At 35.9% G+C, this 70,676-nt stretch overlaps 8 protein-coding genes across 13 annotated transcripts in view; 3 read left to right on the plus strand and 5 right to left on the minus strand.

Annotated features, from left to right (window-relative positions):
- Positions 1–5,416: 5,416 nt before the first annotated feature.
- LOC131010348 (serpin-ZX-like) lies at positions 5,417–8,550 on the minus strand. The gene is made up of 2 exons (XM_057937834.1): positions 8,039–8,550; positions 5,417–6,382 (listed from the first exon to the last, which is right to left on the minus strand). Exons 1-2 carry the CDS (start codon positions 8,426–8,428, stop codon positions 5,603–5,605), a joined length of 1,170 nt encoding a protein of 389 aa, XP_057793817.1. The 5' UTR covers positions 8,429–8,550; the 3' UTR covers positions 5,417–5,602.
- A 7,832-nt stretch (positions 8,551–16,382) lies between these two features.
- LOC131010370 (uncharacterized) lies at positions 16,383–19,997 on the minus strand. The gene is made up of 5 exons (XM_057937867.1): positions 19,397–19,997; positions 18,592–18,732; positions 18,366–18,485; positions 18,077–18,175; positions 16,383–16,604 (listed from the first exon to the last, which is right to left on the minus strand). Exons 1-5 carry the CDS (start codon positions 19,625–19,627, stop codon positions 16,497–16,499), a joined length of 699 nt encoding a protein of 232 aa, XP_057793850.1. The 5' UTR covers positions 19,628–19,997; the 3' UTR covers positions 16,383–16,496.
- A 6,665-nt stretch (positions 19,998–26,662) lies between these two features.
- On the plus strand, positions 26,663–33,974 carry LOC131010349 (uncharacterized). 3 transcript variants are annotated; one of them, XM_057937836.1, is made up of 9 exons: positions 26,664–27,212; positions 28,693–28,760; positions 28,857–28,953; positions 29,056–29,184; positions 29,370–29,478; positions 29,552–29,696; positions 30,501–30,543; positions 32,237–32,407; positions 32,503–32,744. In XM_057937836.1, the coding sequence occupies exons 1-9, from the start codon at positions 26,997–26,999 to the stop codon at positions 32,566–32,568; spliced, it is 1,044 nt and encodes a 347-aa protein (XP_057793819.1). In that variant the 5' UTR covers positions 26,664–26,996; the 3' UTR covers positions 32,569–32,744. The 3 variants fall into 3 exon arrangements, with proteins under 3 accessions (XP_057793822.1, XP_057793819.1, XP_057793818.1); XM_057937835.1 differs by lacking the exon at positions 32,503–32,744 and adding an exon at positions 33,641–33,974 and having other exon boundaries at positions 26,665–27,212; XM_057937839.1 differs by lacking the exons at positions 32,237–32,407; positions 32,503–32,744 and adding an exon at positions 33,641–33,974 and having other exon boundaries at positions 26,663–27,212.
- A 1,355-nt stretch (positions 33,975–35,329) lies between these two features.
- Positions 35,330–38,255, plus strand: LOC131010351 (leucine-rich repeat extensin-like protein 3). The gene is made up of 2 exons (XM_057937841.1): positions 35,330–35,589; positions 36,456–38,255. The coding sequence occupies exon 2, from the start codon at positions 37,077–37,079 to the stop codon at positions 38,112–38,114; it is 1,038 nt and encodes a 345-aa protein (XP_057793824.1). The 5' UTR covers positions 35,330–35,589; positions 36,456–37,076; the 3' UTR covers positions 38,115–38,255.
- Positions 38,256–49,936: 11,681 nt separating this feature from the next.
- On the minus strand, positions 49,937–52,370 carry LOC131010353 (uncharacterized). Of its 2 annotated transcripts, none has more exons than XM_057937843.1 (6): positions 51,786–52,365; positions 51,490–51,698; positions 51,159–51,417; positions 50,903–51,082; positions 50,625–50,780; positions 49,937–50,546 (listed from the first exon to the last, which is right to left on the minus strand). In XM_057937843.1, exons 1-6 carry the CDS (start codon positions 51,810–51,812, stop codon positions 50,373–50,375), a joined length of 1,005 nt encoding a protein of 334 aa, XP_057793826.1. In that variant the 5' UTR covers positions 51,813–52,365; the 3' UTR covers positions 49,937–50,372. The 2 variants fall into 2 exon arrangements, with proteins under 2 accessions (XP_057793826.1, XP_057793827.1); XM_057937844.1 differs by having other exon boundaries at positions 50,404–50,551; positions 51,786–52,370.
- An 808-nt stretch (positions 52,371–53,178) lies between these two features.
- On the minus strand, positions 53,179–58,031 carry LOC131010319 (mitogen-activated protein kinase kinase kinase 5-like). 2 transcript variants are annotated; one of them, XM_057937782.1, is made up of 11 exons: positions 57,467–58,030; positions 56,385–56,981; positions 56,217–56,304; positions 56,042–56,104; positions 55,729–55,892; positions 55,475–55,550; positions 54,832–54,888; positions 54,627–54,752; positions 54,160–54,369; positions 53,945–54,057; positions 53,179–53,643 (listed from the first exon to the last, which is right to left on the minus strand). In XM_057937782.1, exons 1-11 carry the CDS (start codon positions 57,844–57,846, stop codon positions 53,364–53,366), a joined length of 2,154 nt encoding a protein of 717 aa, XP_057793765.1. In that variant the 5' UTR covers positions 57,847–58,030; the 3' UTR covers positions 53,179–53,363. The 2 variants fall into 2 exon arrangements, with proteins under 2 accessions (XP_057793765.1, XP_057793766.1); XM_057937783.1 differs by lacking the exon at positions 53,179–53,643 and having other exon boundaries at positions 53,954–54,092; positions 57,467–58,031.
- A 3,343-nt stretch (positions 58,032–61,374) lies between these two features.
- The window catches only part of LOC131010386 (40S ribosomal protein S28-2-like), a 13,698-nt gene continuing 4,396 nt past the window's right edge, over positions 61,375–70,676 (minus strand). The window contains exons 2-3 of the mRNA XM_057937890.1: positions 62,397–62,447; positions 61,375–61,768 (exon numbers count right to left, since the gene is read on the minus strand). Of these exons, the coding sequence (XP_057793873.1) occupies positions 61,570–61,767 (198 nt within the window). The 5' untranslated portion in view covers position 61,768; positions 62,397–62,447 and the 3' untranslated portion in view covers positions 61,375–61,569. The remainder of the gene's footprint in view (positions 61,769–62,396; positions 62,448–70,676) is intronic.
- The window catches only part of LOC131010365 (protein OSB1, mitochondrial-like), a 5,108-nt gene continuing 2,605 nt past the window's right edge, over positions 68,174–70,676 (plus strand). The window contains exons 1-2 of one of the 2 annotated variants that reach the window (XM_057937860.1): positions 68,174–68,564; positions 68,639–68,780. In XM_057937860.1, the coding sequence (XP_057793843.1) occupies positions 68,242–68,564; positions 68,639–68,780 (465 nt within the window). In that variant the 5' untranslated portion in view covers positions 68,174–68,241. The remainder of the gene's footprint in view (positions 68,565–68,638; positions 68,781–70,676) is intronic. The other variant, XM_057937861.1, reaches the window with a different exon arrangement.

Below are 70,676 nucleotides of genomic sequence, written 5' to 3' on the forward strand. Positions count from 1 at the left end.
TTCAGCAGGACTACTAATTTCCCTACCCACTTATTTTACGCTGATGATATCATTTTATTTTGCAAGGCTACTGTTCGGAATGCTCGCAAAATACAAGAGATTATCAACTATTATGGGTCTATCTCGGGACAGATCTGTAGCTCTGAAAAATCAAATATCTTCTTCGCCAGGAGAGTTCCAACGGACAGACGACGTGCAATTCAGCGTGCTTTGCATTTCTCCATTGGTTGTTTGCCCACTTCCTACCTTGGGGTGCCTATTTTTATTGGGAGGAGACGCAAGGCTTTCTTTTTGCCGATTTATGACCGGATTGTTCAAAAGTTTGCCCGTTGGAAAGGGCTTCAGCTTTCTATAGCTGGCAGACTTTGTCTGGTTAAATCGGTCATTCAAAGCTCGCTGGTGCACTCGATGATGGTTTACAAGTGGCCGAAATCTCTCCTTCACTCGCTGGATAGAAAGTGCAGAAACTTTGTGTGGACTGGAAGTGTGGATAAAAAGCCAACTTGTGTGGTTAGTTGGGGACGTGCCTGCTCTATTAAAGAGGAAGGGGGTTTGGGAATTCGTTCTTTCACCCTCATGAATAAATCTTATCTGATGAAATTAGCTTGGAAGATGATTAAAGGGGTGGATTGGGCGCACCAAATTCTTAGAACCCGTTACCTCACTAAATTCGGTTATGCTAAACTTTCGGTTGCTAATTCGCCGATCTGGGTTGGGGTCAAACATGAGGTGAATCAACTGGTGGAGAATACTTACTCTTGCGTCAATGGCGGTGATAATACTTTTTTCTGGCGTGATGATTAGCTTGGATACAAGTTGGTGGACAAGCTAAAAATCCCACATTATATGCATGAGTACCTTAACTTCTCGGTGAGGGATTATTTCTATGACGGAGTGTGGCACTTCTCGGCCTCCTTTGTTAACCGTTTTCCCGAAGTGGTTGCGGACATTCTGCTCGTGCCTATGAGTAGTGAATCTGATTCCCGCTACTGGAAAAACTCGATAAAGGGAGACGTCTCGGCTGCGCTTGCTTTCTCTAGTCTTTGCCACGGTTTTCCCAAAGTGACGTGGGGTACTTGGATTTGGGAGCCGTTTATCCCTGTCCGACGGTCCATTCTATGTTGGAGGGTTATTCATGGTCGTCTTCCAACGTTGGATATTTTAATCCGACAAGGTTTCTCGACTCCGAATGGTTGCTCTTTTTGCTTCTTGGGGGCTGAATCTATATCTCACTTAATGTGGAAGTGCTCGAAAATTAGGATTTTGTGGAAAGAGCTGCTTTCTTGGTTTCAGTTGGATCATCTTCGGGCGTGCACTGATATTCATGATTTTCTCGTTGCGGCTTGGAATGTCACTTTGAGCACTCGCCTTAGATCTTTCTGGAAAGCTGGGATTCTTTCACTCATGTGGAAAATTTGGGATAGCAGGAATAGGATCATTTTCGAGAATGTCAGTTTTGATGGTCGATCTATTTTGGCTTTTGTGAGAAGTTTTATCAAGGAGATTGACAACACGTCGATGAACCTGGGCAATACTAATAGCTCTTGGACTGATTATATGGTCTCTCGAAACCTCGGTGTGAATAACAAGGTGGCGCCTCCTCCTCGTATGACTGAAGTGCACTGGTGGCCTCCGGTTCATCACTGGATTAAAGTTAATACCGATGGTTCTGCGCTTGGCTCGCCGGGAATTATCGCCGCCGGTGGAGTTTTCAGGGATAACTGGGCGGTGGTGCGTGGTTGTTTCCATATTAAAGGAGGCGTTGGGTTTGCTTTTGAAGCGGAGCTGTTGGCAATTATCATGGCCATCAACATTGCTCACAGTAGGCATTGGTTGCACCTGTGGATTGAATCTGACTCGACTTATGTCGTGCGTCTTCTGGAGTCCAGGACAATGGCTGTCCCGTGGCGTTTTATCACCTCCTGGAAGCAGGCTCTTCACCACCTTCGGGATATTTCGCTGATGGTTACGCACATCTACAGGGAAGGCAATCAGCCGGCTGATATAATGGCGAATAACGATCGTCGGGAGGGATGGTGGCCTTTCGCGATTGAGGAAATTAAGCTCGCGGTGTCGCGGGACATGTTTACACATAGTTATGTTCGTGCCAGCAGGTAGCTCGAGCTTGGTGGTGAGTCGTTTTTGCTGGGATGGTGATGTCTGGGTTTTTTGGCTAGACGGAAGCGGCTGGATGAGTGGGAGGAGAAACTCGAAAAGAGGGAATGGGTATGCTGCTTTTGTCGAACAGTTGGAGGACAGTTATGCTGATTATTGGTTGGGGACTTTGGTCGAATACTTGGTGGCCGCCTCTCACTTGGCTGTCATCTCGGTTTTTCATGATCCTCATGTTTGAATGGATTTCACCAACAAGCAGTCGGCTGATTTTTACCGGGCTCGGCTGTTGGATTCGGTTTTGTAGGCTTGGAGGACATTTCTGCTCAAAAAGTTGGTTTGGGACTTTGGACGAATGCATGGTGATCGTATCTCCCATGGCTGTTTATACGGATCTTCTCGTTTGTAATGCGGCACAGGTGGCGAGGTTTGCTGGCTCGGAACGCGGACGAGAGCTCCCGGCGACGGCATATAACCGGCCGGGATGCTTTCTTAGGCGGGACCGTTTTTTTGTTGTGCTCTCGGCGACGCGGCACAAGTGGAGAGGGTTGATGACTCGGAGCGAGGACGAGAGCTCCCGGCGACGGTATCTTACCGGCCGGGAGGCTTTCTTTGGCTGGATCGTTATTTTAGTCGTGCTCTCGGCGACGGCGTATAACCGGCCGGGTAGCATGATTAAACGGGGGTGGTTTTTTAGAGAGCTTACGGCGACGGCATATAACCGGCCGAATAGCTTGGTTTTTTTGTTTTGGCATTTAGGCGACGGCGTCTTACCGGCCTTATGCCTTTTTCTTGCTGTTTTTCTTGAGGGAAGAGCCGGGATTGTTTGGGGACGATGGTTAGGCCGGAGTTCTGGAAACTTTCCCTTCCGCCCTTCCCTCTTTTTCCTTTTTTCTCTCTCTAGACGAGTACTCTTTTTCCTTCTCACGGTTTTTCCCATGGGGTTTTCCGTGAAAAGGTTTTAATGAGGCTCGACCCTTAGTCTGCTTTTCTGTGCTCTCAAGGGTTTTTTTAGGGTTTTTTCTTTTTTTTCTTTTAATAAAATCGCATTTAATAAAAATAAGGAGAATCCGGTCATCCGGTGATTTAAAGATAAATCGCCTCCCCAAATTCTCTCACGACTTTCACATAATGCTTTTTTCCACCTTCGATCTTGAACTACAATTACATTTTTGTCAAAAATCGAGATTTTTTTAAAACATTTTTACAAAATGAAAAGAAAGCCAAAGTTCGAGATAAAAAACTATACTCGTTCTTATAATTTAGGTGGAAAAAAAACACACACAAACATCTAACAATGTATTCATCTTTTCGTTACCTAATTCTCGATCACGAGTTATAATACAAATGTTTTCAAAATTCGATATTCTAAAAAAGTAATGTAACTTGAACTGATTCAGACTAAAAACTATACTATCCTTTGCTAATATTCAAAGAAGAGAGAAAATATAAACTAATTTATTTGAAGGAATGAAACCAATATAATGCTTCTTTGACAATAATGCCTTTTTATAGTACTATAATACTTCATTCATCCCACAAATTTTGACACGTATTCCTTTTTGGACCGTCTCACGAATCTTGACACGTTTCTAAATATAGTAACAATTATTATATTTTCTCTCCTATTTTATTACATTTTCTCTCTTACTTTATCACTTTATTATCTTCTCTCTCCAACTTTATCACTTTTATACTTTATTGCATACACACTTAAAATACTAATTTACAACTCATTAATTCTCATGCCAAAACCAAACGTGTCAAGATTCGTGGGACGGAGAGAGTATTTTTCTTTCGTAATAATCGTAAATAATACTCCATCCCTCCCTTAAAAATTTGCCTCAAAGGGAACGGCACGAATTTTAATAAGAGTTGATAAAAAAATTATTTTATGGTGAGGTCATGTATAAAACTAGTGTTTATTTAATAAAAGCTGGTAAAAAATTATTTTGTGGTGAAGTCATGTATAAAAGTAGTGTTTAAAGTGTTGTAATTGTAAATCAGATACAATTTTTTTTTGTTTTCTTATATTTTAATTATTTTCTAAAATATCATCAAATTTGATTCATAAAAAATGATCAATATGCATCTTAAATTCAATATAGTATAAAAATAATCAAAAATGAATAAATTATAGTAAAAAATTAAAATATTTTATTTTATATCTCTCATTAAATTTTTACAAATTTTTATTTATGTTGTGTATGAAAATATTTATTTATTTATTATGGCGCATAATATTATATAATAGTAATATATAATAATATGTGTAATGCTAATTTTCATTATCAAATAAATTTAAAAACTATAATCATCATGACACTTTATACCTATGTTGCACAGGTGCAAGGGGGCGGGTGCGGGAGCGATACGATTCGGATGCGGGGATACGGATTTTCAAAAATTATAGGGTACGATTCGTGAAGGATACGTCTGTTATATTTATATAATATATTTTATTATATGTGACCAATCAAATTGAAAAAAGAAAAGAACATTCACAAATTAAATATTGCATTGCAAATATAAGTTAAAGTAAAAGTTTCAATAATGAAGTTCTTCAAAAATTGCAAAAGAGCCCAAAAAAATGAAAAAAAAAATCGCATTGCAAATATAAGTAAAGTAAAAATTTCAATAAATTGCATGTAAAAGTTTCAAATTGCATGTAAATATAAATCAAAAATTACAAAAAAGCCCAAAAAATAATTGAAAAAATTGCAAAAAAAATCAAAAATAATTGGAAAAATTGCAAAATAGCCCAAAACGCACCCTATTTGTGGGTGCGCGAATCGGATTCGTGAATTCCTTTTTTTTTTTGAGGGGATTCGCCACCTGGCGAATCCCGTGCGAATCCCACGTGAATCGCACCCGCACCCTGCGCGTATCCGATACTGCACTGCGCTATTTTTTGAAGAATCTGTGCATCATAGCTTTATACAAAGTTGAAAATTTACGTTTTCAAATTGGGCTTTATTAAGTAATTGATGTGGATTATTTTATTTATTTTTTATTTTTAAAACATATTTTTCATTTATTTATATTTTAATTTTGTTTAATATTTATATTATTTATTTAACATGTCATTTAATTTCGATGTTCACAATGCATCGCATGAATGGATTAAGGCTTATACTTGAAGTCATCGGTGTATTATTATACAGAGGTGGTCTTCTGTAAAACCGATTTCATGGTGAAACTAGCTTCACAATGACACTACAACATACAAATGACAAGTGTCATTTGTATGTTGAAGTAGTGTCATTGTGAAGCCGGTTTCACAGGAATTTTTGTGTATTATATATAAAGAAATATGATTATTAAATTACTACAAAAGAAAAGGTTTATACTTAGTACAGAAGAACAGCCTCTACGGAAGAAGAGCATCTATTATGAGGAGATACATTTGAGAGTTTGATGAGGGCATAACAACATTAAAGATAGTAGGCCAAAGGCATCATCAGTTGGTATTTGCTATGTTCCATTTACGTCAACCAGCAAGTGGATTAAGTACTTGACCGATATAGAGCACCACCCCTGTCATATCTTCCCTTAAAACAAACAGAAATGGGTGATCAGCCACGAAATCCAGTTTATCCTCTGTCAGCAAAGCCCTAAGTCTAACTACAGCAGCAGTTGCCGCTGCAGCTTCTGTGCCTTCCTCGTTCACCTCGATTACCGACTTGTGGAATACGTCCGAAACATAGAGATTCTGGCCCGTACTAGAGTCTACCATCTCAGTGAGACCACCACCAGAAAAGGGAAGCACCAACCCCATCCCCTTGAGAACTCCAGAAGCCTCAAAATCAAAAGCTATTTTGTACTTGGGAATCCAGAAATCACCAACTTTAACTTGTTCGTGTGGAAGGTGATGTTCAATGAATCCAGATCCTGAGCCGGCTTTTTCTATCAAAGCTGGCAGACCATCTTTGGCTTCAGGAAGAAAGATGTACATTGAGAACTTACGCTTGTCTTCACCTTGTTTGTATGGCAGCCCCAAAACTTTGAAGCCGTCGAAAGCACGGAGATATTGCTTCTTCTTGCTGGTCATGAAGGGTGCTTTAACTGAGCTTCCATTCAAGAGGAAAAACTCGTGATCTTTTGTTTCAGATGCATCAAATTTTTCATTCCAGGCTCCTTTGAAATAAACTGCATTTGCGAGGATAAGCCTGGTAGAAGCATCGATAGAACCAGATGGAAGTACTTCTTTGATTAGGCCATTTGTTTCCTTGTCAGCCCATGCATTCACTTCTTTTGTTGCTTCAACAGCCTTCAGAAATAATCGAGACAAACAAATTAAAAACTGTATAAAATTTTCAATATGTTTAAAAAACTGTACTAAATGTCATAATTGGAGTTGCTTATTTAAATAAGTATTTTATTTAGTTAGTTGCTTAATTACAGCCCACAGTTATGCCCTTGTTTAGGCTTGAGTTAGAGTTAGAAGAGTAAAAGTGGTTTTCTCCCTAAGAGAAAGACATCTAGGATTAAGACCAGAATTGGCGCTTCTCGCTTGGGGTTGTTTCTTGCTTCTTCTTTTCATTCAAGTTATTTGCTATTTATTGAATTAGGGTTCTATAAAATCTTGGATGTTCTCCTTCGCTCTAACGTATTCTATCATAAATATTAGAAATGAATCAGTATCCTTATTTCTTCCATCATGTAAGCTAAGGTAGCTGATGTGAAATCCTTATTCGAGTGTAGACCTCCATTATTGTCTAGTGATATGCCCTAACAGTTAATATAAATTAGATATTTGGCATAGATTAAATATATTCTATCATAATTAGATGCATATGCTCAATAAACACTCTTGGAAGGATGAGAGGACAAAGAGTCCGCCAGAGTGTAGATAAGGATGAACAATTCGATTCAGAGACATCATTTCTTTGAATTTGCTGCATGATTAGCACGGACTCTGATCAGTATATGCTTGAGCTGCAATTTTCTTGTTTGCATTTACTCTAAAGCTGTTAAGGTGTCCATTTCTCTATGGATGGAACAGGAGTTTTCAAATAACACCATTTTTTTCTAGTCATCTGTAATTTTGTATTCATGTGGCGATTTCACAAAGGATGAGGGGTTTCTCACTTGACAACATTTAGAGCTGGAAATTTGGACTGATCAATTAGTCCAAAATGATGCATTATGCCATTATCACGGCTCATTCAGTGATCATAATCTATTATACGTCAAAAGGGCGGAGGAATAAAAGGGCCAGGATAGGCAGGGCAAACTTAAGGCAAAGAGAACACCAGAAAAAAATATATGCAAACTTTAGGCACAGAGAACATTGGAAAAAAATATATACAGTAGATGACAGATGTATCGATAAACATATAAGAAAGAAAAATAAAATATTTAAACTACACTAATAGCTGACTTTTGATGTTCATGTTCTCAAATCAAGTAGTCCTGTTCACAACCTAACAATAAAACTAATTGTATACTTTTATTTTCATAAATGACCTCGTCTTTCTGACTTCTTCAGCCACTCAGAGGTACCAAAACAAGTGCCAACTGAGAAGCAGGGTAGGTGGCTAGGCTTGCACCGACCAACAAGATCTAAAATTCTCTAGCAAATGATGGGGATTTGCTAATCCCCAACAGACGAAGGTAAGGGAATTGTAGCAGAGAGATGGGGGTTAGGGTTAGGGTTTGGGTGATAATTTTATGACTAAAATTACAAATTCTGCTTAGCAAACTAAGGTTTCTTCCTTCAACACTAAGTTTGATTACACCGCTTCACCCTACATGTCCTCGAAAGCGAATATTTCAATCATAGAGAGGATCTAACGAAATAAACCACAGTATGCTATACTTCCAATTAAATTTGATATCTCTAACAAATAACATTGAAAATTTATCAGTTTAGAAAAAATAAAAATTGAAACGGTGGAGAGAATCAGAAAAGAGAGGAAGTAACCTGATTCTGAAAATCGGCTTGAACTGAAGCAGCCCTGTAAGAATTCTCAAGAATATCCTTGTAAGCGGGCTTCAAGCTAACGCTGCGATCAACCCAAACGCCGTTGGCGAATGACAAAAGGGGCCCACCAAGGGCGCTGCCGTCGGCCAACACCAAAGTCACAAGCTGCGAGGAGAGCAAGTCGAGTTCCTCAGTAGACTTGCTATTGAGAAAACTGAGGAGCTGGAGCCGGGTCGGCCCGTCCGACCCGGCCGCAATCAAGCCCAAGACGACGTGAATCGACAAGGGAGAAAATACGAGGTTGGAGTCTTTGGCGTGGGCGGAGATGACGTGCTTCGCCAGCATAACGGAAACGTCAGTTTGATTGAGGATGGATTCTCGGAGGTCCATACTGTGCTGCTCTGCGTGTTTCAGAGAGTGCGTGAAGAGAGAGTATGACTGTGTGAAGCTACTCGTGTAAAAAAAAACAGATTTAAGAATTTAAGAGTTCCAATTGACAATGATATTAATATACTCCGTACATCATGAATTTGCCGACATGTTACTATGTTACCGTTTATTTTTTCTTTTGAGAGAAGGAGAGAAATATCAGCTTTCGTTAAATAATGAGCGATCGCGTTCCTGTCTCGTTTGACATGTTGAATACTAAAACCTAGGGTTATAAACGAGCCAAGCTACTCGTGAGCTATTCGACGTTGACTCGATAAAAACTCGATTGATAACTTAATGAACAACTTGTTTAGCTAAACAAGCCAAGCTTGAACATGACTCTACTCGGCTCGTTAGCTCGTGATAGGGGTGAGCATTCGGACGGATTGGGTTGAAACCGAACCGAAATTGACCAACCCGAACCCAAACCGCCCCAAAAATTTCGAACCAAATCAAACCATTTTACTTGGCAAAATCGAACCAAATCGAACCGTAAATTTTCAGTTCGGTTCGGGTCGGTTCAGCCAAAACCATTCCATTTTTTTTTAATTCAAAAACCCGGTAGCAATATTTGGTAGCCCTTAAAATACATAAATTCAACAAAATGCATACTTAAAAGTTCACAAAATGCATACCTAATGTTCACCACAAATATATTCCACACACACAACTACAAGTCCACAACAAAATAAAAGGCAAAATGTATCAAATCACAATTCCAAAATAAAAATAGCATAATATGTTTAATATTATTAATATTAGGTTTGCAAAAAGGGGTATTAGGTTTGAATTGTAAAATGTTAAATATTATTAATATTAATTATTTATAAGATATATAATATATTATAATAATATATTAAAAAGTTCGGGCGGGTTCGATTTATAAACCAAATCATTTTTTCCAAACCGAACCCGAACCGAAAATTGACGGTTTGAAAATTTTCAAACCAAACCGCACCGTTTTCACTACAAAAACCGAACCAAACAGCCCGGTTTGCTTTGGTTCGGTTCGGTTTGGAAAAAACGGTTCGGTTTTGCTCAGCCCTAGCTCGTTAAGTGATTTATCTTAAAAATATAAGATTATTCATTAAATGTCTTACTTTTTTTATATTATAATTAGTACTCATATTTGGATTAATTATCTAATTAACATCATTTATTTACAAGAAAATAGTAAATATATTATATTTTTGTGAATAAAATAACTTATATATTTAAAAATTAACTTATGTATTAGGAAAATAACTACAATTTTAAATAAAAATTAAATTTGAAAAACTCGATTAGGCTCGGCATTGTATTCGACTCGATTAAAGCTCGATCGATAATTAAGCAAATAGCTCGATTAGCTAAACGAGCCAAGCTTGAGCAAGACATTGTTCAGCTCGACTCGGCTCGATTACACCCCTGTGAAACCCGGAATGGACAAGAGTTCGTCACGGCAAAAGCTAGCAATAGCTCCAATCTCCAAAATGTTCCTTTCGCCTAACCTTATCATATCACAGGCTCGTTTACTATCGGATTCCACCACACCTCGCGTGAAACCGAACTCCTTTATCCAAGAGAGGGCTTCTTTGATACCCATGAGCTTCCCATCATCCACACTTTGCAGCCCAGGCTGTCTCAAAAACTTTCCAGCAATGAAAGCACCCTCATGATCACGTAAAACCATCCCAATACCTATGGAATCAGAGTCTTCGAAGAACGCCGCATCAACCCCGCAGAGAACATAACCAAACGGGAGTTGGTGTCAACCCAAACAGGAATGGTGAGGGGTAGAAGGCGAACCTCACACAGCAGCAGAGAAACGAGCAGAACGCCACTCATCCATACAAACCAAAGCAGCTTCCACCGATCGTTCCGGATTCGGAATCTGATTCTTCCAGACCATAGCGTTTCTGTCCTTCCAGATTTACCAAAGGAGCATACATATTTGCGCCTTCTGATCACCGTTCTAAGCTTCAATAATCAAGAACAAAGCCTGCGAAAAAGAATCACTCCTGCTGGTAACATTATCAATGACATAAGAGAGATTGCTTGACCGCCAACAAGCTTCAGCGAAAGCACAGAAGAAGAAGTTATGCCACGTATCGTACCCACTTTTACAGATAGCACACTCGCCACCAATCGCCACCCTCCGGGAGAGTAAATTGTCCTTGGTTGGAAGATTGTTACGCGCAGCCCGCCAAAGAAAGTGACAGACCTTCGGAGGGACTCCCACTTGCCAAAGACTGCTCCATTTTCCATCTACTCTAAAGGTATCATCAAGAGTGAGTGAGCTTGCCAACTTGTAAGCCGACTTCACCGAGTAACGACCATCATAAGAGAAATGTCATATCACCTTATCCGGACCAGACCGAGGCAGAAGAGGGATGCTAGTAATATCCCGAAAGTCCAAGGCCGACACAATGCTATGCAAAAAGTCCACATACCAACGCCTAGACCCAGGAATCAAAAGTTCATTAACCCGGAGTCCCGAAAAGTAAGGAGGGCAGGGAGAAACCGGCCTAAAATTCCTTGTCTATTTATACCTTGATGTCTTCGCTTGTTTTCTGCATCAACTAACAACTCTCCACAGCTTTCACTGTGAGAAAAATTTTCAATCTTTCAAAAAGTTGCAGAGAAATTTTGTTCCGACAAAAAAGAGAAATCAATGACTGCAAAGTCATGGAGTGGGAGAATAACGCTCACATGCTTGGTCTTCACCGGACCCTTCCACTGGATCTCAACGTCTCTCCGACGTCAAAGCTTGCTTCATTCTCACTTATATCCAGCGACGCGAGTGTCTTCCATCCTCATGCCCGGCCCATATGGTTTGAAGTACTTGTCTCAAGAAGACGGACTTCACCTGGTTCTCAGGCGAGCCTCACACCTTTTTGTGAAGCTTCCATCTGGTGCAACAACAATGAGCAGGAGCTCGTTGTCAGCCGGCGCAACATCGACAGTGGATGTCCTCACGACTGTCACTGATTCGATCTTCCTTTCCCACACACTTCCTAACCTACTCTTCTCTCTCTCCTTCAAGAACCCTCTCATCACCCTCATTCGGTTTGCATGATGGCCGTTCTTTCTCTTCTATCTCTGAGAGCCATGCAAACTAACCTCTGTCATTTTCTTCGTCTCCCCATTTTCACTCCTCACCCTCTTCTTTCACTTTCTTTTTCTAAACCTTCATATTCTCCACCTCCATCACACCCTCAGCACCTTTCTCTGGATCCTCTTGCGAGCCTCCTTCAACCCTCGCGTGATCCTAGCTTCATCCTTCAGTCAATTCTTCCTTTTTGATGTTGCCAAAAGGGGGGAAAGAACTTAGAGACTCAATCTCTAAAAAGACTGAAGCTGATCAAGCAAAATGATCATCAAGATGATCATGAGGAAGGTTAGCCAGGAAGACCTCAAGTCAACGGAAAACAAGTGTGAGTGGAACAAGCTTAGGAACATGAAGAAGATGAAGATCAAGAAGTTCAAGGCGCAGCTAAGCAGACTGCTGGAGTCCATGGGTTTCCCATGTGTTTTGTTTTGTTGTTTTTACTCCCTTGTAAGTCTTGCTCTGTACCTCGACTGATGCCTCATCAGTCTTTCTTTTAAATGAAAATAACTTCTTTTGATCTCAACTTGAAGACAATGACTTTTTGTCCAGGCTCTGATTAATATTTTTCTGTCTTCTCCTAGTTCTGTGTTTGAACTGTTGTGTTCTTTCTCTTAGTACAAGTTTTAGGTTCTATTGTTACGGGGGAATAGTATTCACCATATTTTAGAACTTGTGCTTTGAGTTCAGTCTTTTTCTTGCCTAGAACTGTTGTGTGGTTATGTCATCATCAAAAAGGGGGAAATTGTTGGGAACTTAATGGAATATCATAATCCTTGTTTTGATGATACCAAAATTCATAGTCCTTACTTGTAATAGACTAGAACTGTTCGAACTCAAGTGTTAGAGTTCTTTTCTAGTTTAGTTGCTGTTCTGAAGACTGAAGAACGAAGGACTGAAGACTGAAGTTGCCGACTGAAGTATCAGTCGAAGAATCAGTCTTGAACTGATTACTTAATGCGTGCCACGTGGATTTAGAGGACTGATACTAAAGTCAAGTATCAGTTAAACATTCTTCCTCGGACTGAACCTCCAACGTTCAAAGGAAGCCGCGTACTCCAAAAGTACAGTCGCATTAAATGCAGAGATCTCAGGATCGTCCTTTATCTGCAGAGGTCATTCCTATTTTGTGACTACTTTATCAGAGACGTCGCATCTCCTGCTCTTCAACATAGCCGTTCTCACCAAGCAAGGAACCTCGAAGATTGAAGCCTCAGCCCAAGTTCAAATTACTCTCTAACGGAAGAAATCTTGAAGACCTTCTCTGCCAACGGATCTATTCAAGACCTCTCCTATAAATAGCGCTCGAGGATCACTTCAATCTTAACCGATTCAACAACATAAGCTGAAACTCTGCCAAAATTGTTTCTCAGTCAAAAGCTTAAACTCTCCAAAGCTTGAATCGAAGAAGAGAATACCAAAGCCAAAAATCATTCACTGCTGATTACATAAATTCTCTTAGACCTTAGGCAAACCTTGGTTATCCAAAGCCTAGGTCAAACTAACTCCAAAGAACTTGTTCTTTGAAGTTTAGTTGGCAAGATTTCAAACCTCCCTTCGACCGATAGAATCGAGTGTTTGAGTTGCAAAGGAGTTTAGGAAGGTACTCTGTCTCCGTGAGGTCCTAGTGCCAGTTCGTGCTAGGAGTGAAAAATCCAACAAGGTGTGTTGGTACTAAAGATTAGATCTTCAGTTGTTTCGGTTATGTGCACCCGCAAGCACACGTTTCGGTTTGCTGTGCACCCGTAAGCACGAGCATCGGTTTGCAGTGCACCCGTAAGCACTTGCAGAGTGAAGTTGGATCAACCGACCGTGGATGTAGGAAGTGTTTTCCGAACCATGTAAAAATCTCTGTGTTATTTACAGCTTTCAATATTTAATTTTTACTGGTGCACTTCATTTCTTAAACTGAAAACTGATTAAATGCAAAGAGAAACTTAAGACTAACAACGTGCTTAACTCAAAAGGCTACTGCGAAACAAAAGATTTCCGCTGCGTGTGTTATCAGTCTGACTGATCTATCTTCTGATAGTCAGTGAGATTTATAACATCTCTGTTTATCAAACTCGACTGAAGCCTTACGTCCATCAGTTAAGTTCTTGTGACTTAACTGATAACTCTTTACTGAAGAGTCTTTCAGTATCAGTCATCAACCCTGTTTTGGTCAAAACTCTTTTCAGTAAACAGGTGTGAGTTTGTGTTTAAAGTTTCGTTTTAATCTCTATATTGAGATCTCGACAAAAATAGCTTATAGGTGTATTCCCCCCCCATACACCTATTCGAGACCCTCCGAACCTAACAAAAAGAAAATTAAAAATATTTAATGTTAAATTTTGATATTATTATACTCCATTCGTCCCAAACGAAATATCCTGTTTTCCTTTTTGGGCTGTCCCAAACGAAATGTCTTGTTTCCTTTTTTGGCAATACATACTCTCTCTATACTTGATATTTAAATAATTTCCACCAACCCACTTTATCTACTTTATACACATTTCTTAATCTCCGTGCCGAAAAGAAATAGGACATTTTGTTTGGGACGGAGGAAGTACTAAATTAATTATAAGGTCATGTTATAATTACAATTAAATTGAAAATTGGTGTATTTTCTGGTCAAGCTACAAACTCATGTTATAATTGCAATTAAATTAAAAATTGATGTATTTTTTGGTCAAATTATAAGGTAATGTTATAAATCAGAAAATTGGTAAACTATGAGTATTTTCCGGCAATAACCCCTTTATAAAATAATAAAGCTATGCGGTGGTTGGCCATACATTGACTAAATTGATGAAAATTTGATATAAATTTAAATATTTTAGTTTAAAATAGAAAAAAAAAGTTAGTTTTTGTATTTACACATTATAGTTATGTTTTTTTTATCATTTTTATTTTTTATTTAAAAAATAAAAAAGTGTTATAAAAATGAAAAAAATTATAATATGTACAAAACACTAAAACTAGCTAAATCCTTATTTACTTTAATCAAAAAAATTAAATGAATCAAGTTCTTATTTTTTTGGTTAATTAATTCATAGTTGGCCATGATGTGGCCAAATAACATCACACTATATTAAAAAAGATAAATGTGTAAATAAATTTAATTAAAAGAATAAAATTATTGTAAATTAAAATGGAATATCATTAAAATTGAATTAGCCATTAAGTATGTATAGTTATTTCTAAATGTACTTTTTATACGTATTCTTCCACGAAACCAAATTAGCGGTGGTTAATTTAGGCACTAAGCACATTATTATCGATTAAATAGTTTTTTAAATTTTATTAAAATTTATTTACTTTATATTTACATTAAATAGAGTTTTTTAAGGGATACATTAAATAGAGTTATTAGTGTCTAAATACACTAATTTTGGGGGTAGTTTGATTTTGCACATGAAATTTGAAAAGAGTAAAAAAAAATGAATTTATGTTATAATAATTTTACCACAAATTCAATTTCCAGACATTTAAACTCTATAGAAATTCTACCAATTTTCAGGTTTAATGTCTTGTAAATCCTCTCCAAACGACGTCATTTAAAGATATATTTCCAACTTACCACGTCAACTTTAATACGAGCAAAATTGAATTTGTTGTAAAATTTCTATATAACATTAGAGTTCATTTTTTTTATTCCTTCCAATTTTCACGTGCAACATCAAACTACCCAAACATTAGTGTATTTAGCGATAATAACCCTTTTAATTAAATACTCCATACTAATCTATATCTATAACTATATAATATATAATAACAATTACGGGTTGTCGTAAATAGTATAATTAAACTTACTATCATATATACTACTATATAATAGCAAGTTTAATTATATAATGTGGTTAATGTACGAGACTATTCATATTGTTAGTAGAGCCGTAAAGATAAAAATATTCGGTACTTAAAGCTTGAGGATCGAGTCGATAAGAAACGAACCAATGTTAAGCTTTTATTTGTATATTTATTAAGTACAAAAATCTAATTTGTACGTAATATAAATAAATTTGACTACTATCCTATTAATTAATTTTACATATATTAATGATGATTTTTAAAAAATAATATTATAGCATGTTGACATAATTAATAACATAAACATTAACACTCTACACACGTAATCAATATTAATATAATTTATATAGTCATGTGTAATCAATATTAATATAATTTATATAGTCATATTAACACTTTAACGCAAATAATACTATAAATATAACTTCGAATATTTAATACTATATTTTTGTGAAATAATATTATTCGTAACAATCGATTCAAATAGATTATTTGTATTGTAGTTCTATGAATGTTGAATAATTTTATAATATAGTACAATACATGCATGTTAACACATGTACTTTTTTCTTTAACATGCAAATTATTTCATTTATTGTAACTATAAACACAATTAGTAATTACTCGACGGATTACGCACTAATTAATAATTAAATAAATAAATTTAAAGATTGTGTTATGATGCATTTAAATCCAAAACTTTTGATTTTAGACATTATATAATCAGTTTACTGTTAGACCAACACATATAAGTTATATATAAGTAAATAAGGAAATTTAAAGACCGCGCGACGAAGGACTTAAACCCAAGACCTCAGGTATTGGGCATTAACCTCCTACCGTTAGGCCAACACACGCACACAAGTTGTGGCATGTTCTTAAATTAGAATGAGAGCAAGTTTGAGTTAATAAGCTCCGCCCTATGTACAAGAAAGTTTCATCAAGAATTCAAGGATAAGTCCCCAAAGGAGCATTCAAACGATACATACTTTAGTATGTAAGCAACAAGGTCTAAGGTTTCACTTCCCCGAAGTAAAAAAGAATGAATGTAACTAATTAATAATATTGCAGTAGTTTAAATGACATAACATAACGGATCTTGGATTAATTCCTGTCCATGATTTGAAGATATTGAAAATAGATAGTATATTATTGTGTTTTGAAGGATGAGGACCTTGTCCTTAATTTGTAAATGACCATCCTCGCAATCTTGTAGAACCAGAATGCACTCACCAGTTGTAGCCCCAAAGCCATTGCCTGCAACCAAAATAAATAAAACATTCCAATAAATGTTATTCACAAGACCAAAACATTGTGTCACGGTTCAATGGATTTCATTTTCAGGTGTATTAGAGCACCTCCAATGGTGGGTGTCTTAGGAGTGGGCCCCACCTAAGACACACCCCTCTCCAATGCATTGTGTCTTAGGTGGGTGCTTTAAATTCTCAACTTCATTAAAATTAAAATTAAAATTAAACATTGCAATAATTAAAATAAAATTAAAGACATAATTAAAAAATTGCATAATTTTAATAATAAAGAAATTACAATAATTAAAATTAACAATAAATATTATTAATTTAAATACAATACAATGAATTAAATAGCAATAATTAAAAATTGGGATAAGTCAAATCAATTTTTCTTCACCCACCCCCCGCCCCACCCCACCCCACCCCACCCCACTCTTTCTTCTTCCCCCATCTCTCTGCAAATTTTTTGTTTCTTTTTTAAAATTCTTCTTCCCCCATCTCTCCTCTCTCTCTTCTTCATGTAATTGTTCGTTTCTTTTTTAATTTTTTGTTTAAAAAGGGCGCGTCCGCCGGATGCGCCACACACGCCTCGCCTTCACCCAGTGTCTAGGCTTCGCCTCGGCCTCGGAACTGGCCGGGTCTCCAGTGCGGCGGCCAAATCTTCAACCCGGATCGAGGCTGCCTTCGATCCATGCGTTGGAGGTGCTCTTAGTGTTTCTGTCTCCTACTGTGCACATGGCTTTGCATGATTTCTTAATATTATTGTCTTAATTAGTTTTGAATTTTTAGTTGTATCATTGCATGAGGGCAAGCTATGTTTATTATTAGGATATTCAGTTATTTATTGTTTCAGTTAAGTGAATAATTGTCAAGTCCATTTTTTCCATTTTCGGGTGACTAATTATTTTTAGTGTTGAGTTCTTTTTACAGTAATATTTTAGCATTTCATGGCAAACTAAGACATAGGCTAACTTATATCCCGGTCGCTATCAATCCCAAAATAGTTAATGTACATTATCAAGATCGAAGACTAAAGTGGAAGGATACCTGTATCTAGCTATAACATGGAATTCTTGTGTTTCACTGTGGCGCAATTTTAAATTTCTTTATTTAACTATTAATTTATTAAAAAAGAAAAAGAAAAAGAAGAAGACTAAAGTGGAAGATCATAACTTGGAATTCTTGGGTATGTAATGAACTTCCAGGTGATTCTTTTCATTAATTTTTTCCATACTAATTATCTTTGAATTGTTCCTTAATATACATCAAATCTCGTTATTAATACTTTTTAAATCCAAAGCAATACACATTATATCACTTTTAACTGAATTACCTCAGAAACAACTATGCAATTTAATCTCTCTATATATATAATCAAGTTAATTATTTCCATCAAACAATGAATTCATACTATATGGTGCCGTCGCATCGCTGATCATGAGCACGTTAAATTGTGTAAACAGTCGAGTTAATTACCTTAATCAGATATGGATTATCAGCAGACAGAGTAACATAAGTAAGATATGGCCCGCCTATCAATATTCTTGCAAATGTGAAGATGACAGCGAAAGCTATCTGCAAAACAAGTTCCACAATTATTGTTTTAAATTAAATGATCTTTCACTTTTCTTAAAAGAAACCTCCACGATAAATGCAGCCTTCGAAAGCTTGATTGAGTAAGATTAGTTGATGCAACTAACACCAACAATAATAAATAACTAGGAATTAAAGAAAAAGAAAAAAAGAAGGAAATAAATATACTAACGTCGGCAGCCAAATTAAGATCGGTGCCCCTGTATCCAAGCTCTTTAAGAAGCTCCCTTGAGTGGAGGAATGGGCTCGATATTTCTGTGATGCACACCGCTGCCACCATTTCCGATCCACACTACACTCATTCAATACAGAACTACATAAATAAAGTACTATAGCTTCTTAATTTAAATTAACAGAAATTAATTAGATTTGGCGGTGGCTAAACTAAATTTATTTACCCTTTGATAAACAAGTCCAGCGATACCCCCAATAATGCTGACTAGATGATGAACAGCGTTATCAAGCTTCACTTGCTTGTCAAATTGGCAGCACACCAAATCATATATCAAATATCCCACACTTACAGCAAGTGTTTGCATCTGTTTCAATTCCAAGAATATGCATCATAACAAATAAATTATTAAATTCCCTACACATATAGTATTATTCCTACATACAGCTACTACAATGTAAATAAAATGAGATGCGGAGGAATAAGGAATTAATAAACGTAAAACCGATTTTCGTTTATCTTTAACCATTATTTTTCCACCAAAATGAAATGAAAGTTGGAAGGAAATTAGAAGAAATTAAGACCGTATATATACCAATAATTCGTGTGCACCAGAAACACACATAACAAAATAAAAATTATTAAATAATAGTTTTGTGCATGAATTAAAATATTATGTCTCTACTTTTAATTGCTTTGATTTTTTATATGGTTGTTAATTGAATCTAGATTAATTAATATTACGTCTGAAATGTGTACATAGCTTAAATTTACGAGCAACGTACTAATTGATGCAATTAAAAGACAACACACTTTGAGTTCGAGTTCACCGTCGTGCGGTATTTAAATTTTATTAGTTATTTGTGTAATTTATCAACGAACATAAAAAGACAAAAGACAACACACTTTATTGTGAATCGATCCAAAAATTTCTCATTAAAAAGAAATCTTTGATGTTTCAACTTTGCCGATACAGAGAAAAAATAGCGCGGAGAGCAGAGAAAATTTTAAAAGAGAATGGAATGGAGTACCTGGTTAGGAGAAGATTTAGAAGCCAAAGGACAAACTGGGCAGCTCCAATCTTGAATTGAAAGAGACGCCAAAGCTACGGCCAAGAAAGCGTGCGCCGTGGAAACAAGGCGGTTGCAGAAATCGAAAGAACGCTTCGGAAACACGATTCTCCTGATCGCGAGAAACAAAGCGGACCATGCCGCCACGCTAAACACGATCAACTTAACAACATAATCCTCCATATATATCATCCAAAACTATTATTCCAAATGTTGCTCAAAATGAAACCTTGGAGCTTTTGTAGTTGAATGAAACATACAACCAAACTCTTAAAACAAACAGAGCGGTCGCTATTAATTCTGTGTCTGGTCACGAGACCCGTTGCGAATCGTTGGGTAAAAATAAAATTTAGTTAATATTGTTTTTATTTTAGTTTCAAATTAATTCTAATTATCATATTTTGCCTTTTTCACAAACAAATAAGATGCTCTGGATATTTCAAAGCCATTTAATAATTTCTATTATTGTTTTGCAGGTATGGTTGGTGGACCTGTATCTAATTGTAGCGCGAATTTATTCATTCATACGATCACTGAATCACATAGTATGTAATTACAGTCTACAGATGTTGCGTGCGAAAGTTGAACTTTAATCCCAAAATTTAAAACCGTCACCTACCCGCTCCTACCACCTATCAAGTTAATAAATGATTTTGAAATTGTTTGTTATCATAATTTCCACCTATATAAAAATATCTATAGTATAAAAGATTTATCTTTTTCAGAAATACTAGTAGAAAAAGCATATATTATACGTATAGTTAATATTATTTTATTTAATAATAAAAATATAATATTATTATATTAAAATTTTCAATTGGTATAAATTTGATCTATCTAATTCTACAGCTATAGTAAAAACTCTTTAAAATATTACTCAACAAATTAATAGATTTTACTATAAAGTAGTAATAAATTTCTCCGATCCCAACTTAAGTCAATTTTAAAAATCATCAATTTTAATAAAATAAAAATAATAATTTTTTATAGGACCCTTTTAGAAATATATAGGTCTAGTTAATATTATAAAATAATAATTATTAAAATATTATAATTATGAATACTATGGTAACATGAATTAAAATATGAACCTATTGTTGAATTATCTTTAGTTTGATGCATCATTAGGATCTCAGTAATATCATACACAATGAATTGATAGATACATGTATTTATTTAATTTAAATATTATCACTCATTTGTTTTTACACATTATAATTTGATCTAAAATTATAATTTTGAAATTAAGAAAATGCTATATAAATTAAAAAGTTATTATTTTAACAATAAATTAATAATATTAATTTATCGATAAAATTATTATGTCCCAAAATTATGAATTTATAGAGTTTCTATTTTTCAAAAATCTATATAATGATCATACTGAATTTTCAAACACATACATATATATATCAAGGCATGGTAACATTCTATACAATTTAGTGTATATGTGATATGTACCCTATTTATTTATATGATAGTGAGTTATTGTTATTTGCATTTATCTAGTTAAGTAGTTAGATTCTATAGGGTTTTTTTTTTTAATATTCTAAAAAGAGTTCCAGATACATATCAAATAAGTTTTGGATAAGGTAATATAATTGATTAATTAATATATTTTGGTAGTATTTATTATCTAAAGAATAAATATATTCTTCTTAATATATAATATACTCTCTCCGTCCATGAAAGAACTTCCTAGGAGGGAGTGACACGGGCTTTAAGAAAAAACATTGTTGAGTGTATTGAGAGTGAATAAAAGGTAGTTGAGTGTATTGAGAGTGGTGAAAATGTGTTATAATTAATATTGAGAGTTGTGAAAAGTGAAAAGTAAGATGATTATAAGTGGTGGGGTATAGTCAAAAAATAGGTAGGAAGTTCTTTTGTGGACGTCCCAAAAAGGAAAGATAGAAAGTTCTTTTGTGGACGGATGGAGTATAATTTATACAATTGCCCTTAAAATTAATTATATACTAATAAGGATATAATAGACAATCTATATTTTGTGACCAAAATACTCCTATTTTTCTCATATTAGTATAGATGTGTGATAATTTGACATGGATGGTCCCAAACTCCCAAACGAGTAGATTTAATAAGGGAGGAATATTTATACATCTGATCCAAGAATTTCGGTTTTTTATCTTGTTAAGTTCCTAGGCCTAAGCTAGAGATTATGGCCTTTGAGTAACATTGAATATGAAGTTATCGGAACGTTTACATTAATGAATTAACTATCAAAGTCTTATCTAATCTTATAGTGTTTGCTAAATTTGGTGGTTAGACAAACTCGTTTTTCACTTAGAATTTTTTTCTCAAAAATGTAGTTCAAATCATGCATTTTATATAGTTTAATTTAGTGCAGAGTCATCTGATTAGTTTAGATTACCAAATCTTGATTTTTTATTTATTTATGGGATATGATTAGATGATGACAGATGATATAACAATATTGGAAAGCACTAAAGAACACAATTTTGAACGTGATCATAAGAAACTCATCATACACCCACAACATAGTCCAATCAAATGAATTCCTTTAACTATTGTGTTATAGCCCCAAAAACATTTCTAACAAAATAATTCAATTCCTCGGATAAATTGAAGTACATGGGTTATCAGGTAGTGACCCATCTTCCTTATTGGCTTTCAGAGTGCTAACACTTTGCACTTTACTCACCTCTTCAATTTAATTAACTTCTCAACTATGAGGGGGTTCAGTTGAGGTTAATTTCCAACTATTTTGAGAGAACTTTGAACAAGTTCGAACCATAGCAAATGCTAAGCTTTCTCGACTATGCTTTTGGATATACAATGGATACGACTTAGGCTGTGTTTACTCTGATGGATAAATTTATCTATAGAAAAAGGTGGATAACAAAAATTTATGACTTTAAATATTTCATTTCTTTTCCAATATTTGACACAAAAGAAATGTTCGCCATTTTTTCTATAGATTTATCTATAGAAAAAGGTGGATAATATTACATTTAAAGTAATACATTTTTGTTATTCATTATTTTTTATGGATAAATTTATTCATCAAAATAAACGCGCCCTTAAAAACACATTTGGAAGAAAATCTCTAAGAGGTAGGAAAACTTGGAAACTTAACCTGAAATTCAAGTATTCTTTGTGCTTAATTTGAGGACCGTAGATATTGTTGTAGAGTTTTGACTTTTCTAAATACTCTCTTTCTTCTTTCATTTTATGATAGAGAAGATCCGGTATTTATAGAGGATGAATACAAAAGAGTCGTTAGAAAAAATTGTTTAAATTCTTCATTCTACTGACATTGAGATGTGGCTGAGACCTCGTAGTTTCACATATTAGAATTCTCGTTGTTATAAGGGTCCCTATCCAGAATTTTTTTTCGTTAAGATTAAGGTCTTAATTAAAAATTCCCAATGTTAAATTTTGAAGAAGAATATATTTTTCCAATCAATCTCAAAGGGAGATCCAATCGAAAATTTTGAGTATAATTAGCAATTTAATTTCTAATTAACATTTCATATAATTGTATACGTCTAAATGCTTACGTAATATATTATTTCATGCATAGTCATGCATGAAATTTAAATTGCATGACTTGGAGTTTTTATAAAAATGCAAGTAGTGCTTCGATTTTGAGAATTCGGCGACTTGTCTAATGTATTAGATGTGATCACATAAAGCATTAGACGACAATATCATATCATCATATCATAGAGTTAACTATCAATCTCCTCCCAACGTTGGCACCTATATCAACTTTAACACCCTAGAATTAGAGGTGGCGCTGCTCGCTACCCTAACATGCCAAAAGTGAAGCAAATCTCCCCTATTTTTAATAAATGTGGGCCCCACTCCAACAGTTTTTAAATCAGACGTGAAGTATTTTGAACCCTCATTTGGTATAAGAAGAATCCTAGTTCTTCGATTTTCAATTCAGGTTGTTTGGGTGAGAAATTGTGCAATTTAATTTAAAGTTATTGTTGTTCTATGCAATTGAGAAGTAAGATGAATTCGAATTCGTCTTGTGGGTCAAGCCTTTCCGATGGAAGAAGAAGGATAGAAATGAACAAGGCGGAAGCCGACTTATTCCCGGTTCTGGATCATTTTTGCGCAGAGGATTTGCAGGATGTTTTCCAGAGATTCACCTTTGATAATATGTGCAAGATTGTGTTGTATTACGATCCTTGCAGTTTGTGCCTTGATATGCCTTACCTCCCCTGCAAGAAGGCTTTCAGTGTGGCGGCGAAACCCTTAAAGTTTATCTACTCGCACATCATCACCGGAGAGGAACATAAAAGCGTCGCCTCTCTGTTCAAAGCTTTTGAAGATGTTTACAAAGAGAAGAATATGAACGGTATGAGTATATATGAGAGATTTCCTCAAGGACACCTCCTTGAATTTGATGTTTGCCGACAGAGAAGAAGGAATGGAGGTCCTTCAGTTGGAGTACTGAGGCTCACGGTTATTAAAAATAACACAAAATATTTTTTTGAACGGAGTTAAGTCACTGTTAAACGCGGGGAATTTGCTTCACTTTTGACACGTTTGGGTAGCGAGCAGTGCCATCCCTGACTCTGAGGTGTTAAAGGCGATAGGGGTACCAAGATTGGGGGGGGGGGGAGAGAGAATTGGTACTTAACCCCGTATCATATAACAAGTGATTTCATGTCATAAGAATTCATTAGATAATCGATCGACTAAGTGTCGGAGATTAACACCGATTTTTATTAGTTAATTTTAAATTCGATGTAGCATGTTTATTTGAGAATATATACTTATATAGCCATATTGGTGTTTGGAACTCAATATTCGGTCCTCCATCTTAAAAATACAAAATTTGACCATTTTTTACAATTTCGAACTATATTGCCTTTAATTTGGGCGGACCAGATTGGATTGGGCGCAGGTTCGGGTGGTATTTTTGGCACTAATGTTATAATTTGTGTCAAAAGTACCAAATTACTTATAACAAAAAAAATATCAAGTAATTTTGTGCCAAAAGTACCAAATTATTTGATTTTTTTAATAGTTAGTACTTTTGACACTAATATTCTCATTTATTTTAAGTAATTTAGTACTTTTTGCACAAATTATAACATTAGTGCCAAAAGTACCACCCGAACCCATGCGCCCAACCCGATCCGGTCTGCCTAAATTAAGGGCAATACAGTCTGAAATTGTAAAAAATTGTCAATTTTTGTGTTTTTAAGATGGATGGTCAAATATTGAGTTCCATTACCCGATATGGCAAAATATGGTATGCACAAGGAGTACCAAATGAATGGAATTGTGATTATTTTTTTTTATTCCATTCTCATGATTGGTAGCTAAAAATAAAGTTTAGGAAGTAAATGAAATTATTTTATGTTACTAAGTTACCTTTTACATCACTTTAAAAGTATTAAAAAAAAACTATCAATATAATTGAATAGATAAATATTTTATTTCACGAAAAACATTTGCAAAAATTTAAATTAAAATGGTAATTTTGTGAATGTAATACTCCTTCCGTCCACAAAAAATAGTCCATTTTTGCCATTTTGGGATGTTCACAAAAATTAGCCTATTTCCATTTTAGGAAACTATTTATTACATGGTGTGCTCTATTCTCCACTCACAATACAATTAATTATCATTATAAACACTACTATTTAAGTGAGACCCACCCTTTCTCCACTCACAATACAATAATTATTTTAAGTGAGACCATTTTTCCACTCACAATACACTACTATTTAAGTAAGACCCTTTCTCCAATCAAAAATGACAAAAATGCCACATACTTTTCGTGAATGGAAGGAGTACTAATATTATTTCAGCATAAAATTATATATCTATAAATTTCACAAATGATATATATTTTTTTATTGTTATACTGTAAATAGTTACTTTAGTTAAACACATTTTTTGAAGATCTGGACCCAATATTTTTAGTATATAATTAGTAGAAAAAAAATCAATTAGTTAGTGTAATTGTTGATGTACAATAAAGAAGAAATATATATATAAAATAGAAACATGAAAGAAAGAAGGAGAACAAATTATATAAAATAAAGTAAAATGTTATTAAATATATAATTATGTAGTGTGTTGCATCAATTCCCATATATTAGGCTATTACTTATATAAAGTTGATAAAATTTTATTAAAAAAAAATATTTAAAAAAATACTCCTATTTTTTATATTTTGAGTAAAAAACGAATAATAATAATAATGTATGTTTCATATAAATATATATATATATATATCAAAACTTAAATTTAAAAAGATTAAGAATGAAATGACTAATACTATGATATGTGGAATGAATAATAATTCTTATAAATGTAAGAATGATGATTTCAAATAAAATGATAATTCATACAAATATATATATATATATATATATATATATATATATATAGGGAGAGGTTCAAGAAAGAACCATAAATAAAAAAAGAACGTAGAACCATTTTCAGCCATTCGATCATCAAGATCTACGGTGGATGCATCATCTTGTTGGATAAATATAGAACCTGGGTTCGAATCCTGAAGGGAGCATTTTTTTTTTATTTTTTTAGTGCATTAATTTTAACAACGAATGCATTAATTTTTACAGTGAATGCATTAGATTTGATAGTTCTCCCGTTCTCACAAATAATGTAGTTCTCTCTAGAACCACACCCTATATATATATATATATATATATATATATATATATATATATATACTAAATAAAAGAATGAAATCAAGGTAAAAATCATCATTCAATCTCCACCTCCATTTCATCGTACCAATCACCTTCTTAGTTTTAGGGTGTGTTTATTTTTGTAGTAAAATTTTCATTTGAAAAGGATGGATAAGAAAATGTGAGATAATATTATATTTTTTTTCATTTTTTTATCATGTGTTTATTTTGTTAGAAATAGATGGATAAACAAATTGAAATGTTGGAAAATACTTTTACACCCTCCCAATAGGATAATATTATCCAACATTTGTGAGAAAATGAGTGAAAATGGGCTGTCCGAATAAATTTTTCAGTCTGATTGGAGAAAATTATCCATCATAGAAAACATGTGAAAATGATGAAAAATATACTTTTTCTAACATTTTCTATCGAAGTAAACACACCCTTATAGGTTTATGTATACTCTGTAACTCTGACAAGTGTATAGCTTTTTTGTTTTTCTTATCTTTTATGTTATCTTCCACTTAAATTACCAATGCAAATAATAAGATAATCTCCTAAGATTTGCTGCAACACAAAAGTTACATTAACAAGTCCCAGTAGTGAGTATGCAGAGCAGTTGATGCATAACCACGATTATCACAATTAATACAATCATTTACTACTATCATTTGATTTTTCTTTATTGGATCGTTTTCTTATTTTCCTTTAATTTGTGTATCCCGCCGGCACAGCCCTTTTTTATACACAGAACCTACGTTCATCACCCCTTTCCCTTCTATTTCAAATATTAATTTTCTTAACCTTCATTTCTATCTCTTAATTCTGTTTCTCTGAATCTCAAACCCGTAGAGCCCTAGATTGTGGTGGTGGTGTTTGTAATTGGCGTGCGATACATGATGCTGCTTCGCCTTTGCCATTCAATGGCAGTACCTTTCCCCATACATCTACGGCGAGCGGCGTCGCCGTGGCTCTGCCGCTCTCCTTCATATCATTTCCTATTCTCCGTCTCTGCACATCGTCAGACCACCATTTCCGCCCTTCCCTTCTCATCCTGCAATCATCAACTATCTTCTTCCTCCGACCTCGCGGATGATATCCCCTCTAAACAAGTAAGTGAACTCTTTCATAAGACGTCTCATTTATTTATTTCTTCGTTTCTTCGCATATTCTATTCTTCTGTTAAGTTTGCTAGAGATTTAGTCCTATCTATGTATTTTTTTATTATTTTTTTACTGATGTAGTTGGATTATTAGCTCACTTTTTGCTACGCTGGTTGAATTAGTCATCGATGGATGATAGAGAAGAAATCCGTTATCGTTCTATATCCTACTGCTCAAATTCCTTGTTACAAATCAATTATTTCTACTTATTATCGTTGATAATGATATATTATGCATATTATGCATCTATGCTCTCTAGGCTTGCTCTCGAAGCTGCACCTTTTTGCTAATAATTGATTTATTTGCATCTAGACTCAGTATGCTTTAGGTCTGACATTGCATCCCCCCTGCAATTGGCCTTATGTTCAAAGGCTGAAACAATGTAATATTCTAAAAATAGGGTGATGAGAAATAGCAGGTCATATTCCTTGAAAGCAATCCCCAGATCGTATGCTATTTTTACTTTTCAAAGGGACTCCTCCACATTGATTCTTTGTGGATGCCCTATTGTTTTAGTGATCCCTTATATGACTCAGTTGCTTCAACAAAATTTTCTCTTTATCTTTAATTCTTTGAATTTCTCATACAAACTTTTAATGTGGCTTTACCTTCTCCAGATCATGTACCAGATTCAAAAGTCTTTGCCCATTGTTTCTTTATCAGCACATCATAGTTTTTGGCAATGCAATAACTGATTCTTTTGGACCTTCACTAATTCTCTTAAAACTATTTGTAATAACTTATACCTTGAACCAGTTTTAGAGGGAAATTAAAGAATAACATAAGACCGAAGTCTGTAAACATAATGCAGATAATACTGCAATAGCAATGCCAATGGTTTTGGATTTATTTAACTAGCCTCTAAGATTTTACTATCTTGTTCCTTTTCCCTTTTAGACAATATATTAATTGTAAAAAACATGGAAGTTTGACAACAAAAGCAAACCCATCTGATATAATTTGAGAGTACAAATTCTTGTTTCACGCCAAAAATGAATTTTTGTTAAGAACAGCACTAACAGGTAACTAGGAAACAAATTATGTACAAGTGAAAGGGAGATGTGCATTCCTTTAATTGGTGTGACTTGGACAATTCAATAGGGATAAAATATCTCCAGTTCTTGACAATCTAGTTCATGCTGTTGCTTCCAATATTGTTCTTGATTGAATATTCCATGTTCATTAGACTTTGATGCCTAGGTGTCGTCACCAATTCAATTTGATACTGGTTGAAAAAACTATGCTGCCTTTGACATAATTTTCTTTGCCCATAACCTCATCTTCCCCAACCTATCATTTCTATACTCATGTGATGTTGTTACAATCACATTGAAAAATTCTACTTTTCTTATCCTCAATAGTGCATTCGATTTTAAAGCATTATGCTTCCATTTTCGTAAATGGTATTCTTTCCAACTTAAATTTACAGGGTCCTTTAAAGCCAGGATTGTATCTTGTTGGCACGCCGATCGGGAATCTTGAAGATATAACTATAAGGTCAATCAGCCTGTTAATGTTGCTGGAGTTTTTCCTTTTGCTTTTCTCTCCTCGGTTCTCAATGGACCAACCACTTTTCTGTTTAAATCGTTGCAGAGCCTTAAGAGTTCTGAAATCTGCTGATGTCATACTTTCGGAGGATACAAGGCATTCAGGAAAGTTGCTTATGTATTATAGCATTAGAACTCCACTTGTAAGACAGTTTTAAGTTCTATTTATGCGTATAAGAATTTAAATTATATGCATACATTTTTTTGGAGGGAGATCTTGCTCATCCTATGATTTAGATATTCAGTTAAGCTATCACAAATTCAATGAGTCTCAACGAGAACAAGTTGTGCTGAAGAGATTACTAGGTGGAGAAATTGTGGCACTGATAAGTGATGCTGGGATGCCAGGAATCAGTGATCCTGGTATGGAGCTGGTAGGTTAAATGTTTGTATGCTGTGTTATGGAATAATTTACAGATGTGGTACATCTATGTATGCATATAGGTATATATGGATAATTTTCTAGAGGATTGTCTATGCTCATTTTTCTGGCCATAGAGATTGAACTGAGAAAACAATCCAATTCTACTCATTTGTATTCGTTTTGTGATGGATCCAGGCCAAGTTGTGCATAGACAAAAATATACCTGTCATTCCTGTCCCTGGTCCATCTGCTGTGGTAGCAGCTCTTTCTGCATCTGGTTTGCCAACTAATGAGTTCACATTTGGTAATCACGTGATAAATCACTACATCTTGCGACTCATGAAATATTATGATACGAGGCCTACATTATGCTGCAGTTGGCTTTCTCCCTAAACATGCCACTACAAGAAGAGAGAGGCTCATGGTTTCTGCTAATAGTGCAACCACTCAGGTCTTTTTTGTTCCTCCTCATAAGCTCAGTCAGTTTCTAGAGGAGTCATCTTCTATCTTTGGAAACTCAAGGTGATTTCTACCACTGCTCCTCATTTGAAGAGCAATTCTATGTCAATATATTCTTTTTATTTTCAATTAATGGATTAGGTTCACATTCCTGCTCTTGCAACTTGTTCTTGCTTCCATTCATCATCTTTTTCTTCTTTTTGATGACTTACTCTTTGCACATGCTTCAAAGAACTTCTTTATATGATATGTATGCCATATGATAGTAGATTTTCCTGAATCAGTAACTGGATGCTGTGGAGTTGATAAATAAGTATCTTCAGTGATTTCAAAGTGTAATAATCTACAATAAAATCCAATTCTAGATATAATTTTATGACTAGTGCACCACCCTTATGATATCTATGGTGTATGATTTTGAGGTCAGGTTGGGAAATGTGGGTTCAATAACTGGAAGCTGTGGAGTTGATAATAATTATCTTCAATAATTTCAAAGTGTAATAATCTACAATAAAATCCAATTCTAGATATAAATTGTATGACTAGCGCACGTGCCTTATGATATCTATGGTGCATGATTTTGAGGTCAAGTTGGGAAATGTGGGTTCAATTGTCAATTAATATGATGGTAAATTCTTGGTTCTCATTCTTTTGATGTGTGAAGACATGCTAATCAAATAAAGGGAATATTCTTTCTTTTGCTTCTTGGTCGCTGAGATTGTATTTCACATTCATGAAAAATGTGGCCTTTTCCCCTGTTCTCTTCATATTTTATCTCATCAAAAATTGTTTTACTTGTCACTAAATTTAAGTCCTGCACTTGCATCCTTGTATACATATTCCAATTGTGCTGCAAACTTTTCTCAGGCGTTGTGTCATTGCTCGGGAGATGACCAAACTACATGAAGAAGTAAGGTTTACATTTAGTGATTTGATGACATTCTTTTCGTTTGTTTGAATCAGTTTCCACGTAAGAAAGAGAGTTGAGAGTTAACGGGTAGTGATAATGTCTATGATATGCGCTTGTAATTTTTACGTAGATGGTTTTACCAGGGTCATGAAATTCTAAGAGACCGTCAATGCTCGTCACATAGTAAATATATGAAACATCCATATACTTGGCTAACCCTGCCTCTGACCCCGAAATTTACTACATAAAGCATAACACTCTTAAAAATCTCTGGAGCCCCCCATCTAAATAAAATAGCTCGTTCTTCCATTGACTTAAGTTTCGTTGAATCTTTGTAAAACAATATTCAACCCACGCAATGCATTAATAGAATGCCAATGGACATGATAGATATTTCATTCCCTCTCAATGCTCTTCTATGATTGAGTTATATACTCCATCCGTCGACGAAACATCTTTCTACTTTCCATTTTCGTCCATCCACGAAACATCTTCCTAGTCCATTTTTGGAAACAACTCCACTAACTATCACCCTTACAGTTTTCACATATTTACACACATTGCCACTAATGGATCCACTATATTTGAAAATAACTCTATCAACTATTATCACTTTTTCTAATTTGTGGGACCCTTTTTCCACTCACCAATACACAACTTGCTTTTCTTAAAACCCGTGTCCACTCCCTTAGGAAGATGTTTCGTGGACAGGGGGAGTACTATTTTTAGTTATATCTTATTCTATATCTTCATAAAAGAGATAATCAGCAAACAAATCTCATTCTGTTTCGGTGGCACTTGAGAAATGTTTCAATAATGACTTCAGTTTTTAATTTGTAGCAAATTCGACACCCCAAATTCTTCCGACGATTAGGAATATGTCGTCATTACAAAACAATAATGACACCGTTTTGCGCTTCAAAATTTGAAAATTCACAAAATTATTTTCTTCTTTCTTCTTCGTTCACCCTCAATCACCCAAAGCACTCCGTAGCAACCCAAGTGACCTCAATGTAAAGTTAATCCCAAAGATTTACATCACAACATTTTCCATGTTCCCACCGGCTCCCATGTGTCTGCATCGCAGTCCTTTTCAATCAATTTTAAAAATTTTACCTCTAGTTGTCATAGACCTATCGTCCATGGTTGTAGACAGGGACGGTTGCAAAGGCCAGGCACCCTCGGCCGACGCCCGGTCAATTTTTTATTTATGTATTATCTATATATTATGTGATTAAAAAAAATTATATAAATTTGCCTGGTCATAAATCTCGCCCGTTCAGGATTAAATTCCTAGATCCGTTACTGGTTGTAGATCTACTGGAGTGGTTTGCAAACTTCTGCAATTCATTATCCATGTCTTTAAAATAGGAGACTTGAAGATATTGGTGTAATGCCACTTTTTTGAAGCAAAAAGAAGGATCCTCATGAATTGAACGCCTGCATGCCCTAGAAAAGAAGCAGGGCAACTGCCCTCTCATTCTCAACATCATATTCAGTGCACCAATATGAATTTCCTGTGGATGCTTACTGTAATTATATGTGCAGTACAGCTATTTCCATGGCAGCATTGAACATTTAAATTCTCTTAGCATTTTCTCGTGTGTGTGTATATATATATATATATATATATAATAAAGGATTCTTACGCAAAATTGGTTTGGTTCCAATTAACAAAAATTCTGTTAACTAGTTCTGGAGGGGTACTCTAGAGGAAGCCAACGAAGCATTCTCAACCCACCAACCAAAGGGTGAAATCACACTGATGATTGAAGGGATGATAAGCGAGGATGACCAACTCTCCAATTCTCAACTGGAAAACAAGTTGGGAGAATTAATTTCCAAAGGACATAGTCTATCCACGGTAATCTCCCTATAAAGTTGGATCATGCTCACATTTATGCAATTGTCTTCCAGAAACGATACACAGCTTCATTTTCTTATTGCATATGCCCTAAGACACTCGATTCCCTTCCTCAAATGGACTCGGATGTTGGTGTTGTTGAAGTATCAACGAGCTCTTAATCTAGTTAATGTCCTCGTAGACTGTTGAGTAGATTAATGCATTTAGGGCTCAAGTATCCTTGTGATCCATCATTCGAATATCCCTTTCTCTGTATGACTTCCAACTCTCACGTATGCAATCTAGTTTATGCTCTATGGGAGAAACAAATGCCACATGCTGATACCTTCTTTGGTAAGTTTATGTTGCTCAATTGGTTTCTAATGTTTAAAAATAGAATTGTTCTTTGATTTCATAGAATCTATGCCTTTTCAACTTGTAAAAACTGAACCTGCTTCACTTACTTAAAAGTTGAAGGATTGCACTGGACTCTCTCCTTTTTAACCACCTTTTCGTTGCTTGTAATTAGTTTTACACTTGGCACTATGAACACTTCCTTGTATGGGCTTGATGGCTTCGAAAGAACTTACTACTGATTTTCTATTGAAGTTAAAATGTGTAAGGTTTCCATGTTTATATCAAGGATTTTATCTCATTAAGAACATTGAAACTACAGTTTTGTAAGTGTGGTTGCTCTTTCTTGCAATAGGTTTTCGCTTAGTTATGTGACATTAGATGAGTCAGGCTGCCTTACATTGCCATCTTATCAACCCCTTGGTAATGAAGTCATGGTTGTGAAGATGTGCATCAGTGCATGAACTCGAGCTCCTCCTATTTGATCTGCACTAGACTATTACTACTTTGTATCATGATTGTGCATTCAACCACACACTGATTAGGTATACACTACATGAAAACATGCTTCGAACTGCCAGCAAACATTAATCTCTATTCCAGAGTGTTAGGGTCATGCCTTTGCCACCACCTAACAGTATGTTTCTTCTAGGAATAGTTTCTACACTAACATACGTGGAATGGCTTATGATGCACAATAAAGTAACTACTTTGTCTGATTTGGCATTTTACCAAAATGAGGTTGTTGGAGAACATCCTTGGTTGAACATTTCAAGTTTTCAAATGATTATTTTCACGTGCTTGTCTATTTATATACTTCAATCAATTTTGTGGGAGTACAAGTGCTGCTCTCTGCTAAATCATCTGACCTTGATCTCATAAACCATTTATCTAATGCAGGCAGTCAAAGTGGTGGCATCTAGCACATCTATGAAAAGAAAAGCAATATATTCTCTAGCGCTTGAGAAATATGGGAACCAATGTTCAGAAGAGAAAAATTGATGTAAGATGGTGAGTCCTCAGGTGACTTTTAAAAGAAGTGCTAATTTGTTTCTAGGAATGTTTTATGATATTGAGAGGATTCCATTGCCTGTCTAGAACCCATGCCTAGCTGATTTGCTGTCCTTTATAAATGCGTTACTTGAGAGAGTAGTTGGCTCTCGAATTACTGGCTTCAGGAAACAAGATGACACATATGGACTATAATCTCAATTCCTTTGTCAATTACTAACAACTGGTCCTATTCTGGGTTGCATCTGTTTAATCAGGCTACGAAAAGTTTTCATACAATTCTTGTCTAAAGTCGTTATGAGGATCACTAGATACGGTTAAAGGAAGTTCAATTTTCCAATTATGCAAGTCTATTATTCGAATCTACTACCTCCGTTTCCCAAATTACTTCCTAGGAGGGAGGGATACAGATTTTAAGACGAAGTTGTTGAATATGTTAAGAATGGGGAAAAAATGTAGTAATTAATATTGAGAGTGGTGAAAACATGAAAAATAAAGGTAAATGCAGTATTAATCGTGGTGAGATAGTGTCTACAAATGGTAAGGGAGTTTTTTTTGAGGATGGACCGGAAATGAAAGTTAGGTTATTTGGTGGACGGAGGAAATAATTCTTTCCTGTTGTTTGCACTTTGTTTATTTGTTTATTTCTTAACTCTCATCATCCAAGTATTACTTCACTGATGGTACTTAGCGTAGTTGATGATATGGCTTTGTGATGGTTTTAGTCAAATAAAACATTAATACATTTGGTTTTCTGTCGATTTTATTTTGGAGGTGGTTTTTGTGTCGAGGTGAATATATTGGTTTAGCTTGATAACATGATTTTGTTATTTTTCCTAATAAATCATTACTACATTTTTTTTCACTTCAATTCAAGACAAAAGTCCATGATTACAGCCACATGTCATTTTTGATTGCCAATTATGCTTTTTGATGTAAGAAATAATTTTTGGGCTGAAATTGACATAAATAGATTTATTGTGCTTAGATAGTGTATTAATGATTTATTAACTAAATTATACAAATTGAAAAATGAATGGAACTTTTTTAATTTACTAAAACATTTGCAGTGAATGCTGTGCAATTTTCTTTATTTTTGTTTTCATTGTTGTGTAATAATTACTCCGTTCGTCCTCCAATTATTTACCTATTTTTGACTAATCACATGTTCGTGGGAATACACTATACCATTGGTGTAAGGATGAATGATTAATCCCATGTTGAGAATAGGCATTCTATCATAAATGGTGACTCATTGCAAAAATTATTTCAGCCATACGATTGAGAATGAACGCATGAATCACCATTACATTCCTATTTCATTCCTACATAAGCCATAAATCTTATTGTATGAATGCTAAATTGTACTAAATTTTTGTGTGGACTAAATATACTCCATTCGTCTCAATTCAATAGGCCACAACATTTGGTACAAATGTTAAGAAATGAATAGTTTATTATATAATAGGAGAGAGAAATTAACTTTTTTTTAATGATATATTTGTCAAAAAAGTAGGAGAGAAAAATTAGAAACCTAACTCAATACCAAACATGCTTTCTTCCCATTTTCTCCAATGCTGCCACTGTCGTTGCTATGCTACTGCTACTTGCTACAGCTTCGTTCACCTCTCTCTCTGCCCCTCTTTTTTTCCGCCTCATCCACCACCCAGCCGCCACACCCCATTCCCCATGTTGTGCCCTCGCCATCACCACCACCCGATGTTCCACTGCGCTGTCATCACTCCCTCTGCCTCTAATTGCGGATATGAAAATGGATTTGCTCCAATGACGCCGCCATCGTTCCACCGCATCTCTCTCGATTCTTCTCGCCTCTAAGGGTAAGCATTCAAATTTTGGATCGATTTTTTGCTTAATCTGATCTGATTCGATCCGAAAATTTGAAATTTTCATATAATTCAATTCGATCCGAACTATATTATTCAAAAATCCGAATATGAAAATTCGAAAATTTTGAATAAAATTCGATCCGAATCGAAAAATTCAAAATGTGATAAAATAATCCGAAAATAAAAAAATCAAAATACTATATATCAACCTAACCAATTAGAAAATCACGATCGAATTAAGGTCTAATTAATAAACTACTATTAATTATAATCAATCAAGATAAGAGTGCAGGGTTAGAATTTAAAAATATTTAACTATTCGCGAATTGATCTATATATATTTATATATAATATCATAATATTATTTATATTATAAATATATTCGAATTTAAGATTTTTTTGAATTTTAAAACTATCGATCCTATCCGAAAATCCAAAATTTACTTAAAATTCACTTCGAATCAAATTTCAAACTTCGATTTGGTTTGAATCGGATATTCGGGTTTTGGATATTTTGCTGACCCCTACTCACCTCTCTCTCAATTCTCTAGTGTTGTCGTTGCCTCTTGCATTGTTCTCGTGTTGTTGTTTTGTGATCCAAAATTTTGTGACTATTACACGATTTTCTTAAAATTGTGTAACTATCGCGAAAATTGTGTAACGATATATTTTACACCTTGTCACACGATTTTGTGAAAATCGTATAATAGTGAATACATCGTTACAAGATATAATGATATTTTGATCTCAATAATTAATTTTATCGATGTGAATATTGCAACTTGTTCTTATCCATAAGATTTTACTATATGATCACAATGCCTCTTATTTCTATGCATGGGAAATTTTGTGTGAAGTTATGAGCGCGCAGGCTCGTTTTGATGAGCAATCGAGTTTAATGCTAGTAGGATAGAAGTGAAGAGATGGCACGTACAACTAGGCATTCTCCGCCATCCTCCCAACTGTTCCTCTGCAAATTCAACTTCATCAATTCACTCCATTGATTCTCGCACCCTTTTAATTGCATTCAAACTCTGTATGTGTCGCATGCATTTTCAAAGCTTCTGTCACTATCGTGTATTAATAAACTAAATTAAAAAATTATATATAGTGGAGTAACTTTTAATTTATCAAACCCATGTATATGATGTATGCCAGATTGCTAGCTAGGACGATTGAATAATATCGATATCTCCTCTCTAGAATTCGATTAAATTACTGAATGTAACTCGAAATTAATTTATGAAATCATTTCTGGGTTCAGATTAAATAATCGTAAAAACATCTCCACTAACTAATGTTCTGACGAAAATTGAGTAAAGCAGTATAGAATTACTCCACACTTTAGCTGGCGGCTACCAAGCTTGATCATAAATAATTTTAAAATTTATTTATTTGTGTATTTTCAAACCACCCTCCTTATTTAAACTGGTCATGCAAACATATCTGAAAAAGGAATTCATCTCTATGAATGAGAAATGAAAGGCAATATAGTAGTAGTAGTGCTCCTCTTTGCAATACTTGTAATTGCCTCAACTGTAGCTGAATCAAGAAGCATCACTCATCCAAATCACAACCAAAATAATGAAACAAAGTTGGAAGAGGAAAAGCAAAGAAGCTCAAGGAGAAGAAGCAGTGGCGGCGGAAGGAGCAGAAGCGGCGGCGGAGGCAGAAGGCCAGGAGGAGGATCGTCATCAAACTGTGACCCTCTGTATTCGTACCTATTTGGACGCTGCGGTCAATGGCCGTTCCGCCGCAACTCTCCTAACAACCCTTTTAGGCCAAGGTCTCCGCCCCGCTCTCCGCCACGCTCTCCGCTCATTCCCTTGCCGCCGCCGGTCCCATCTTCTCCACCGATTGTAAATCCGCCACCTGCAACACCCTCTCCGCTAATACCCCTCCCGCCCCCAGTTGCTCCATCCTCTCCCCCACCATTAGCCGCCGCGCCGCCGCCGTCGTCCCCTCCGCCTGCCCCACCACCAACATCTCCACCACCGGCGCCAGCACCAGCACCTCCTCCACCACCGCTCGTTCCGTCTCCTCCGCCGCCCTCGCCTCCATCACCTCCGCCACCTGAAGTAGTTCCCATAATATATCCGCCGCCGTTGGTTTCTTCGCCGCCGCCCGTGGCGGGAACAGACACTCCGCCGCCGCTCTTTCCATGGCTTACGCCGCCCGCGGCGGGAACAGACACTCCGCCGCTAGCATTCTCTCCGCCGTCGCTGCCGGGAATTGTCTTCCCACCACCTCTACCGGACACTCCCCCCGCTTTCTCTTTCCCACCGGACTTGTTCCTTCCGCCGCCTGCAGCAGACTTAACGCTAGCGCCGCCGGTTTTCCCTGTATTCAGTCCACCGGAAATGCCGTTCACATTTTCACCTCCGGCGACTGAGAGCCCAGATCTTCCGATCCCTGAGTTGCCGCCGGTGATTACTGATCCGGTGCAACCAATACCGTTGGTAACTGCGCCGCCAACAGTGGAAGAGCAACCGCCGCTTCCTCCAGGCCCCAATTAGGGTTTTTTGGATTTGGGTCGTGTCATGTGTTTTGTTTTTTGGTTGCTTCATTTATGCATGCAACTTTTGTTACAAATCTTAGGTATATCATTGTAATCGTGCGTCTTCTTCTCAACTTGATTACAGTTTCTGTTTAGTTCATCAACTATCTCAATTTTATTGAGGAACACTAGCACCCTAGTTAATTCGATCTTAGCAGTACCAAGATTTATCTGAATATATAAATTGAGGCAAAACCAAGAGAGTAATTCTCACAGCCTGACCTAAGCTAACAGCCAGGGGAAAATGTGACTAGGGAGAAAAGTTAAAAAAAAAATGAAAAATAAAAGTGATTTCAATAATATTAATGAACCAGCTTTAACAATAAATTACTATAATATTGAATAATCATAGACAATCACTATTAAAAATTCACGAGTAGACAACTTACAATAACACAACAAGTTGTCTAAATATCAAATGACACAATTCTCCAAGCTATTAGTTTAAAATCTTTACAACACGTCGACAAAGTAAAATATACTAAGTGTTGCAGCGGAATAACTCAAGTGGATTACATGTATATATGAAGACATGAAATCCTGAGTCTAATCTAATACATATATATCAAAGGCTTTGCTCTGCTCGCTTCCATCTGCATCACAGCTTAACTTGCATATTTAGAAAACATATGCAGGGCTGATCAGTACTAAAAAGCACTCAATGGGAACATGCCGAAATAACTTTAAAGCTTGCTCTAAGAGCTATATATTGAACTTGTCATCTCAAACATCACACATGAGTTTTATCTAAATAACTTGTGCATGCATGCAAAACTGTAAAACTTCTCTATAATCGTCATAACATCATATACGTCTGCAGACAATTAACATGTAGGTACCATTTCTACGCATCATATAACTTTGTGTTGAGAAGTAGGCCTCCTTCTCAAACACGATGACAAGCTAACTCAAAGATTAACTGTCAACTTTGTGTACATAAATCCTGACACGCTCAGGACCCAAATTCATTGTTCTATGTAGATGGTATCATACAAATCTCAAATATTGGCAAGTCAATAATTTGAAAATAAATGCATACACTAAAAATTTATATTAAAGTATGCATCTTTATTTCTTGAGTTAGTAAGCCCACCTGATACACTTAGTGAAGTAGAAGTTCTTGCCTGTTCACTTTATGTTGCCACTCGAACCTTCACATAATGAGGTGCCCAAGTAAGATTGGATAAATAATAATAAGTAAATAGAAAAGAATTCGTAGATGAAACTTCTTTCGTTTGAAACCTTAGGGCTGCATCCTCTCTAATCTAAGTAATTTACTACTATGGACTTAATTAACTAAAAGCATATATATAGTAACATTATATCTCTTGGAATATCTCAAATTGAGAAAACTTAATAGTAAATTAATTCATTCTATATAGATTTGCTTACAATTAATAACTAAAACACCAATCACCTAGCATGGTTCTATTCATAATTATCTCAAGTAAGAAGTCTCAAATATGTAATCATAAATGAATCTCAACTTTGAAAAATCATATAAAATCAACCTCTTCAAAGAAAAATACAAGCTTTACCTTTTTAGAAAATATATCTTTATTAGAAAATTACAAAAACACAATATATCAAGTGTATAACAAGTTATATCACCAAAGGCAGAATCTGCCACTGAACTACGCTGCTTTCGCGCAGTACATTTCAGAAAATTGTTTGACATATCTAAGGGTGTCTGATTTAGCTGAATTTTTGCAGACACATACTTCTCATGATGAAGTTATTACTGTAAAAATTTCAAGAGATTTGGAGAACGGGAACATCATCAAAATCATCCCGCAAGGAACTGTTCTGTCAAGCCAAAAACTGACAGCAGTGCATTCTTTGTTTCAATTCAACATATAACTCATACTTTGGCCAAATAAAAAGTGTAGGGACTCAAATACATGATCATAATACGTACATACTAGGATGCTTTAACTTCAAACTTAACTCATGCTTAACACATCAACATAGCCAACAAGTTATAACATAACAATTCCCATAACAATTCTCCATACGTTAGAGCCTTACAAAAGAATGAGATAGTAGGGTTGTTCTAATTTCCATATTTGATAAAATCACATCATAATATATCTATATCCATCAAATAATAACATATAAACCTTCTTAACTCAAAAGCCCTAATTTCCACTAAACTAACAAACAATCTCACAAACTATGTGGTGTAAACTCATATTATATTCATATATGACATATAATTCTAGCTTAAAATACATATATGAACTCAATTATTCAAGAACATAATCATAACTCTCAAACTCAAACCTAGGGTTTAAACTAACTTGAGCAAAATCAAAATCAAGTAAGAATTAATACAATTAACCACCATAATCATGCTTAGGAACATAAAAAACGTAATATATCTCAATATTAAAATCATACTTCAACTCTAGTATGAAATTCCCAAATTTTCGAAACCATGGAATTCAAAACATAATTTTACTTCAAGCTAAAATCACAAATAGATAGAGAATAAAAAAATTCACATTTTGAAGGCAGGAAAATGGTGATTTTTGGTTTCTTGGGGAGGGGGAGATGGTCAACTGTTTTGTAGAGAAAAAAAGGAAATGAATTTCCTCAAAACTAATATACTTCCTCCGTCCACGAAAGAACTTCCTATTTTTCCTTTTTGGGACGTCCACAAAAAAACTTCCGACCTATTTTTGAACTATACCCCACCACTTATAATTACTCTTACTTTTACTTTTTCACAACTTCCAATATTAATTATAACGCCTTTTCACCCCTCTCAATACACTCAACAACTTTTTCTCCACTCTCAATAAACCTAACAATCTTTTTCTTAAAACGCGTGCCACTCACTCCTAATTTTTTTTTCGTGGACGGAGGAAGTATACACTTAGTTGTCACTAGTATACACCCATTCGTGCGATGCACGATAGATATCAAAATTAAACGATAAATTTAAATAAATAAATATAAATAAAAAATATCAAAACATAAACAAATACAAAATATGTTTAAAAATAAAATATAATAATTCACATCAATTAATTACTCAGTAAAATCCTGAATATAAAAATAAAATTTTTCAATTTATACAAAATGTAATGATAATTATAGTTATTAAATAAATTTGAAAATGATTCGATAATGAAATTTTTCATTATGCATATCATTATATAGTACTTCATAATAAATATTTTTCATACACAAACATAAATGAAAAGTTGTGAATTTTTAATGAAGAGACATAAAATAAAATATTTAAAAATTTTCATTACTTATTCATTGTAAATTCATTTTTGATGATTTTTATCCTATAACATATCAAATTAAAGTTTTTGTCATGATCTTTAATGTGATAGATATATACATATGTATATATATATATATATATATTGTATATTTTATTATTAGCCAAATTGTAAGATGTTTGAAAAAAACTATATATATACATAGAAGGAAAGAGAAAAAAAATGAAGAAAAAAAATTAGAAAATTGCAATTGAACGTAACTCTCCTATAGCTGAAATCGCTCTTTAATAACTAATCTCCTAAATTATAGCTGAAATCTATCTTTAATAACTAAACTTTAAATTGTGGCGGCAAATTATTACCGTTGAACTCCCTTTTTATATATAACTAGGACGACCATCCGTGCAATGCACGGCAAATTCAAAATTAAATGATATTTTAAATAAATAAATATAAATATTAAACATAATCAAAATATAAATATAAGCAAAATATGGTTTAAACATAAAATAAATAAATGCAAAATAGGGTTTAAACATAAAATATTAATTTCTCATATGCGATGTATCCAGACTGAGGAGTTGCATATCGAGCTCCCTCTCCTTGAGCTCGTTCTTTTTGGCATACTTGGCGGTGATTTTTTTCAAGTTCTGGTCAGACCGCTCAAATGCCTCTTTGTACTCCGATGATTGCTCGGAGCTTGCCGCCTTCCCCTTCCCCTTCGCTTTCGCTGCCCTCGCCGCCGCCTTTGCCGCCTTGTTCCCAATCGGCCGGGCAGACGAGATCTCCTCGCCCGACGCCGAGGTGGTGAAGGCGCCCTCCTCTGTAGTCTTTGTCTTCTTGGAGGAATGCACGTCTCCCTCGAGGTATATCGACTTGAACTTGTGGTTGTTCCGAAGAATTTTTCACGCGTTCCAGTAGTTGAAGGAGGCCTTATTTGCAGTCCGACTTTTAAAGAGGATTTGGGCCTTGTCCCGGAGCATATCGTCAAAATGGCCGGATGGCCACCGGGTGCGCGTCTCCACCCAAATACTCTCCCAGAGCCGCACATCTTGGGCCACTCGCGTCCAGTGCCCTTGAATCTGGCGGTGCTTGAGGTTGGCACGGGCGACAATCCTCTTCCAATATTCGTGCCCCTTTTGATTTGTCCCACGGATGGCGTCGTTTGTCTCCACCATCCAAATTTGGACGATGAGGTCCGTCTCCTTCGGGGTGTAGGTGTGACGGACAGTCTTTCCTCCGTCATCATCCTCTTCCGTCACCGGCGCTTGCCTGTCATGCCGGATCTTGTGGGCGACTTCCTTCCTTCGGCTGCCTTTCTTCGGTTTAGCGGCACTATGGGCTGCCGAAGGCATCTCCTCGCCGGATGGAGGAGCATCCCCAAAGTTACATCCCGATAAATTGGGATGATAGTCGTCGGATAGATCGGGCACCAATTTAGGTCATAGTAATTTGGGTTGTGTGGATCCATGAAGGGTGTAGAGAGAGGAAGAAAGGAAAAAGTGAGGAAGATGAGGAAGGTGAAGGAAAAAAATGAGGAAGAAGAAGAAGAAGAAAAAGAGAAGAAAAAGAAGAGAAGAAAAAGAAAGAAAAAAAACGGTCAAAAAATCGCGCAAATCGAGGCAGTCAAATTCAATTTTCGATTTTTTTTAAAAGGCTCGTGTAAAACATGCGCCTATTTTCAACGGTCGATCAGGCTACACGATAGAACGTGTAGCCCTCGTGTAAGTGAGGGCTGCATCGGCTTACACGATAGCAGCCTTACACGAGTAGGCCGCTATCGTGTAAGCGATGTGGATGCTCTAATGGGACGGAGTGAGTAATTTTCAACTATGTATAAAGTGTAATGATAATTATAGTTATTAAATAATTTTAAATTATTTGATAATGAAAATTGATATACGCATTATTGTTATAGATTATTCCACATAATAACAAATAAACAAATAAATATTTTTATAGATAAACATAAATAAAAAAGTTGTCAAATTTTAACAAAGGGAAAGAAAATAAAATATTTTGAAATTTTAATAGCATTTTCATTTTAAATTCATTTTTTATTATTTTTACGAACTTAAACTTAAGATGCATATTGAATATTTTTTCATAAATCAAATTTGACGATATTTAAAAAAGAATTAAAATTATATAAAAAATACATAAAAAAGTAGAGAAAAAACTGATGGACGAAGAGAGAGAAAATGATTTTTATTTTTTGGGAATTGTGCGCTAAACTTTTAAAAACTATTTGATGCAAATGTAATGGAGATTTGGTGGCCTTTACTAATCGGCCCACTTAAAAAAATATATATATTAAATATATATGCAATCCTTAACTTTAATTTAATGGAAAGACATATAATAAATTAATTTATAAATAAAAGAAATTCTTTTAAAAAACATATTTAGATAAATATTCTCCAATTACAAAAATATAATAAGGCTGGCCACATTCTACTCTACCTAGAACTATTCACATTATTGATTTAGTAATTGATCTTGATTATTAAATCAATAAACTCATTAGTAAGTAATACTCAAATAATTAAATAGCATCTCAAGTTATTTAATTCCCTTGCTAAATAAATAAATATATACTATATGTATATAATAGAAGTATTATATAAGTATACGAGGTATTACAGTAGTTCTATTGAGCTACATTGTGATCAATCATAAACGGATCAAATAGAAAAAGAATCTAAACTTTGATTCATGTAAACTTTTTGATTCAAAAAAATTTAATTAGTTTTATTATTTTTGTCTATATATATTGTACTATCGTAGTGTTCGCTAATATTTTCACCACGCCGCAAGTATACGGGTAGTTGTAATATATGGAAGCAAGGTCGTATCCCACAAGGATTAGTAGTTCAATCTAGTGATTATCCTAATTCATTATGCTAGAGCTATTTAGACTAAACAAGGAGGTGAGTGGTTTGATTAACTAACAAATTCAAAGACAAAATAAGAACAATCAAACAAAGTGGATTAATTAAGTGATGAAGGTGGTTTAGGGATTAGGCATCGACGGATTAGCAATGGACTTCAAATTAGCTCAATATTAGTCTTGATATTCCTATTTATCTAGAGTGATCTCCCCACTAGTTCTAGCCCCCTCCCGGACGACTAAAACGGTAGATTACGGGTCATAGTTGCCGTCCCCGGTCAACTTCTAACCTATAACTCCCAAAAGCACAAAGGATCGGTAAACTCTCACCCAACTCTCAACCTCCCGGTTTATTGAGTCAATATGTTTCAAGCTCCTAATCTATTATGATTATCCTCTCCCAATTCAAATCACAAATTAGAAATGCATAGAAAGTGACCAACAATCCATACAAGAATTAAAGCTAGGGCTTGAAAAGATAATAACAAGGAAATAATCAAGACATATATTAAGCATAATAATCAATCCATCACATAATCAACTAGCCTAATCCCCAAACCAATGGGGGATTTTATCCAAACATGTTCACAAACAACAAACCTAAATCAAAGAAATACATAAATGAAAGAGAGAGTAAGAAGTGACAAATCCTATTAATGAGCTTTCTCCAATCTTCTCTCCTCTTCAATGCATTCAATCTTGGTAAAAAGATGTGGTAATGGAGGCTAGGGTTTGGTGTGGAGGAATTGGGGAAGATGGAAAATGGGTGTGTTGAATGTTGGGGATGATGAATAATGTGAGGAAAAGGGGGAGAAAGGGGTTTAAGGGGTGAAAAACCCGACTGGGGCCCACTTGGGGAGGCTCCGCCCTTTTCCCGCGGTCCTGGCCCGCGCCCGCGGCCGGCAAACGTGGGAGAGAGTCAGGGGACCCGCGGTCCCGCCCCGCGGCCGCGGGTGGTGACCGCGGGTGTCTACTGGAGTCAGGGCAGCTGACCCGCGGTCCCACCCCGCGGCCGCGGGTGGTGACCGCGGGGTACTGGGCGTATTGCGCAGGCCGCTCGTTTTGCTCCGTTCTCCCTCGTCCGAACTCGGATTTGGTCGCCGTTTGCGCTCACGGATTCCTCTCGAGACGTACTTCAATCTCATATCTTCAAAATCCTCCAATTAATCATTGATGGTTCCTGAAATTACTCCAAAACTACACCAAGACATCAAATCTTCATAAAACTCAACATTATGGTACAAACACGCATTGACAAACAAAACATGAAGGAAAATGACAACAAATCATGTGGAATTGAGGTACGAAAACCATGTTTGTCAAGCCCCCAAACTTAAAGCGTTGTTTGTCCCCAAACAACAAAGAGAAGAGAAATAAAAGATAACAAACATGTGAGAATGAATTTGTGTCATTTCAAGGGCTTCAAATTTTTCAAAAATCTTTCAAAAGTGTATCACAAGTAGAAATGCATTCCAAGAAGTCACAAGTGATAATGAGTTCAATATTATAGCCTCCAAGCTTGAGTCCTCACAAATGTGGATGTTTCAATGATGCACTCGACTCTCAAGTGTTTAGATTGGACGTGTTTGCACTCAAATTGAAACAATGTATGCAATCTACCATAAGCTTGCCATTTATCCTAACTTTCTATACTTCAATGTGTTATAAATAATGATCAACAAGGGCTTTTCTTGGGTTGCAATGAGGGCTCTTTGGTGAAGTGAGGTGTTTATAGGCAAAGTGACTCATATATAATTCCCAAATTGAATAAGTCATACTCACCATTGTTCTTTTCAAATCAATCAATAACCAATATCCCCACATTTCTTCTTTTTCACCCTATGAATACTTATCAAGATCATGATTCAAAAGGCAAATCACTCCCCTTTATACTCTTTTATTCACATTCATTTTCATTTCTTTTTCTTTTTAAGCTCATAGGGAACTAGTGATTTTCACTCAATCAAAGCTTGATAAGCAATTTCAATCATTTCCCAAACATTTTCATCAAAGTAACCACTAACAATCTGAGTTCTACCCATCATTGGTTAATTCAAAGAAAGGCTATAAGGCACAAAGAGGGTAAACTAGGATCGCATGAGAATTTGGACACAATTTAAGTCAAGTGGCTAACAAGGATGGCCTTAAATCACTTCAATATTAACAACACATCTACTTTTATTTTCAAGAGAGGACTCATGGCAAGTTCTAGAGATCAACACACATGCTCAAATGATTTACACTCAAGAACAAAATGAGATTGTAAATGTATGACAATCAAAGGCTCAATTCTCACAAGCTCATTTTCTTTTTCAAGTTCTTGGAGGTACAACATTTAGCTCACTTGTCACAAGTTCAAACTTTTCATGCATAATCCACAAGTGATACACACAATTTTTCCAAAAACAAAATTCATATCATAAGCCCAACACACATTTCATCCAACTCATGTTTTTCAACAATCAAGCTCAAACTCAAGAGACATGGAAAAGCTCAAGAAAATAGACAAAATCTCATTATTCGAAAACTAAACTAACTAAATAAATAAACAACGGAATAAATGAGATAAGTAACCCGTCTTCACCCTCCCCCAAACTTATTTCACACAAAGGAGAAATAAGTTTGGATGAAGGAAAAAATGGTCACTTGTCTCGTACTCACAAGCGAGGTGGAGGCTTAGGCGGTGGCCATTTCTCATCAAATTTGCATGCTCCATCCGTCGCGATCCAAAAATATGGTGGCTTTGCAATTCTTGAGACATCCCGGGCGTCATGGTAATCTCGTTCACCATCTAGAGTATCACCACACTCAAACAATTCCTTATTAGGCAAATCAAAATAAAAATCAAAAGATGAACATAAATAAAAGTGAAAGAAGCAAGCCTTCGTAGAATCGCCCGTGTCGAGGTAAGGATCGACCAAATTTATGACTTTGCATTCTTTGAAGCTTGTGCAGTCTTCATCTTTTTGGAATTGTAGAGGTTGCATTGGAAAAGTTGGGCTCTCGGCTTCAAGGGGTTTGGAAAATTGATCATCATCTCTCTTTTCTTCATACTCTTCTTCAACTTTGTAAGGCTCTTCACTTAGCATTGGCATTGGTTCCTCATACAAGGTTCCATTTTTTAGGCTAATGGCTATGCACAAATCATCAATTTGCTTTTGATTTTCCATAGTGGTAGCCAAAGACCTTCTTTGCTCTTCTAGCATAACATCCGAGTTTGCTATACTTTTTTCTATCCAAGCTTGTGTGGCTAAGAAGCATTGTAGGAGATCGTCTTTAGAATTTGGTTTCTCCTCTTGATAGTACCAATTTTCCCCTTGGAAGCCTTCTTGAGTGGAATATGAATTTTCATAATTCCAACTATTGAAATGATCCTCATACTCCAATGGTGATTGCCACTCCATGGCATTGCACCCCATGTCATAATACTCGCCATAAGAAGGTGTGGGTTGGAAGGCTTCTTGAATAAATGGTTGCCTACAATTTCTTTTTGCTTCTAAAACTCGCAACTTAAGTTGCATCATCGCCAATTGTAGTTCGAGTTGCTCAACCAACTCATTCCTTCCATCATCCATTTAATATTTTTGGTGTTGTGTAACAATTTTCTTTTTCATCACCCTACCAACCAACAAAACAACGAGTCAAAACAAACATCTTAATATAGAAAACAAAAATAAATCAAGTAAAATGTCTAAAGTAGTTAAGCACAATGATTCAAAATATCACAAACAATCAAACTAAACTAATCCCCGGCAACGGCGCCAAAAACTTGTTCGCTAATATTTTCACCACGCCGCAAGTATACGGGTAGTTGTAATATATGGAAGCAAGGTCGTATCCCACAAGGATTAGTAGTTCAATCTAGTGATTATCCTAATTCATTATGCTAGAGCTATTTAGACTAAACAAGGAGGTGAGTGGTTTGATTAACTAACAAATTCAAAGACAAAATAAGAACAATCAAACAAAGTGGATTAATTAAGTGATGAAGGTGGTTTAGGGATTAGGCATCGACGGATTAGCAATGGACTTCAAATTAGCTCAATATTAGTCTTGATATTCCTATTTATCTAGAGTGATCTCCCCACTAGTTCTAGCCCCCTCCCGGACGACTAAAACGGTAGATTACGGGTCATAGTTGCCGTCCCCGATCAACTTCTAACCTATAACTCCCAAAAGCACAAAGGATCGGTAAACTCTCACCCAACTCTCAACCTCCCGGTTTATTGAGTCAATATGTTTCAAGCTCCTAATCTATTATGATTATCCTCTCCCAATTCAAATCACAAATTAGAAATGCATAGAAAGTGACCAACAATCCATACAAGAATTAAAGCTAGGGCTTGAAAAGATAATAACAAGGAAATAATCAAGACATATATTAAGCATAATAATCAATCCATCACATAATCAACTAGCCTAATCCCCAAACCAATGGGGGATTTTATCCAAACATGTTCACAAACAACAAACCTAAATCAAAGAAATACATAAATGAAAGAGAGAGTAAGAAGTGACAAATCCTATTAATGAGCTTTCTCCAATCTTCTCTCCTCTTCAATGCATTCAATCTTGGTAAAAAGATGTGGTAATGGAGGCTAGGGTTTGGTGTGGAGGAATTGGGGAAGATGGAAAATGGGTGTGTTGAATGTTGGGGATGATGAATAATGTGAGGAAAAGGGGGAGAAAGGGGTTTAAGGGGTGAAAAACCCGACTGGGGCCCACTTGGGGAGGCTCCGCCCTTTTCCCGCGGTCCTGGCCCGCGCCCGCGGCCGGCAAACGTGGGGGAGAGTCAGGGGACCCGCGGTCCCGCCCCGCGGCCGCGGGTGGTGACCGCGGGTGTCTACTGGAGTCAGGGCAGCTGACCCGCGGTCCCACCCCGCGGCCGCGGGTGGTGACCGCGGGGTACTGGGCGTATTGCGCAGGCCGCTCGTTTTGCTCCGTTCTCCCTCGTCCGAACTCGGATTTGGTCGCCGTTTGCGCTCACGGATTCCTCTCGAGACGTACTTCAATCTCATATCTTCAAAATCCTCCAATTAATCATTGATGGTTCCTGAAATTACTCCAAAACTACACCAAGACATCAAATCTTCATAAAACTCAACATTATGGTACAAACACGCATTGGCAAACAAAACATGAAGGAAAATGACAACAAATCATGTGGAATTGAGGTACGAAAACCATGTTTGTCACGTAGCTATTTTTAACTAGTTTTATTAAGAAAAATCTAGATCTTTATGTACTCCATAGTACATTGAATATATGGTCCCAATATATATAGAGAGAAAGAGTTGGTCTTCCGTGAGATCAAGTGTATGGAAAAGACGAGTCGGTTGGAACTGAGGCGGATCGTGGTTTGCTTTTCTGAGAGGGCCATAAAAATAATTGTTATTATAAGAAAAAATAATTATAGACATAAAGAGATGTAATGTTTCAAAAATATTATTTTTCTTCATGTCGATTATTACTTTTCATCATAATAATAATTACTTCGAATAATTCATATTTTTCAACTAATTTTTATGACTTGTAGACCAGCGGAGGGTGTGGGCGTGGAGCAAAGGGCGCAATGGCGGTGTACTTATTTTGGTCAAGTAAGTATTATTGTGACAAAAAATAGTTATTGATATAAAAAAGATAATATATATTTAAAAACATTACTTTTCTTCATGTCGATTAATTACTTTTCATCACAATAATAATTACTTTGAATTATTTGGCCCAGACCTGCGCCCAGATCCACCTCGACCCGCGCACAGACCTGCTCCCAAGCCCCGATCCGATCCGTCTCACCTATATATCCGGTCTAAGAGGAGAATTTGTGATAGAGAAAAAGATCAATAAAAATAGTTATATTTTGTAATAAAGGAGAGTAACCAATAAAATATGTCGTTAGTAGCCTCAATTCATAATCAGGATGCTTTCCCGCTTTGCCAGAAATAGTAAAAACAAAAAAGACAATTACAATCCCTTGGAAGTGGAAAAAATAGTGTTCCATAAACAAGAAAACTCTCCTCCAATTTGGCGATCTATAGCTAGTAGAATTACAAATTTATAGAAGTTGAACATTTCTTGAAAGTAGAATAATTCATAATTCGTAGTCTGTTGTGATGAATTTCTCGTATGAAGTTCCCGTGAGTTTTTCCCGAACATGATCGAAGTTGTTGATTTGTGCTGAGAGAGGCCCACTGTGTATCTTCACTTGGAAGCTTGTTAGATTTCGTCTTGGCAACTTCAAAAAATCTTGAACGTCTACTAATTTCTGTACTAGTCAAAATTCAAAAACAAAATTTATTTATGTTAATTCAGTGAGTTTATAAAATTAATTAAGCAAAGCTACCGTGCGATTGGTTAGTATGTCCTCGTAGTATAAGACAACGTGTCTTGTGGTCTTGAAACATTCCAATGCTTTTGCTACCATTCGCTCTGCTGACTTTAAATTCGATAAAAGCGTCGTTACGTTGAGACTCGGTTTATATCTTGCAAGTATTTGTGCCTGCAACAAACTCCATATATCACTTACTCTTGCAAGTATTATGACATATTATATATATATTGAGAGAGAGAGAGAGAGATAGAGAGAGAGAGAGAGAGAGAGAGAGAGAGAGAGAGAGAGACCTCATGTGGTGAATGAACATGGGATTTATGAGTACCGTTGAGCAGCTTGGCATCCTTGTCATAGGAATTTGCAAGCAAGGAAATCATCCTGCGAAGAAGATTTCTTCTGAAGAGAAATATTATGGAAACTCCTCTTTTGATGAAGTAGTCTGCTATCTCTTCATGATACTCCATCAATCCCTAGCTTAATTAAATCACCCCATTTAACTAATATTAAATGTGTGTAATGTAGAAGATGGTTTTAGAAGATGATGACCTGATTTAGCATCCATTTGAAACCAACAACAGCTGTGCATTCATTCTTGGAAGCACTGCTGAACCAATCAAGATTGTAAACTTGATCCAAAATCTTATAAATCACAGAAGCATTATTCCTTCTGTCTCGTGCCCCAAAAATCTCCCCGTTGGAGCTCAAGTTCACATGGCTGTTGAGCAGCGTCTCAAACCATCCACTCCCAGATCTCTGCATCGACACGATCGCAAAGTACAACACCGGATTGCACGCACATTCCTGTCTAAACATCAACCCGTTCCATCAATATTTAAGACTTCACACACACGTAGCTACTCATCGACTCTTAATTAACCTTTCAAATGTTTCAGGATCAGGAAAATGTAAATAAGGTGCTTGGATTCCACATCGATGATCAATAATCTTTAGCATTGTGACTTGTCCCAGAATACTGATGCGGATTGAGAAGATGTACAATGCAGAAATGGTGGCCAAGATTAAGACCACCATACTTAATATCAGTGGAGACCTTTTAGGCGATTTTGTCACCCACACCTCCTGCATCTGCATGCATGCATAAGAGCCCACACACACACAAAGAGTATTACATTTTTCTTAAACAAAAATAATGCCACACTTTGGATTTACTACCTGAGTTTTCAATCTTGAATTCTCCATGCCGAATATTACACCTAAAATAAAGAAACACGTAAAAGAAACCAACAGTTAATTATGATCAATTCTCGGGTTGTTCTGCTAGAAAAATATGGAGAAAGAAATGCTCAAACTGAGATTCTTATGGGAAACCAAGTCAAACCATGAGATTTCATACAAATTAATCTCTTGAGGAACTAGCCCTCTTAGGTTTAAGTTTGATTTCTTTTTTTTCTTCTTCCATTTATCACTATTGTTCTTGCTATTAATTTTTAGTGTAAAGTACCAAAAAGAACGGGCATTGCATGTGTAATCAATGTTATTTTATTTGATAAAAGTAAAAAATATAAATATTATTATACAAATGAATTGATTTTACTTATTGAATTCAGAAAGTTTACTTGATCATTGGTCTTTTTGTAATGTATTATGAAAATTGATAATATTATTGATGAATAAATTAAAATTTAAACCAACTTTTATTCATATATAGGACCAAATTTAATTTAAATATATAGTGAGATCTAGGGCACGATTTGGTGCGTTTATTTTATCAATTCTATGGCTAATATTGTATTTAGAGGGATAATTTTTTTTCGCATGGTTCGAATCCTGGAGGGAGCAAAATATTTTAAATTTTGTTATTCATCAGTATATACTGCCTTGTTCATCAGTATATATGTCTTGTTCATAACTAATTTTTTAAATTTTGTTTTTCATCAGTATATACATCTTGTTCGTTAGATATAAGTTTTGTTCATTAATATTATATATCTTATTCATTGTCCTCAGTGTTACACGAAAAATAAGGGGTCTCACTGGAGCGCGCCCATATATATATATATATATATATATATATATATATATATATATATATATATATATATATGTGTGTGTGTGTGTGTGTGTGTGTGTGTGCGCGCGCGCGCAACATCTCATAATACCTCATTTACCCTTACTTTTTCATTTTTCCATCACTCTCAATATAAATTAAAACAACACAACACTAATTACACCACATTCTCAATACACTCAACAACTCCATCTTAAAATTTGTATCACTCCCTCCTTAAATCTTTTATTATTGACTGATGGAGTATGTTATATGAAAAGGACATAAATATATTTTAGTTTTCAAAATTGAGGATTTTTAAAATAAAAGCACATATTAGAGACATTGTCAGAAAAAAACGATGAAAATCGGAAATACAAATTATGACTAACTATTCTGTAATTAAGAGTAAGATTAGTGTGTGTGCGTGTAGACGGGTGACCTAGCTGTAGAGTGCTTAATGCCTAAAATCAAAAAAATTGGGTTCAAAGTTCACCATGATGCTGTCTTTAAATTTGCTTATTTAATTGTTAATTTATCAAAAAGAAAAAGAAAAAGTAAGATTAACAATCGGCTCATATAGAAATCGATCCATAGGTTTTATGTGTGTTATGTACATCTACAAATTCACCGTACAAAGAATTTTCCTCTAATCAGCACCTAAAGCATCAATAAATACCTAGAAATATCAGAACCTCATTGGGTTTGTAACAAGAACAAGGTACGTAATATCAAATATATTGCTAACTTATTTCTTGTTCTACACTGCTGCTATGTTTTTTTCTTTCTGGCATTTTCGGCATGTGTAAAGTGATGTTCCCCTTGCAGGAGAAGCCGTAGATATTGTTATTCGCAGCTCCAAGAAGCACATTATTCTCTACATTTGAAGGGCTACTAGTGTTTGAACATCGACTGAGCTCCGCCAAAGACATACGAGGAAGGACTTCAAGAGTAGAACGGGGAGAGTGATGGGGCAGTACCGCTGTGTCTGCGCATTCGGCGCAAGATTGTCGGCTCGTTTCCCTGCAAAATTAAACAAGTTTGCCATGACTCAAAAGTAACTGACTGATTAGAGGACTCTTTCTCCTAAGCATTGCAGCATAAGGTCTTCATTACTAAGACTTCTCCAATTCTACCCTTTCAATAAGATACGAATCAAACAAAATTAGCTCAAATGATATAAATTATCAAAGGCCTTGGGATATCCCAAAGTTCTAACACAACACAGTAAACAATGGATTAGCCTATACTATTTTTTATCTATCTAACTAATCCTCAAAAGTAAGCACACCCTAAGTGAACAGAAAAGGATGGAATCACTTACCCACTGTGTAGAGGCAATTTTCCGTGCTGGATTCTTGTAATCGACGAGAGTGGTGCTGTCTCCTTATTCCATCGAGTCTGGTCGCATGAACTATCTACGACCTCTGTCAGTTTCTTTGTTTCCAAAGGCAACGGATGTTTGATTAGATCTAAATAATGGATATTAGAAGAATGTACGTCCAAGCATGCTTAAGATTCCTTGATTTTGAGACTCACATTGAGTTTCAGTCCAGAAAATTCGTGCACAAAACCTGCAGAAACATGTTCTTGTGAACTTCTTAAGAATGGATGCTTAAGCAGCTCAAACGCTGAAGGTCGGTCTTCAGGTCTTCTCTGGAAGCAACATAGGAGGAAATCCCTCCCCTCACAAGATAAATTTTCTGGTATTGGTGGTGTTTTGTTCAATATGTTGAACATTGCTTGTACCTATCATCACAAAAGTAATGCAAATTCATGGTTTACAAGGGTGAAAGCAACATCATTGAGGTATAACATAATGAATAGAGATAAATCCGTCAATTGCCAGTTTAATCTTTTAAGATCAATTTTGTGATTTTCAGGACATTCGTAATATGTCACCAAACTCACCACTTCATTAGTGTATGCTGATATTGCTTTAGCCCAATACACTTCTAAGAAAGATACTACAATAAACCTTCAGGGACATGGCGTGAGAAACATACCCCATTAATATCACCCCAAGGAGGTTTCCCTGTCAACATCTCAACAACTGTGCAACCCACGCTCCAGATGTCCACACCATAGGCCATCTGCGGATTTGAATCTTTTCGCATTACAGCCTGCAATACCTTCAGAAAACAGACAATAAATCAGACATGTGTAACCAGCCAGCTACACCATACCAGTAGTGAAAAGGATATGAGATACCTCTGGAGCCATCCAATGTGGAGTACCCTTCAAAGAAAGATAAATTCCATCTGTGAGCTGGATGAACAAGGATACGTCAAAGCCGGTTAGTGAATTCATTTAGAAGTACGAAAATAGTACAAAGTAGTCGACAAAGTTACTCAAAGATGAAAAATTCTACTGCTCCTGTCCGAACTAATTGTTCAAGAGTTTAATCTTCCTCAGAAACATATATTTGAATGACATATTTTATGCCCATGGACAAAAAAGAAAGGAGTTAGGGAGAAAGAAACAGGAATAACAATATCATAAGGGTGATTTTACAGTTCATTTAGATAGGATGAGATATTTAAATATCAACTTCAAAACAAAATAGCCTGTTAACTAAACAAATCCTCTTATTGTGACGAGTCATTCTGCTCAATCAGAATCATAGAACCTTGTCTATAAGCTATTGCAAGTATTTTACAACTGAAATGTCTCAAACTTTAAAAGTGAAATGAGTTTGAAGTCACTAAAAATTGAGGGAGATGAAACCAATATGATAAAGGAAAATCAGTCCCCTTAGCTCAAACATGAACTAAGAGCTAAGAGTTGAGCATTAAGTCCAAGCTTCAATAGTTAGATTTAAACTGCCTGATGCAACACAAGAGAGTAAGCTTACGTGCTTTGCTAATCCAAAGTCAGCTAGCTTGACAACACCAGCTGCATTGACAAGTAAATTTGCCCCTTTGATATCCCTGTTATATAATGAATCACCCAGATTTAGTCTTGGTGGCTACTTCAGAATGTTTAAGCACCAATAATAATGTTAATTATTTCCCCCAATCAACCTTTATGGAAATTTCTAACTATTGGCTGGTAAGTCATTGTTTACCTTTCAATTAGTAAAATGCACCTCCTACTAGCTAAACTAACCTGTGTATTGTCTTTTTGCTGTGCAAGTAAGCCAACCCAGAGAGAATATGGCGTGTAAAATTCCGAATAATACTTTCTGTCATAGCTCCCGAGTTTTCTTGGACATACTTACTAATTGATCCCGGATGCACATACTCCAAATATATGCAAAAACGATCCTCTATCTGCAACAAATTTTGCTCCGGAAATCAGTTCACTGAAATACAACGACAGCATCCAAAATATGCTGTTTTCCTTATAGTTATTGAAAGGGATAAAAATATAACATTCACTGAGAGGGTAGAGAATAGTGTAAATCAAAAGGTTTACTTACAGTTTCACACCCATAATACTGTACAATATTTTGATGCTTAAAGTCTCTGAGAAATTTGATCTCCTGATCCACAAATCATGAAGCCATAAGAAGAGAATGAAACAATGATGAACCTATCCAAGCAAATTAAATAGTGCATTCTTAAGTATGAAGATGTTAAAGACCTCGGAGTAACCTGTTCCAACTGCTTTATACATTCTTCACATTTAGGGTCATCAGGTATCATCTCGACTTCTTTCACCGCGCATGTAGCTCCAGTTTCACTAACAGAAAGAGGATCCTAAGATGAGGTGGACGAATCAAGCTAACATAGCAAAAGATTTTCAACTACCGCTTTACATACCGGTGTGTTGCAATGTAAACATTTCCATATGTACCACGACCTATTGGTCTCCCCTTCTGCCACTGGCCTCTAACAGACGGAAAATCCAATCTGTCAATGCTGTGCCGTGTAGTAGGTGATGGCCTAGAAGAAACAGATGGTGGAAGGGGCAATGGGTGAACATTGACATTATTAGCATCGGGCCTTGCTGCAAGACCTTCAGCGAGAGACTTATTATGTGAATGTACAAAAACAGCATTAGAGTTTTTGGTGTTCCCAAGGTTGGTTGGGCTATGCAGAGGTGAGTGTTCAGGAGTAGGCGTTGGTGATATTTTGTACGATGTAGATATTCTATCTGAAGCCGAAGTCTCCCAAGCTGACGAGGCCTGAAACGAAGGGCGGAAAAGGTCCACTGTCCTATACTTTTGTGGGCTAAGAAGTGGACTCGAGTAACCACTGCTAGGAGCACTCCTAGCAGGGAAATGCAGATCAAATTCATTTGCTGCAGTATCAAGATGCAGCTCTTGAGGGAATCCTCTGCGACGGTATGTTGGATATAGATAGTTGTTCCGAACAATATCATCAGTCGTCTTTCCATAAATTTGAGGAGAATGCTTTCTACAAAATTCAATACCATTAACACACACACACACATACACATATATATACAGGGTATGGATAAAATGAGAACTACATCCTTAATGAGATTAATAACTAATAATCACCCTTCATCCATTTATACAGCAGTTACACTGAATCCTGATTTTTCAACAATTTCACACCACTCAGGCAAGAATCTCCCATTATTGTGTATATATATTCATGATCATCCACAATTTTAAGACACGCAGCTCGTTACCTACATAAATGATAACATCTCTAAAAGTTGAATTGATTGTAGGTTTAACATTTATAATTGAAGAGCATCTGACATCGGTGGAGTCAACTGAAGCAGGAGAAGTCAATCTGAGGGTGTCTTGATACTACTTACTGAACAATTATATCTCAACATCAATTCCCCATTGCAGTCTACCAAATTGATTTGATTAGCAGCACATTAAATTCCTGCAAAGTAAATAGTGAAAACGAATAAAATGAATAACCTCGCAATCGGAAGAGGGTCTCTGGAACAATCGGTCTGGGGAAGATGATGATTCATTTCAGGGCGGGGCAGCGGCTGCGGCACCGCCGACTTGGACCAGTGGCCGTCGCAGGCGGCGGGGTGAGGAGTTCGGGCCCCAGAGGCAGGCCCGGAGCCCGAATCCGGAGAAACGGGCCAGGACTGGGATTTGTCATCAGCAGCAGAGGAATTGACGCCGACTTCATCGTCAGTGACATGCCTCAACTTCCTCTGTCGATTTAGCTTTCTCTTCTGATCATTGATGAAAATATCGTTAGAGCTCTTGCTCTTGCCCTTGCCCTTCAACGGCCGCTTGCGAGTGGACGACGACGACAGAGACAGTGCAGTCCAGAGCGAAGGCATAATAACGAAATCGAGAAATCAAATTGCGGAGACATCAATGAATACAAACGTAGGGGCCATAGTAGCAGAGAATGGTTTTTTTCGTGGCTTGGCTGTTGAAGTCAACCTTCCCTACCTAAGAATTTTCGATAAAAGTTGATGCATATCTGCTTGTTTTTTCCCTTCGATGGTGGACCTTGTTGCTAGTGCGTACACATTTGTTTTTTATTTATATATTCAATTTCAAGTACGGAATTTGGTAGTGCAAAGTCAATGACGAAGAATAAATAAATGCGTTTTTCTTAGTGTAATTTCGTAGGCGGGAACTCAAGGTTGACAAAATCTCGCCGTGTGGAAGCTCCACATAGTAAAAAAATGGAATTTTGGTATATACTTATTTCCCTCTTCAAAAAGTCTCATTTATTTTGGTACCGATATAAAAGTAGACGATTTAAGTATAAAATAAATTATTTACAATAAGGTTTAGAAAAGAAAATATTTTTTTTATAATAGTATTATACTTTGTACATTTCAAAAGAGTATGCTTAGATTTTTTTAGCACAAATTTTAATAGATATTAAGTGAATATATTATGAGTGAAATAAGAGGTTCATTTTTGTTATTGGAAACAAATTCAGAAATATACATTTGGGGATGCGAGTCTACGACAAACAATTATATAAACATTAACGTAAAAAAAATTAATATTAAAATTAGAAAAACATCTCTCTCCGTTAAAATGACCAAACAATTATTTAAAAATTGATTACTTAAGCTAGTCTTTCGTAACTTATTCTTGATATAAGTTATTTCGAAAAATATTCTCTCTATACTTGCAGTAACAATCAAAAGAACACCAATTCGAGGAGTAAAAACACTAAATGATAAGTCATATAACTATTTGTTTTAATAAACTTCATCGAGAATAATTAACATCACGCAAAAAGGGTACAAATAAAAAAATAAAAGTAATTTTTTAATATTTAAGTATTTTAGTAATATTTGTTTAAAGAAAATTGTGGCCATTGTACCACACTGGATTTGTCAATGATTTAATTGTGCATATTTTTTTGGCACGGGTCAAAAGAAAATAAGCATACCTTTTTTTATGATAGAAAAAGTATGATTTATTAATTATGTTGAAAGGTGCTTATGATTTATTAATTATGTTGAAAGGTGCTTGTTATGTGCTAGGTATGTTAGAATGAAATAAGACATTTCATATGAAATAACTCAAATATGACCTTACGAGTAAATATTAGATTAGAGCATCTGTAATGGGCTTATTTGATAGCCTACTTGATAGTGAGGTACCACATTGAGTAAGTAGTGCTGTATTATGGTTACTTGATAGCCTACTTGATAACATTAGTTTTGATTTTTATGTTTTTCATTTAAATTTAATTGCTCAAATTTAAATAACATATTTTTCTAATAGTTAAATACGCCATTAAACTAAAACATCATTAAAAATTACATAAAATTTAAAAACACCTAAAACATCATAAAAAATTACATAAAAATTAAAAACACCTAAAACATAATAAAAAATCATCATTAAAATTACATAATTAAAATCCTAGTCTAGACCACGACGCCTGAGCACGTCGACGACTATGGACGCGTGCCATGCCCTTTGTGCGTCCGTCATGTGCGTCGTATCCGCGTTCAGGAGCTTCATATCGAGCACCCTCTCCTTGATATCATTCCTCCGCGTGTACTGGGCGGTGAATGCCCTCATCTGTTGATCGGACCTGTCCAACCTCTCCACTATTTCGGGTGAAGGCTCCGAGCTCATCTGCGACGCTGACGCCTTCCCTTTCGCCTTCGCCGCCGCCTTGTTGCCAATGGGCCGGGAAAAAGAGATCTCCTCGCCCGACGCCGAGGTTGTAAAGCCGCCCTCTTCTGTAGTCTTTGTCCTCTTGGAGGCGTGCACGTCTCCGGCGAGGTACATCGACTTGAACTTGGGATTGTTCCGGAGAATTTTCCACGCGTTCCAATAGTTGAATGCGGCCTTTTGTGGGCTTCGACCCTTGAAGAGGATTTGGGCCTTGTCCCGGAGCATATCGTCGGAATGGCCCGAAGGCCAATTGTTGCGCGTCTCCGTCCAAATAGCTTCCCAGAGACGCACATCCGCACTCACTCGGGCCCAGTGGCCTTGAAGTTGCCGGATCTTAAGGTCGACGCCGATGATGGGGTTGACACGTGCGCGGATCCGTCCCCAATACGCCTCTCCCTTCTGATCCGTCCCACTGATGGCGTTGTTCGTCTCCTCCGCCCAAACTTGGACGATGAGATCCGTATGCTCGGGAAGGTAAGTATGACGGATCCTTACTTCCTTGTCGTGCTTGATTTTGTTGGCCATTTCCTTCCTTCGGCCGCCCTTCTTTGGTTTGGAGGCACTTTGCTCTGCACTGACTGGTTCCTCCTCGGCTGGGGTCTCCTCCAAGTTGATTCCCCCCATATCGGGGTGATAATCGGCGGAGAGATCGGGGCACCAATTAGTATCATAGAAAGGGTTGTGTGGATCCATGAAGGAAGAAAATTACAAGAGAAATGGAGGAGAAGAAAATTGGAGAAGAAGAAATGTGAGGATAAATGGAGGAGGAGGGGTTTTTTAAAGAGGAGAAGAAGAAGAAAATATATATATATGAAACGGTCGGTCAAAGCACGGAGATCGAGGAAAACAGTCAAATTTTGAATTTAAAATTCGATTTTTTCTATTTTTTTATTAAATTAAAAAGGGTTTTTAAAATATATATTTTTTTCTATCAAATTTTGCATTGCACGCGCCTTCCCTCTCCCCCATCGTGCATACTCGAAGACTCGAGTATCACTCGGGTAGCCCCCCCTGCAACGCCCTACTCGAGTGCAAAGCTCTACTCGAGTAGGCACTCGAGTGGGTGCGTTGCGGATGCTCTTATACTGTGCTTAGCAAAATTACCTGAATCTAAGAATTAACTTTGGGTCTAAGAATTTGATAGGCATTCCGTGTTTGTATCGCAATCCTCCATTAATGGCACAACTAGACTCAAATATAAATAAATGTTTAAACACAAGTGTATGTGTAACAAATATCACGAGTCAATGAAGAAGAAATAATAAACAAGAAAACTTAATCAAAGCTTGAAGTTAGGCAAAATTGTTATGGCCTATGGGCTTAGAAAGCAAGTATTGTGTAATCTTGGTGTTCAGATGGCCATAAGGCCCATAACTTCCGTAATTGAAGCAGGCTCTTGCCCGCCTTTTTGCACATTTTTTATGTGTGATCGTCAAGGTTCAAGACTTCTATAAATAAACACTACATTCGAACACCAAATTACTAAAAATAAAAGTCATTCGCAGGTAATAGTTGTTGCCGAATTTATTTAAACAATTAATGTTAGTTCATTGCAACAATAAAATCAAAATCAAAATCCACTTTTAATCTTTCCCCTTTTTTTATCAATTGTATAAAGAGATAAAAGAAAAAACAAGCTCGACAGAATTGTCCATTACAGCTAATACTTTGCACAAAATCACATGTTTTAACCTGAAAATAAGAGCACGTATAGAACGCAAAATAATGAATTCCCAAAAAACAATTGTAGGTTCAACAAATACTACTACCACCACAAAAACTCATAAATAATGTTAAACAAACCACTGGGGTAAAGTGCTTGCATTTGAGGTTTAATTTGTCTAGTTATACATCAAAATGAAGTTGCAAAAAGTATTGCCACATGAAGAAATGATGCTGAGAAATCAGCGGAGTCTCCTGGCCTCTCTCTCAGACTCCAACAAGGTGAGGATGTCGCCCTCCCTAACCGGTCCCTTGACGTTTCTCATGATGAAACGGTTCTGATCATCAATGAATTTCACTCTGACCTGAGTCACCTGCCCACGGGATCCGGTCCTGCCAATCACCTTGATCACCACTGCATGCTTGATTTGCGATTCCATTCTGCAAAAAGATAAATCTCCAGATATTAAGCCAATTTGATCTTTTCCTCAAACAAAAGATTTTTGTATAGCATCTGCACAATACATAACTGATGCTCCTGTTTGAGAGGATATTAAGAGATGGCATCTCTGGATTGTTCTAATAATATATGTTGGCTAAAATTAGAGAATGTCTGAAATATTAAGACGGAATGCAAATTAATTATAAATTGAGGAGCCCTATTGAATTAATCTGCACGAGAAACCAATCAATGCACTCAAGATTTCTGCAACGAAAAAAAGGCTTCTACCAGCATACAAAACTACAAGACACAATTTACTACAAAGCCCTAAACACAGAATAATTCTAGATTATTACATTAATGCAACTCGCGTGTTTTATTCGCCATACAATTATGAATTACTATCAAACTCACAAAACCTTCTGAGCGCAATTAAATTATGAATTTCACATAAATCCGCCGTAAAACTACAATGGAAGCGAGCAAGAATGAAGAACGACACATGTAAACAAATTGAAAGCAGAAGCAACCATACAGGCTTACAACAAAAAGCTAAAAACACCATTAAGACAAAGAAAAGAGCGCTTAAAGGATCACCACTAGTACAAAACAAACAAATCGGCGAACCTGCAGAGCAAAAGGAGAAAAGACTGAGGAGCAGCCGCTGCACAGATTGTTTTTTTTTTTTTTTGAAGGAGCCGCTGCACAGATTGTTGGAGGCGAAAAAACCCCTAGCACGGGGTTCTTATTTATGGAGGCAAGAAATTACACTTCTACCCCCGTCGGACAGAACTGGGCTTTAAATTGGGCTTTAATTTCAAACCACTCCCAACTAAAAAAATATCAAAGCCCGGATTAGACGTCCGGCACGGGCCCAAATAACTGTTTCATCGTGGATACAGGCACGGGGTCTCCCTCGGTTAGGGAAGCTTGATTCTACAGTAAATCAAGTTATATTTTTTTTCTCCAAATTTGCCCTATATTCATTACCTTCTTTGATCCATCCACATCTCACCTGCACTTGAAGAAAAATGCAGCGGCAGGAGATTGTTGCAACAAGCAGCAACAGAAAAATGGGATCTTGTGTGTTTCATTTTAAAAAATGGGTGCTTTGTTGGCCATATATTTCCTTCTTTCTAAAAGAAATTGGGTTCTTGTGTGTTTGGGAAAATTGGCAAGAAAACCTCAAATTCAAATCGGCCAAAAAAAAATTGGGGAAATCGGCAAGAGAAGTGAGAGAAGGGGCGGCGCTGGCCAAATTGGGGATGGGTGGAGGGGCGGCGGCGCAGGAGTGGGTGTTAGTGGCGCCAGGAGGAGGGGTCGTCTGGGTTTCCAGATGTGGATATGGAGGAGGCGACGCGCGACTGAATCTTGAATTTTGATGGGGAGGGGAAGTGAGAGGAGATGGGTTGTTGCTTTTTTTGGGGGTTTGCAGGGGAGGGAGGAACGCGGCAGCGGGCTGAATCTTCTTGGCGGTGGGGCGGGTCGGTGCTGGAGGGAGGGAGGCGGTGATGCGCCGATTCTCTTTGGCGGTGTGGGGGGGCCGGCGGTGCGACTGGCGCTGGAAGGAGAGGGGCGGTGCGGCGGGCGCTGGGGCTTTTGGGGGGGGGGGGGGGGGTTGGGGTTGAAGACGGGAACAAAAATGGTAGCAGACTAGCAGATCTCATAGGAGTAGTATTTTATTTTTTTAATTAATTTAATATAAGGTTAAAATAGTAATTTTAACTATTTAATCTAAATTTTAATCTAAAATATCAACCAATTCAAAAAAAAAAATGTTATCTAGATTTTATCTTAATCTATCTAACATCACATTAAATTACATAAGTTTCATTTCCTACATGGCCCTTCTAATTACTAATTATCAATCCTTAACCCACATAATTTATCACACCCCCTAATTAGTATTAAATTAGCTCGTTATGTTCACATTTTATTCTTTATTTACTAATTCAAGAAAAATTAAAATACAGAAAAAAAAAAACAAAAAAAAAAATTTAAAATAAGATTTCTCATTTCGAGAAAAATATTACTGTTTTAAAATTAAATTTATCTAATACGTTATTAAATTATCATAACATGTTCATTTTAAATCTATTTTTTTACATGTTATATAACAAATTACTCCCTCCGTCCACTAATTCAAGGCCTTCTTTCCTTTTTGGGACGTCCACCAACTCAAGGCCTATCCATTTTTAGTAAGTTTTTATTTATATTTAATTGGTGAGTCCCAAAACAATACACTTTTTCTCCATTCAACTAATAAACAATACATTAATTGTTGGTCCCTTTCTCCACTCAACTAATAAAAATACATTTTTTCTTAAAACCCGTGTTTTGCTCCTTAGGTCATGAATTAGTGGACGGAGGGAGTAAAAGTTTTTTTATGATCTTTCATTCAAGACATTTACTTCATCCATTCCAGAAGATAATACTCACTTTCCTTTTTGGGCATGATCCCACCACTAACCCGTTAATTTTAATCATCACTTTCAATACTTATTTACAATTTTACCAATATAGCCCATCATTATTTATCCATTTAAGAAAGTCTATTTTTTCACTTATAACACGTTTTTTAACATTTATTAAAACTCGTGCACAACAAACTAAGCATATTCTTCCGGATGGCGTATTACTTTTTCATTTAAAATATAATTAAATAAACATAGAAAAAATAGGCTCTATCTACAAAATGAGAAAAATAAAAAATTAAGAAATTTAAAATGTAAAGATTAATGACGGTTAGTTGAGGGACTAATGGACTGTTAATTTGATTTTAATGTATTGATTTTAAATTTTGCATGAATTATGACATTAATTTCCTTTAACTTTGAAATCAATTTTAAATTGAAGAGTCCCTTTTGTAGTATAGATTATTAGGAGAAGAAGAACTGTGATAAAAGGACGTTTTTTGGCGATCCTCTTTGTTGCTCCTCCCCCAAAAAAATTGATTTTGAAGTTAAGACTTACACGTCCAATTGGCCATAACTAACAATAAAAATTTATGAATTATCTTAAATGAAATATATATATATATATATATATATATATATATAAAAGCAAAATAAATCATATTCCACGTGTCATCGTATAATCACTTCATTCCAATTTTCCTCAATTCTCATTCATTCTTATTTTTTTCAAAATTTTAATCAATTTCTATATCTAAAAACCATTAAAAATCTAAAAGTCATGATATATTTAAAAACTAAATATCTAAAAAATCATTATATAAATATTTCAACAAAATAAATTCTATCATATGTACTCCATTCTAATTTTCCTCAATTTTCATTCATTCTTATTTTTAAATTTTTTAATATATACTCCCTCCGTCCACGAAATGAGTACCCATTTGTGGACGACACGGGTTTTAAGAAATGTATGGAGTGTAGTGTGAATAGTTTAAGAGTCCCACTTTTTGAGTGTATTAATTAAAGAGATGTGTGGGGTACACTTGCCAAAAAGGGAAATGGGTACTCATTTCGTGGACGGACGAAAAAGGAAATATGGGTACTCATTTCGTGGACGGAGGGAGTATCTATATATAGGGTTAGTATCTATAGAGAAGACCCTTAGATTAGAGAATAAAGAAGAAATCTTAACCATTGATCTAGTGAATATCAACGGCCCGGATCATCAAATTATTTCGGCTGATTTAATAAGAAAACACAAAAAAATACACCAAAATAAGATTATAACACGCCGAGGGGCAAATTTGGAAACACAAATTTACTGAATTACTGCCCAATTAACACAACGGTAATTTAGGGATTTAGTACCCATCATTTCACACCACGTCTGAAACCCTAGCTATACCAAACCAACGCCTCCCTCCAACCACAGCGCAGCGGTGATTTTGCTCCAGAAGCTTGGACCACCGATTGATTCATTCGTGTGATTTCCGACGACGAACCGTCAAAAGAAGGTAGCTTTATACATTTCGTTGGCGCCTCAAAACTTTGAAAACGACGAAGCATTCTTTAATAATAATGGCAGATTCGTGGATTTAAACTTTGAATTTTTGTTTGTTTAGTGAATAATGGTGTAGATTTCACACGCGAAGAATATTGGCAGATTTATGGATTTAAACTCCAAAACTCCCGCAAGCTCTCTTCGTCGCCTTGCTTCACACGGCGGCCGGATGCCAGGCCGTGTGCCACTGACCTCTACCTAACCTCCCTCTTTCTCTGTCTGTGATGATCGGGAGCCGCCGATCTCGCGCTTTCTCTTCCCCTCTCAACCGGCAGCCGTAAGTATTGAATCATGCGGACTATTTGAGAAATTTGAGAAAAAAATGCTGAATATGTTTCAGACTGGAAAATGCGGTGCTGAATCTCTGCATACACGCATTCTCTGCATTCATAGTCGAAGCTCTGTTCTCGCCTCGTTTAAGTTCGTCGGAGTTTGTTGGTCTGCGGTGCTGCTACCCACGAGACGAAGCCGTTTTATCTTTGAGACGACACACCAAACAAATCAAGAGCACTACCGAGGCGTATCTCTTCTTGCGGATAGAGGATCATCATCGACTCGGCTACTGTTTCTGATTTTATTTTCTTGTAATTTCAATACAGTTTTTCCCTGTAATTCTGGTCTTCTACATTTCCTATTCCATTGTAACGCCCGCAAGCTTATTTCTAACAATAAAAAAGTTTTTTTTTTAAAAATGAAAACCTATACTACCGTTGAATCCAACAGTCAGATTTTATATATTAAAAAATTTAAAAAAAATACAAAAAACAATTTAAAATTTTGAAAAAACATAATTTTCAATTTTTTTAAGGGGGCGCGTCCGTTGGACGCGCCATATATCTTCCGCCTTCGTCCCATGTCGCCCCAAAGACGCGACCTCGACCTAGCCCGCCCAGGTCTCCAGAGCTGACGGGTGTCCGTCGACGCGCCTCGACCCGGTGTGGGGAGGCCACGCTGGAGATGCTCTAAGCATGTGTAACCTGAATTGTATTTATACTATTATTTGGGTCGAGGGACCGGGTTAATTGACATTGGTATTGTGTTTAAATAATAGGTGTCAAACTGAGCTTCTTTTTAACATGTTATCTCATTTAAGATAATTCATACTTTCTTCGTTCCAAAAAAAATTCATAGAAGAGAATGATATAAATTTTAATAAAAATGGTTGATGGTTAATTGTATTATAAGTGAAAAAAGTATTTCACTTAAAAGTAGTAGTATTAATAATGATAATTAAATATATTGAGAGAGAAAGAGATCCAACATATGGTAGTAAAAATAAATAAGTATATGTATCGAGAATAATAAATTATGGGTATTGTCCAAAAATAAAAAGACACTAATTTTTATAAACATTTCAAAATAACAAGAATAGACTATTTTTTATGGACGAAATGAGTAAATAGTTTAGCGTTAAATTTGGGCCATAAATTGGCTATTAAGCTTTTTAAGAAATACTATAGAGTATAAAAGAAATCCCTCCCTCTCTCATCTTCTTCAAATTCATATCATGTTCTTAGCTCGTTCTTCTCATTTCTGACAAATTTATTATTGATTTTCAAACCGATTTAATAACTAAATTACATGACTTATGGCTATAATAATAATAATAATAACCTATTTAGAAGATAGATTGGAGAAACTTTTTATGCATATTAATTAGTACTCCCCCGTTCACAAAATGTTGTCCTAATTTATCATTTTAATCCGTCCACAAAAGTTGTCCCAATATATGTTTAGTAAACTTATGAATCTCTTTCTCCCGTCATTATTACGTGGGTCTCATTATTCACTCACTAGCTTAATTAACTTTTTTCCACTTTTTATTTTATTTGTGGGTCACTTTTTTCACTAACTAAATAAATAACATAATTTTTCTTAAAATTTGTGCCTCCCTCCCTTAAGACAATATTTCGTGGACGGAGGGAGTACAATTTATTTATTGCACTTATTTGTTAATTGTATTTAAGTAATCAATACATATACATAATTTAATTTATTTTCCAAACAGAGGATTAAGAATTTATCATTATTCATTTTTTTCTAAAATCATTTTTATAATAATATTATTTCAAATTGATATTATTTACTATCTATTAACAAAACGAGCCTTAAAGAATTTTTACTAAAAAAGTGATATTCGCTCCGTCCATAAAACTATAGTCTTATTATTACTTTTATTCGTTCACAAAAATTAAGTCTTTCCTACTTTTTATATTAAACTTCATTCACACTTAATATTTATAATAAAAATTCAATTATTCAATACATTTTTTCTCCACTTAGCTTTATTAGGAATATTTTTAATTATTTATTAAAATTATAGCTTCAAAAATCATATTACTCCAAAATTAGAAATTATTAAAAAAATAATTGAGGAAGTAAAAAACCCAGGAGTTAAGAAGTGGGCTTCTAAATGAAAAATGCCGCAACTGCTGATTCCCAAATTTAAAAAGCTCAACCTACAACATGAAACCAGCCGCCGAAGCCCAACTTGATGAGGACTACCCTTCTCTCTCTCCAATTGAAGAAGACACTCTTCTCTGCCCGCCTTTTCTCGTCCTCCGCCGCCCGGCCCTCCACCCACGCGCCCGAAAACTCAGACGTCGAAAGCGCCGTTTACCGGCGCGCCCTCAAGCTCCAGCGACCTACCACTGTCAGCTACCGTGATTATTTGCAGTCTGTCGGCTACCTAGAAAACTTGCACAACTTTGTGAGCTTAATTGGTGCCATAGATTATCCTCTCAAAGCTTGCAGCGCCGCCGTTGGATTCGGCGTCTACACTCTCCTCAGAGTTAGAGCGCCCAACCGCGATTTAGTGTGAGAAGATTCTTTCGTCATATTTGTTCAGTTAGTTAATTTAAATTGTTATAAAACTTTGCATGTGTAATTAGCAGGATGCTGCTGAAATTTCGGAAGGAAATGGCGGAAATATCCGTCCAGCATTTGAAGGCACATGATTTAGTTTACGTTTCAGGTCGTCTACAATCATACCTTAAGTTGGCCGAGGACGGGAGCTCGGTGCGTTGTTACGAGGTCCGATTCGCTCATCTTCTCCCCTAGTAATCCTGAGGTTTTTGTTTTGAGATGATGCTTCTTCGAACCCTTCTTGTTTTGGCTTTCGTAATGGGACAGATGTTCAGGACTAAAACTGACTATAAGGGGGAGATTACTTTTGAGGATTAGCCTATATAATAAAAATAGTATAGGCTAATCCATTGTTTACTATGACAGGATTGAAACTTTGGGATATCTCAAGGCCCTTGATAATTTATATCATTTGAGCTAAATTTTCTTGCATCACATCCCATTGAAAGGGTAGGACTGGAGATATCTTAGTAATGAGGATAAAAATACTCAATCATGTATTTTATCAATCATGAAAATTATACGCCCCTATATGTGGCTTGTTTGGTGGAGCAAGATATTAGGTGTGGCCGTAGAGTATCTTACGTTTACCCTTGGATACCTTTGTCATTAGATTTTACCTTTCGTCAATTGTTTGATGAATGTTAAATGAATCGTTTTAGTGTGGAGAAGAAACTTTAAAGATAAATACCTAACTGTCTTTTGCATAGCGAAAATCTTTCCTGATTTTGTAGTTGCGAACAACTTGCATTGTTAGTAACTTCAGGAGCTGTTATATTTAATTTGCAAATTGGTTTGTAAACTATCTGGTAGTTTTCTATATTTCGTTTGTTATCTCCTAATATTATTGTAGCTCTTGTCTACAAGTACTACTCTAGATGAAACACGCTGCACTTTCTTAGTTGGTGTATAGTATATACATTATATTGGTTTTCAATCGTTTCTGAGAAGTATTTCTCTATTTGGTTATGGAATTATTTGGACTAGTTATCAAGTGTTCATGGAATAATCCACTTCTTACATGATTAGGTGCCAAGAAGCTACCAAAGGTAATTATCGCAAAAAAACAAAAAATACTCATAGAAAGTAGTGGAGCAACCTTTTTTCATTGGGTTCTATATTTTCATGTAACTATATAATTCTTTTCTAGATTACCTAATTCAGTTTTAAGCTTGTGTCAATTCCAGATAAGGATCGGGTGATGGGATGGCATGGCATGGAAAATCAGAATTAGGACAACTGCCACTGAGGATGATTAGTGCTTACAGTATTACGTATAAGTTTGGTAAAAAAAACTGGAATTTCCCAGGATCAAGCTCTAGAAGTAAGCTAAATAAGGACAAGAATAGCTTCATAAAAAATGACAAATTCTTCTCAAGTAGCACTACGCTTTATAGAATCCCAAAACTATCACATTCTACTTGCTGGTTAACCTTCTATCAGGACTTTTGCATCAATGGCTTGTTTGATACACCTCGTCAATGTTGTAGTTTAACCTTCTGACTCAAGGTTCTGTGATCTCCACACGGGATAACTGTTCTGATTGTGCTTGCCTTCTAGAATCGGAACCTCTTAGGGTCGAGTAGAGTTTTAGGTACCATGGGCTGTTTCTTTGTTGCTCCAAGAACTATTTGGGATGTGATAGTTGCCATTTCCAATTGATGTTTGTTTCCGAAGGTATAACTTGCTTGCTTGTATCAAATTTAGGGGAGTTGGCATTTCCATTCTTCTGACGGTCTTCGTGTCCTGCAGTAAAAAGTTCCACAAATAACCTTGCCTGTGCCAATGATTAACAGCGATAGCATTGATAATCTTCCATAGTTCCCAGTTGCTTCAAGTTCACCGATTCTCCTACCCTTATTTTATGAAGGTGGTACTGGTAGTCCCCAGTTGCTTCAAGCTCATCACTTCTCCTAAAACATTATTTCATTAAGGTGGTCTTAAAATCCCACATTTCATGTTTGGCTCCTCTTGCACCATTTTAAAATAACACAATTCAGCCTCACCTAGCACATATAAAACTGCCAAGCTGCTATGCTCACACTCATTGGCTAAATTTTCAAC

The sequence above is a fragment of the Salvia miltiorrhiza genome, chromosome 2 (assembly GCF_028751815.1).
Source record: "Salvia miltiorrhiza cultivar Shanhuang (shh) chromosome 2, IMPLAD_Smil_shh, whole genome shotgun sequence".
NCBI classification, from domain to species: domain Eukaryota; kingdom Viridiplantae; phylum Streptophyta; class Magnoliopsida; order Lamiales; family Lamiaceae; genus Salvia; species Salvia miltiorrhiza.

What these genes read in the sequence shown, in the direction of transcription:
- LOC131010348 (XM_057937834.1), bottom strand. Translation starts at nt 8,428, where the DNA reads ATGGACCTCCGAGAATCCATCCTCAATCAAACTGACGTTTCCGTTATG. An exon ending in AAGCCGATTTTCAGAATCAG is followed by an intron (nt 6,383 to 8,038) that starts GTTACTTCCTCT and finishes TTATTTCTGAAG; the next exon opens with GCTGTTGAAGCAACAAAAGA.
- LOC131010370 (XM_057937867.1), bottom strand. Translation starts at nt 19,627, where the DNA reads ATGATATATATGGAGGATTATGTTGTTAAGTTGATCGTGTTTAGCGTG. An exon ending in CTAAATCTTCTCCTAACCAG is followed by an intron (nt 18,733 to 19,396) that starts GTACTCCATTCC and finishes GAATTGAAACAG; the next exon opens with ATGCAAACACTTGCTGTAAG. An exon ending in CTGGACTTGTTTATCAAAGG is followed by an intron (nt 18,486 to 18,591) that starts GTAAATAAATTT and finishes GAATGAGTGTAG; the next exon opens with TGTGGATCGGAAATGGTGGC.
- LOC131010349 (XM_057937835.1), top strand. Translation starts at nt 26,997, where the DNA reads ATGATGCTGCTTCGCCTTTGCCATTCAATGGCAGTACCTTTCCCCATA. An exon ending in GTGATCCTGGTATGGAGCTG is followed by an intron (nt 29,185 to 29,369) that starts GTAGGTTAAATG and finishes TGATGGATCCAG; the next exon opens with GCCAAGTTGTGCATAGACAA. An exon ending in AACTAATGAGTTCACATTTG is followed by an intron (nt 29,479 to 29,551) that starts GTAATCACGTGA and finishes ATTATGCTGCAG; the next exon opens with TTGGCTTTCTCCCTAAACAT.
- LOC131010351 (XM_057937841.1), top strand. Translation starts at nt 37,077, where the DNA reads ATGAAAGGCAATATAGTAGTAGTAGTGCTCCTCTTTGCAATACTTGTA.
- LOC131010353 (XM_057937843.1), bottom strand. Translation starts at nt 51,812, where the DNA reads ATGGAGAATTCAAGATTGAAAACTCAG. An exon ending in GATCCTGAAACATTTGAAAG is followed by an intron (nt 51,418 to 51,489) that starts GTTAATTAAGAG and finishes GTTGATGTTTAG; the next exon opens with ACAGGAATGTGCGTGCAATC. An exon ending in ACATACTAACCAATCGCACG is followed by an intron (nt 50,547 to 50,624) that starts GTAGCTTTGCTT and finishes TGACTAGTACAG; the next exon opens with AAATTAGTAGACGTTCAAGA.
- LOC131010319 (XM_057937782.1), bottom strand. Translation starts at nt 57,846, where the DNA reads ATGCCTTCGCTCTGGACTGCACTGTCTCTGTCGTCGTCGTCCACTCGC. An exon ending in GACCCTCTTCCGATTGCGAG is followed by an intron (nt 56,982 to 57,466) that starts GTTATTCATTTT and finishes TGAATTTTGTAG; the next exon opens with AAAGCATTCTCCTCAAATTT. An exon ending in AAATTGCCTCTACACAGTGG is followed by an intron (nt 53,644 to 53,944) that starts GTAAGTGATTCC and finishes TTAATTTTGCAG; the next exon opens with GGAAACGAGCCGACAATCTT.